We start from the raw sequence: 67,449 nt of genomic DNA, 5'->3' as shown, positions 1-67,449 counted from the left end.
GTTTAAACTTTCCCAATTCTTTTCAAATCATTTCCCAATAGCCAGAAGGCTTACAACCATACTCTCCATATGCATGAAATATTTAAAGGAATTCTGTTTGGCAAACTCGTGCTAGAATTCCTTTTTTTTTTTTTTGTGTAACCTTTTTCTACAAACTAAACAAAAAAAATGCTTTGGAAAAGGACACAAAAAAGGATGCCTAGCCATCAAAGCATTCAGCTTTATTTTGCTGTTTAGCCAACTCTTAAAAGGACATTCCATTTTTCTATGAGAAAAAATCCTTTTTTAATTGGTTTGACTAGACACAAATGAGGCATGCTGTTGTTATGTATGATCATTCTTGTGTTTGTGTAGAGTAAAGGAGATGGTTGGGGAGTTATTCGAGGTGAGGGCATGAAGTGCATTTGGAGAGTAATTGACCTTGAAAAGATGTGGATTAAAAGTGGCCGTACATGTGGCCTTAAGCAAGGGTTCTTAGGACAAATTCTCGAGACCGAGACATAGACTACCCGTAAAGTCTCGGACTCAACATCGAAAACCTTTAGTTCATGAGTATACTCAGCCAATGAGCATGCTCAATTTTGTGATCTTACTCATAAGCATGTACCTTGTCTGTCGGGGCAATGGACATCCAAGATCAAATAGTTTCCCCCAGAACTGACCGTTAATTGGGGTTCTATACGTACAGTAACCAAGTCATCTTGAGTACCTAACTAGACAAGATAGAGAAAAAGAAAAAAACATCAACAATAGTGAAAGTGCAAGAATTATTTTTTTAATTGTTATCATGTCAATTTAATTATCTAAATAAAAAGTCGCTATCCAAAGTATTCAACTCAACCTCCTAAACACTAATTCACTCAAGTTTACATAATATCGCAACCAATAACTCTCAAAATCACCTCAAAGTTCCATACACAATAACCCCAAACGGCCAAATATTATTATGCCAATCATGCAAACAAGTGAAGTCCAAGCGTCATCAGGCCAAAGTGTAAACCAGACTCCAAAAACCACTACAAGAAAACACTCAGAAATATCTCCTGAACAAGACGAGATTACTATGAAAAAACTCTGCCAAGAGCCGCCACCCATGAACGAAGAACTCAAAGAATTTCTCAATGAAGTCAGGTTTGAAATCTCAAACATAAATAAAAAAATTAATTCTGAAATGACAATGATGAATCAGAAGCTTGAAGAACTGACTCAAAAAATCGAGAATAACATAGGGTTATTGACCTTGGATCTGAAAATGGTTAAGGATGAAATTACGGAAATAAGATCTGAAGTTGTATCACTCGAAGAAAATAACATCGAAATCAAAGAAAGAATCTCTGATCATGATATTCAGCTTAATATCTTAAATCAGCGTCAACTAGACAATCAACTCGTAATGATCAACTTAGCTCCAACCAGAGCTCGAAGTCGAGTCGAGTCGACTCGAGTCGACAAGAAAAACGAACTCGACTTCGAGTCGACTCAAGTCGAGTTCATTTTTTTAGACGACTTCGAGTCGACTCGAGTCGAGTGTTTTTTCAAGTCGACTCGAAGTCGACTCCGAGTCGACTTCAATTCTCCAAGAAAAATAATTTTTTCTTAATCAAACTAATTTCTGTTTGCGCTTGTGAAGTATATATTTACATATAAAAAGATTGCAAAATCTACTTTTTTTCAAATTTTTAATTCTTTTCTGATTCTTTATGCAAGATACTTTCAAAAAATTAATGAAATAGGAATTTCTCCAGCTTTTTACAGAAAGAAATTTAGAAAAAGTTTATAAATCTCTTAATTTATTTTTTATTTGTTATTTTTATTATAATGTTTTAAAATTAAACAAGATAATCAATTAATGACTATTAGTTATTTATTTTTTGAAAGTTTTTTGCATGAAAAAAATCAAAAAAGAATAAATGAACTCTGAAAAATTTGATTTGGTAATTTTTTTGCATGTAAATATATACTTCACAAGCGCAAAAAGAAATGAGTTTCGTTAAGAAAAAATTATTTTTCTTGGAGACTTGAAGTCGACTCGGAGTCGACTTCGAGTCGACTTGAAAAAAAACACTCGACTCGAGTCGACTCGAAGTCGATTAAAAAAAATGAACTCGACTTGAGTCGACTTGAAGTTTAGTGTTTTTGAGTCGAGTCGAGTCGACTCAAGTCGACTTCAACCATATCGACTTCGAGCTCTGGCTCCAACCATTAATGAACAAACCTTTTTGGATGAAGTTGATAAATGGTCCGGAAACTTTTTTAAAAACTCACTCCTGAGCCACAGCATAACATCAAATACAAAACTCAATTCCAAAGCTGCGTTCCTGGTATTCAATTCATCACACGATAAACAAAAATTCATGAGCATAATAAAAACCAAACAGCAAGATGGTAACAAAAACTTTCTCCCTATACTTTGAAACCTTCAAATCATCCGTTGTACAATAATCACGCTTAAAGATCTATTTCACACAATTAATTACAAAATATTAAAATATTAAGACACAAAAGTAAACAAAGTTTTAGAACTTGTACTAAAAAAAGATGCACGAATTTTAAATTTTTTTTTTGAAAAATCAAGAGACGTTACAAGACGTTTCGACGTTTTCTTGTCTCACAATAGCATAATCATATAAACTTTACATAATTCGCTTACTCATACGCATCTTAATGTACCAATGATATGTAGCCATTTATATATAAACGTTCTACTCTATTAAATCGACCAATTATTATCAAATAATGCAGAATAATCTCTTATGTTTAAAAATTAAAATCTCGTTAAGTTCTCGATTTGCATTATACATTTCTCTCATATTCACAATCTTTGAACTTGAATTGAGACATCGAATTTCCACACAATTATATGTTGTGCATATTCTATCGTAACTTTTATACTCAACTCGGTTTCCAGCACGCTTTTAGATTTCACATGGTCTCCGACGTATACGTGGAATTTAACGGTTATCAATAAAAATGTTCATACGAAAAGATTCTTCATAGAAACGAGGCAGCTGCCATGAAGCTATACACGTTTTCTTACTGAGAATCCAGTTCACATAGTGAGCGTACTATGAACATGTAATGTGAAAACATTACGAGTGCTCCATATTCACAACTTTAATCTCAGTCGGTGACCTCTTTCGCCCGCGGTGGATGTTTTACGACATTAGATTCCACAAGATCGTAAGATGGAATCATGGAACTTAATGGAAAAAAATTTGTATGTTGAAGGTGCATTACTTCTCATGTGATTGATCAATTAAACTGTCTTTAAGTTATGACTGAACCCAAGCCTTGAGAATGACATATCACCACATCGACCACAAAAAAACGTGAAAACGTTTATAGTTTTGCATCCACTTAACCATTCGTACCAAACCGTACATTAACACTACGCCACATAATTACAATTGGTCGTAAGAACTTAATCAAACTATAATGGCCTTACATTATCACATTATCATAAAGTCAAAAGAAACATATACTCATATGTCAAAATTGTTTACGAAATGCTCCACTCTCATCCTCGATGAATTAACAAGTTAAATTAGGAATTAAATTCTCAAAATACTCAGCTCTAATGGATAGCGTTTAAATAATTTAAATAATTGAATAATTAAATTAAGAATGAATCAAGAAAATACTTATTTTGAATTAGAAACTAAGATAAAATATCACAATGAATTTCCTAGAAGTATTCACTCCCATAACAATATAAATTGTCTTTATTTAAACTCTCAGTCGTTAAGAAACTCCCTTAATGACCTTCAATGTTTCATAAACAGTGTCAAATTCAAAATTCACGTCGTTCTCGTGGTCGAAACATGGATCAAGCCAATAGAGAAACAATTCTTCAATCTGTTAAATTACCAAGCATTACACTCCACGAGAACTAACTCATTAGGTGGAGGAGCATCAATTTTCATTCTCGAAGAGTTCGACATGGGAAACATCTTATACGAAGAATCGTTCAATAATAATAATTTCATTATAATCTCCTTGATAAAAGCTAATATAAATATCGGTCTTTGTTATAGACAACCTAACAATCCTCTTGATCAAGATGGAAGATTGTTCTTAAACAAACTTGATATACTGCTAAGCACACATAGTAAAATATATTTTTTTGGCGATTTTAATATCAACATTTTCGACCAATCCGCATCGCTTGTAAATAATTATATCGACACAGTCAACTCAAATGGTCTAAAGTTCCTAAATTCGACATCACGTGAATATCCAACCCGGATTAATTACAGATTCAATACCAACACTTGCATAGACCACATTTTTACGGATTTTCATTTCTATAAAGATAACGTATCTCATCAAATGTTTTTTTTCGATAATATAGGCGATCACAAAAATATCCTTCTTAACATTTCATTTCATGCTGAGAGAAAAGATGACAAAAACATTCTTATTAAACGTGTCAATAATGTTAGGATCATCAAGAACAAACAATTAGAAAATTTAAACTGCGAATCGTTTGATGATTTAACATCAACAATCGCAAATGTTATATTAAACAACACAATAGCTATCCAAACCAATTTACATAGAATCAAACCTTTCGTAGACATGAAAACTCGACAGTTCATTGAAATACGTAACAAGTTTGTAGTGCTAAAAGCCAAACATCCGCACTCAATTGAGATCAAAGAAAGATATCGGTATTATAGAAACTTAGTGAATCGATCAATCAGAAAGGCAAAAAAACTATATTATGAAAAAAAATTCATTCAGAACGTAAACGATCCCAGAAAAACCTGGCAGAACATCAATGAAATTTTATACAACAAATCTCCCTCACATCGATCAGCTTGTTCTCTTCTTTCAGTAAATGGAATTCCAGTGTCCCACCCCCAAGCAATTGCTGACCATTTCAATGATTTTTTCGTAAACATAACACAAAATAACGTTTTTAACAACAACTCATTATCAGTACTTAGTAGCCCTTACACACCGCATAAAATCCTACACAACTTTATTTGCCCAGTAGTAACTGAAGATGAGATCTCGATGATTATCACTAGCCTGAAATCTTCGAACGCGGTTGATGTGTACGGAATGTCAAATAATTTCATTAAACTACATATGAAATCTTTATTAAAGAACATTACAAAACTAATAAATCAACAAATGTTTGCAGGAAATTTTCCTGACACACTCAAAATTGGCATAGTTAGCCCGATATTCAAAAGTGGTGACAGGAAAAACAGCAATAATTACCGTCCCATCAGTGTGAATCCCATATTGGGAAAAATATTCGAATATACCATTCAGCGTCGATTCCAAGACCATCTCGATCTAAACAATATAATTCACCCTAGACAATTCGGATTTGTAAAAAAGTCAAACACAGAAATAGCGGTAGCTCAGATCCTCCACGATGTTTACACTGAAATTGACAATCAAAAAGCTGTCTCATTAACATGCATCGATTTGTCAAAAGCTTTTGATTCCATTGACCATAATATCCTCATTTTTAAATTGAAACAATTACATCTCGATAAATTTTTTCTAAACTTACTAATCTCTTATATCGAAAACAGAAAACAAGCAATAAAGATAGACGATGTTCTAAGCTCATTTAAATTCACAATGTCGGGTACTCCACAAGGTGGAATTTTGTCAAGTCCATTTTTTAACGTCTACATAAATGATATTTTTAATCTTGAACTAAAAGGAAAGCTAACACTTTATTGCGACGACATCACTCTCATAAACACTGCATGTAATCATCTCGAATTGAAAACAATGGTTGAACATGATCTACGCATAATTGAAAATTGGCTTGATCTGAATAGACTTGTCCCAAACATCGAAAAAACAAAATACTTGGTGTTCCATAGCAAGAAGAAATTCGAAAATTTTACTGGGGGTGCTTTAAACATTAACTTTAACGGCAAAATCATTGAACGCGTGGGTAGTCTACGATTATTAGGACTCATTATTGATGATTCGCTTACATTTAAAGAACATATTAATAAGATAAAAAATCAAGTTATCGCCTTCGCATTCGCAGTCAGAAGAATAAGACATTTCCTCTCTAATACTACAGCGCTAGCATTATACTATGCCCACGTACAATCGCGCATAATATATATGAACACTATTTGGTCAGCCGCCGCAAATTATATCATTGTCCCACTAGAAGTGGCGCAGAGAAAGTCTCTAAGAATATTATTAAATAAAAGCTGGTTCTGCAGCAAATCTGACCTTTACAGCATCAAAATCCTTCCCGTCACCACTTTATGTCAAATTAGTTTATGTATCCAAGCATTCAAATTATCACGGAATATGTTAGTAAATAATGTCGTACTTCTAACGGCTGACCAAAGACATGCACATCGCACCAGATCAAGAGAAAATTATGTAATTCCGTCATCTCGTACACAATTAGGCAGTCAAACCTTTTTTATAAGAGGCCTATCGTTATACAATTCACTTAATCAGACAATAAAAAACACATTCTCCTTAAATTTATTCAAATCCCGAGTTAAAGAATACTTCTTTGAAACTTACTGTGATGATAATAAGTAGTAATAATAAAATAAAAAAAAGAATAATAATCAAAACAACACTATGATGTACATAAATGTAAGAATTCTGTAAAACAACCTAACGGTTATATACAAATAAATGAAATATATATATAAAAAAAAAGATAGCTGTAGTTCAACCCCAAATAAACCAAAATTGAATCAAAAGTCTGATATTCTACCTCATTCATATTCAGCCAATTCAGTCAAAATTGAAACAATGTTCCATCTTCTTTGTCATTTCCATCCCTTAAAATGGATAAAAAGGCTTTCATTCTCCCAGAAAAGAAAGATTCTTTGGTAAAGATTTTGCAACCCCGAAGGTATTTGAGAAGGTTAATGATGTTGAAATTTGAGATGATAGCAATTGTGGCTACAACTTATATATATAGCTATAGCTTCTAATAATCTTCAACATATAATTAAACTTTTTTTTTGTGGAAAATTTCCTTTATCAAAAGAAAAATAGAAAGTTCAGTTGTCTGGAAAATGAAGGGAAAATTTTTTGGAAAATGAAATTTTTTGAGACAAATTTAGAGAAAATTTCATCATGTTTATTTAGGATCTCCCAAAAAACTTTCACTTACAAACTTTCTTCGTGCTGTTGAATGAAAAATTTTCAAGATAAGTTTAAAGAGGCCTTTTTTGAATAGCTTCAAGGCTTTGAGCTTTATGTTTGATTTGTATATACTTACTGCATCAAACAATTTTCGTAATTTCTGTTAAATTGATCGTAAATATCTTTGTGACTGTTTTGTCGTAAGTTTGGGCAAATGATTGAGGAAAAGATTATGGAGGTGATGACATATTGGATATTGGAGATAACACAGTGTCTCAATTTCTAAGTGTTTTAGTGTCACATTGTCACACTGACACAAGGTCTCAGTGACACAATGTCTCTCGATGTCTTTTGGTATCTCTCAGCGTCTCTGTGTCTCAGTGTCGCTGTGTCTCAGTGACTCAGTGTCTCAGTATCTCAGTATCTCAGTATCTCAGTGTCTCAGTGTCTCAGTGTCTCAGTGTCTCAGCGACGAAATGTCTCAGTGTCTCAGTGACTAAATGTATCATAGTCTCAATGTCTCAGTGTCACAGTGTCTCAGTGTCTTTGTTGTGTCTCAGTGTCTCAATGTCTCGGTGTCTCAGTGTCTCAGTGTCTCAGTGCCTCAGTGTCTCAATGTCACAGTGTCAATGACTCTGTGTCTCGATCTCAGTCTGAGTCTCTCCATAATGACACACGAATGCGACTTCCATTTAGTGTTATTAAAAGAACTTCAGAGGATCCCTTAAAGCTCCGCTCCATAAATGCCTCTCTCATAATTATTTCATTCCAACTTAAATCAACATAGACCCATGCCTAGTGCGAAAAATAAAGAGAAAAGTCGTAAAATTAAATACTTCATAAGCTGCTATGAGCACATTTTCACAATTTTCATTTCTCTCTGTCCTAGAACAATATAAAAATGGTTGTATAGTCATAGCTATAGAATATTTATGTATTTAATTAAATGCTCCTGTAATCCCCCCACCCTTCACATTTATACTCTTCTTCATTTACTCTCTTCTTCCGGAAATGATGAGGATAACATGAAACCCTTTTTTCTGTGCTATTTTATAGTGAAATCACATGAAAATAGGAAAATGACCCGTACACATAAACATACTTTAAGTTTTGATACCGAAAAATTGTGTAAATTTATGGTTGAAGTGTCGAATAATTTGGAAAATCTGAAAGAAAGGGGAGAATGGAGATTTAAATTTTGGAAATTAGCATCCTAGTAATAATCCAGGGTGGAGGGTTAATTATGAGGAAGGGGTGAAGGGGTGTAGGATGGGTGGTTGGTGTTTGAATTTTTATGTGGATCGTAGGGGTGCGTTTGGATTTTTCACGAAATATTCTATCGAACTGAATTTTGTCTAAAATAGGGCGAGAGAGGGGAATTGGGGAAGCCAAAGTATGACTCCGAAGCTAACCAAACGTCAAGTGTATACCGTCTGGTGGTATTCTCTGATATCGCTAAATACACCGCTGGCGACCGAGCTATGTGCCGGAGTAAGTACATTAAAGGATATAGTAAATGAATATACCTACCCTAACCACCTTGTTTGAAGAGTGGCAGCCCCACAATAGGGTTTCTGGAAGCGGTTTTCAAAAAATTTCTATTAACTTGAAAAGCTGGACTAAAATCTTGCAAACTGGTAAGAACAGCTTTAATTTTAAAAGTTATGTTCAATTTTCGAAATTTAAATTTTTTCAAAAAATTTCATACATTTGTATGAAAATTGAAAACCGCAAAAACCGCAAAACCGCGGTTTTGGAAAAACGCGGTTTTTCAGAAACCCTACCCCACAATCACACTAGGGATGGTAGGGCTTTCAACCGACCATTTCGGAAATCAACATGTACAAAGAAAACAACATAAGGGGGAGAGAGATAAGGTCAAGGGCGTTGATAGGAGGCCATTGGTGAACGGGGTTTCCTTCCGAGAATTGGGAAAAAGTTTATTTTGTAACGTTTATTTTATATTTAAATCTTTTGATTGTTTTTTTGAAAAATTCCAAAATTGATTATGTCCCTGGTGGGGTGTAGGGATGTAGGGATGTAGGGATGTAGGGATGTAGGGATGTAGGGATGTAGGTATGTAGGGATGTAGGGATGTAGGGATGTAGGGGTGTAGGGGTGTAGGTGTGTAGGGGTGTAGGGGTGTAGGTGGGTAGCGGTGTAGGGGTGTAGGGATGTAGGGATGTAGGGGTGTAGGGGTGTAGGGGTGTAGGGGTGTAGGGATGTAGGAGTGTAGGGGTGTAGAGGTGTAAGGTTTTAAGGGTGTAGGGGTGTAGGCTTATAGGAGCAAGGCGCCAATTAACACTTAAAGTGCTAAAATTTCAAACTTCTCAAAAGCATTCCAAACACATAAAATAGTTGATTTAATTTAATTAAATTGATTCTATTCAATTAAATCCAAAAAGGGTTTAAAAATCATTTAAGAATTCTCAACTTTTTCAATTTAAATTTCAACATTTTCAATTCAAATTAACATTTATTTTTTAAACAAAACAAATGTGAAAATCCTATAAAAATTCTATAAAATTCCATCACAAGGGACGTCTAAAGCTGTAAAAATATCTCAATTTGTAATAAAAATTCCTTTTTGTTCCATAAGAAATTCAATTTTATTTCCTCATTCTTTATTTCTATCTTTTTTTATTACAGGAAAAATTCATAATTTTAATTTTCTTATCACTTTTTGCCATCTAGACATAAAAAAAATTGAGCAACGAGACATGAAACAGCGAAGACTATCGACTTCATGCTGTTTTATGGGCAATTTATAATTTTGACATTGATAACAAGATATATTAAGATATATTTTTTTATTGCCGTGTCCCAGACACAAACACAGTCACGAGATTTTTATTGTTTTTCTTGAAAATAGTCAGCAGTAACGCACTTCCTATCCACAACATGTCAATTTTTAAACTAAATTTCCAATTCAATTTTCATTCATTGAAATTGCTACAAACTGGATGCTGAAACATCATGCGGCTCTTCCAGTCGATTCTGCGTCATGAAAAATTCTATAAAAAATTTTATTTTCATTGTCACGATGAGTTGCTATAAAAGTAGCAGCAAAAACCTTAAAGTGACTATACATTTGTTTTGATACACACAGTGGTTATCGTTGGATTAAAAATGAGAACGTTATAAAGAAGAATGATGATGATATTTTTTTGATAAATAAAGAATAAAGGAATTATTTTGTTGTTATTGAAATTTATGGAACTTTTCTTTGTTATTTTTTTATGCTTTTGTTCTTCTTTTGGACATAAGTTTCAGTTACTGATTTTTTTTTCGGGGGGTGGGTTAGTTTTGAGGGAATTTTTTGGGGACATTCTAGCTATATTTCATGTTTTGATCTAGAACAACCATTAAGCTGTATGAGAAGTTCATTCAACTCTCATGCAGGGATATTGGAATAGTAAGTTGTCAAAGAATTGATATTTCATATTTTAACATACCCAAAATTCAATGCGTGAAACTTCACTGAATGTAACTGAAAGCATTGCAAGGTACACCAGGTCAATTCATGTCAATTCATTCACAAGTCAATTCAATGTGCAAGGGTGTCCCTAACTAGTAATGCTTTCATGATGTAGAAAAACCACCTCTCTATCTAAAAGCGGTCTTTCAGCCTGTTAGAGTATGTTAAAATTAATTAATATTCGCAATGTCTCTAGCTCGTAAAACTGGGCACTGGATCCTTTAAGCATTATAAATATTTGTACATAAGAAGACCAAATTTGTCCAAATTTAAAATTGATTTTGACAATATTTTCGTCAGTTTTCAGCTAAATTTCAGTAGAATTGAATGGTCTTGGATGCTTTTCTTATTAATTATTGATGGGTCCCATGAACCAAGCTCTTTGATTCCTGAAATCCTAAATTCCTTCTTTTAAAAGCGTGTTTAACGAAAGTCATTCGAACAGCATATTTAACATGCTCGAAACCCGATGTGCAAAAATACGTTAGATTTAATCATTAATTGATCATTAATTTGCCATCAACTAATTATAGCATATTTTTGTCCACTCAGGCATGGGCACCTTAATGGATGGAAAATATGGTTTATCACATTCAACTCGGGTCGGATGAGTCAAGCCCTGACTCAATGAACTAGTTTTTAACCAGTTTTTAATAATTGTATTGCAAATGAGATTGTTTCTAACTCAAGAACTTTAAAATTCTAATGTTTCTGACATTTTCAAAAATACTCATTCATAAATCCCAAAATATTTATTAAATTTATCCAAGACATTCTCACAACTTTGATCTAAAAATACCCCAAAAACCACCCCATACACATCCTTATCAATGTCATTGATATCAAAATTATTTCAATTAGCTCTTCAAACTTTGTTTTCCTAACCGCTTGAGGCATTATTTGAATTTGATATACTTAGAAACATGAAGATTAATATAAATTTTGTCATGCACATAAAACTTTTTTTTCCTTAATGTTTATTTACTTATGTGCTTATATTCTTTCATGTACTAAAGACATAGTCACTTTAATATCATCAACATCATCGTCGTTAACAGACTAAATGTGATAACAATAAACTTATTGCAGTCAATTTTACTTTACTCATCTTTTTTTGAAGTTTTAGTCATGACGAGATGGTGATATCATTGCTGATTTTGATACTTTGTCGTATAAAATGCTTATCGATTGCTTTAAGATGAAGATAGGAAGATGTATAAGAACATGTGTTGATGTTATTATTCTGTGAAGGGTAAGCAGCTTTAGGTCGATGAAAATTGCATTTTTTAAGCTTAATTCTTGGAGGATATGACTAAGTTAGCCTTGCTTACAACCTTTTCATCAATTAGATCTTCTAGAAACTTTATTAATAAGCATTAACTGACTTGGCAACTTTAGAGACTTCATTTGGAATTCTTTGATACTTATCGGAAGGAAAGCTAATGTCTAGCTAATTCTCCAAGAATTCAGATGCCAAATAACACAATATAGTTGACAAGCAGCCACAAATTGAGCTCTCAAATGTATAGTAAGCTGATAGTAAAGCTCAATGTGCTTATTTAGTATATTTAAAGTGAGCAAGCTCTTGGGAGTATGTTCTTTGCCTATTAGAGGTTGCTAAAGTTCACAGAACTCCAATTTGAAGCTGCCGCCACTGGACAGCTTTTGGACATTAGACAACTCCACTGGAAGCGGACTCCATTGTCCTTTTAAAGTCCGTACTTCCAAAGTCCTGCTAACTCTGGGGGTCGCTAGACCACATTGACGGTAAGAATCAAGGATACTCCAACATCAACATGACGACTATCTCTGACTCATTCCTACTTCCAAGAACTCAATCCCAATCCCAATTGTTCCATATTTCTTACTACTTATCCAACCTCATACAACCCCCGCTAAAAAATATTAAATCATATCATATCATTCTATCATCACACACACCTACCGAAACCTCATAACAACTTCTTAATGCTGCATATTGTTTTGATAACATAAAGCTTGAGAATCATCTCAGACAGATACAACATCTTGAACTTTCTTATCATAAACACATCAAACAATATGTTTTTCTCTTAATCTGTCTTTATGTGTATGTGCAATGCTTTGAGATGAGATGAGATGATAAGGTGTGTGATGTCGCTTTTAAGACAAACAATGCAGAATTGTTGTAATTTGTGTGGAATTTTGGAGAGGAAAATTGAATTAATTTTATAATTATTTATTGAAAATTGGGATTGGAAGTGGATGTGGAATGTAGAGTTTTAATTAAATTTGACAATTTTTAGGGTAATTTGGAACATTGCCTTTGAACGGAGGTTAATGCCCGAATAGCACAAATCGGTTAATCGGTTCAAAATCCAGCATTATGCCGATGTGACTCTGGAATGGCCTTTGTGATAAATTCGATTTAATTCGTTTTAAATTCAGCACCATGCCGCCTTAAAGCCGATTTGTGCTACACAGGACACTCCATCTAAATCCCAAAAATCCCTTCCAAATCCCTGTTTCCTCCTGTAAAGTCCTCAAACATTAAACAATCCTGTTCACACTCATCGTCATGGCACATGGCCACAAGCACATTCACTCCAAAAGTCTATAATTTGTAAAAGCACCAACTCTTAGGATTAGAGTATGCAATGTGTCTACATACAGCATGTTCCTTCTTTTTAGTGCAAAAAAAAGCAACAATAAATATGTTTATAGTCATGAATTTATGTGGTAATTTACACTGCTGCTTTTTGGTTCCAAGTACTCAACATATGTGATACTGTTACAATAAATGATATGAAAATGTATCTTACACGCATTTGTGTTAAGGAATTCTCTCATTTACTATATACACAAATAGAATATGTAGGAAATAATAATACAGCATAAGCTTGATATCTGTTTTCATTCAAAGAAGTAAGTTTGGGAGGTTTTGGGGTGGTTTGGGGATGTGGCGAATTTTTGTTCAATTTTTAAGGCTTTTTAGGGACTTAACCTCAAATTTTGAATTTTATCTACCAAGTCAGCCTTAGTGTTGGTCTAAAAGTGATCCAGACGCACCACCAGAATCGAAATGGATATACATCCATAAAAAATAACTCACGAGGAAGTAAGACTGTGTTCATTTTGTTGCTTCATGAATTTTATGTTATGTTTATCAATAAATGTTTTTCTTCCTTCTTTACCCAAAAAAAATGTTCCTTCTTCATGCTTCTCATATTTGTTATCATAAAGCATGTCGAATTACGAAGCTTTAAGTGCTTTCTGGTTTTGTTTCAGTTCCTTAAAGAAAATTTTTCTTTCTTTATAGAATTTTTTCATCATGTTCAAGTTTATGAACTTTAGGGATTAAGATGCACATTTCTCAGACACATACACAGAAGTGAGACTTTTCATAGTCAAATATTTATGCTGCTCTGTGTGTATCTTCCGTAATCGAATGCTTACAATGTTTTTTGTTTATAATAAACAATCACTCCTTTGTGTGCATTTTGATAAATCTATGAAGATATCTTGTATCTTAGAATTTTTGTGATAGCATGTATGTGTGATAGCTGCATTAAAGATGATTGAAAGCATATTTTTGGATCTTAAGGAATAGATGGAGTTTAAAATAGTTAGTTGGATGTAAATATGTCACTAGGTTTGTAGCTTTTTGAAATTGAGTGACATAAATGACGAAGGCACTGCGAATGTTCTTTTAAGGCTCTGCTAAGGCTCTCTTATTGACACCAAAAGTAAGTCACTGACTTGCAGCATCTACAAATCGAAGTCGTCTCCATATGCCATTCACAAATAGAAGCCGCCTCAGTATGGTATCCACAAATGGAAACTGCCTCAGTGTAGCATCTACAAATGAAACCAGCCTCAGTGTAGCATTCACAAATTCACAAATGGAAGCAGCTTTAGTGTAGCATCGGCTATGAAATGGAATCATGAATGGTAGAGCGTTGACCTTACGCGCTAAAGGTCCTGGGTTCAATTCCAGGTCATGTCCACTTTTCTTACGAAATCTTGCGTACACGAATTGCAACTGGGTACATTGCAGGGTACATCAGGTCTTATGACGTATTTATGACGCCGTATAGCTTCCAAATTGAGTCAATTGAGATTCGACAATCCTTATTTGACAATTAAGCTTCAAAATGTATTCAAAAAAATATCAAAATTCCCTCCTAAACGACCAACACCCCAAAAATCCCAAAACTACCCCAAGTAAAATCATCAAATATCATCTATTTCTCTCCTTATCAATTCCTCTCATAATCCGAATCAATTTCGCAAATTAAAATCGATTCTATCAAAAAAAAAAAGTATAATAATTTCAATTTATCATCATCCAGTACGTGATCAATTTTAGAAGATTAAATATTACCTCACGAATGAGCTTTACCATCGTTCATAAATGAAATATTCAGATGATATTCTTTTTTTTTTGGCAAATGACAAGCTCAATTGAAAAAGAATAGGAGTGAAATGACGAAAAGTTAGTCACAGACATAGAAATGTTGAAAAAGAAGACGAAAATGTCTCGTTGACATGAATTAATTTCATAATATGTATGATATTCATGATTCATGAATGTGTCACTTGTGTTAGGATATCAATAGAGAATGAGATATTAAGGGGGTGGATTGGAAGTGACGTAATGGGTGCTTGGACCCCTCGTGACGGTTTCCAACTAAATCATGAACCAGAAGAACTCGAAGTCGACATAATTTAAGTCTATTTGAATCAATTCCACTCAACTTCTAGCTTTATGGGCCAAAATTTTGTCTAATCCCCTCTCTCGGACCCCCTCTTCAACCACAGCATTACTAAACATTCCTATGTGGATCACGGACCGTTAACTAAGTACCACTCCCCTCCGCTGTTACTTACTTACTTACTTACTTCGCTGGTCGTACATATCAGTTGTGATCCACGACCTCCCACAGGAGACGCCTAAAGCTGGTTCTATCGCCTCCGCTGTTAGGCATAAACAAATTTCCCACACTCAACACTTTAAAAAGCGTTACTTAATAAGTGGACGATCCTCCATATTGATTTCAAATAAAAATCCAACTCAACTTTCGATACGTAGTGTCAGTTACTCTCCCAAAGAAGTATTTTGAAACATTTAACCTCAAAATTCATAACTTGTCCACACAATCAAGAATCGTCATCATTATAGCCATCCATAAAACTTTCATAATCCCAACTCCTTAATCCCCTTCTGTATCCTTCAATAGAGCCGTCATACCAATTGATAAATGACATATAGTCGCACTATCCTTTTCACACACAAAAAAAAGTTTGTTCTGTAAGACGAAACTTTTCATACAAAAGTAATTGACTAAAAGAATATTATATGAAAAAAACGAGAAGAAAGTCCTTTCTTCTTTTCATCATGATGGCAGATAACAACTACAGATGAACGAATACTGCAAAGAAGAAACTAAGGACAAAAAGTTTTTTTTGTTAGTTTTTTTCTCATTTACAGAAAAGTTTGCTTCTTAAAAAATTTAATATCGAATATTGTTAGTTGCGTGGGTGTGCCGATGGTTTTGAAATTGATGGTTATTAGGAAAAAGGATGACTGGGGATTATTGGGAAACTGTTAGAAATTGAGGAGAATGTTTAAATTGAGGTAAATATGTCGGTCATTGAGGCTGGATCTTAGAATGTTGATATTCAGCCATATAAGTATACTTATTTACTTACTTGAAACATCTACAACTCGCTAGTGCCATATAGCTCATAATGCTGGGCCCTTCTAGTCATTAGTATAACTTGAAACATGCTCTTATGTGGAGCTTAGGTCCCTAATTACAATATGTCTTTTCATCTGACTAAATGATATTGTCAAATGCAGGGTTAAATGACGATTGAACGTCATTATTTGTTCTAAGAACTAGATGTTGACTAGATCAGAACTAGACATGAAACTACTTACTTCACTGGTCATAATTTTCTGGATCAATTGTGATCGAAGACCTTTCATAGATGTCAGTTGAAGCTGGCTCTACACTTGAGTTCCACTTGCCAATTCTCAAATTCAAGTGCACCTTCTCTCTCAATCAACGAAAATACAGCTGATCAAATGAAGACTAATCAATTGTGATTCTTGAATGAAATTCCTTAATGACATGATGCTCAAGGGCATCGTTGATCAAGGATGTAGAATCAAAAATTTGACAAATCGATGAAAATGAACTGAATCCTGTGGTTGATCCAAAATTGAGACACTGACGAAAGCTATCATTAGTTCAAAACTACAAGAAAATAATAAATCGCGTTGTTCGATCAAAAATTCGGTTCCAGAACGCCATACCTTTGACCTAGTGCAGAAATCGATATAAATCCGGCCTCAAGATAACATGCTTTTGACATAGGGCAAAAATCAATATGAATTGGTCATCATGCCAGAGTCACGCCGTTCTGATGTCAGATTTTGAATTGATTAATCGATCTTTGATTCCCCAGAATTCCGGATTGATCGTAGAACTATCAACTCACTCCCAGCTTCCCCATCAAAAAACAAAGAAGAACAGAAAAAATTCAAAGAAAATGATGAAGATAAAGTTGAATGATAATTATATCGACGCTTATTTTTTTTCTCCATCACATGAAATATGTATCAAATTTGTCGTACACTAATTGAGTTAATTAAACATAGACTAGTGAAGTAAGAATAAAAAGGATCAAGGTAAGAAGGCAAAGAAATAAAGAAAAAAAAAAAAGATGAAAAACTTTGTTGTTTATGAACTTACTTTCTGAATAGATAAGAAGCTTGTAATGATAACGATAAATAAATAAATTAAGGATGAAAAAAAAAAAGTTGTGAGATCTTTTATCAGAATGGACAGGAAAGGAGTGGGGAAATGGCACTAATTATTATCGTTCCTTAACTGTTAATAGAGTAATTGAATAGTGACTTAAGGAGGTAAATGTAGATGGACGATAATGAGTCTTAATTTATATCTTTGAAGTTTTTTGTTTTTTTTTCTGGATAATTGTATTGGATGTTGTGGAGATTCGTGGGTGCGTTAAGGACTTGTTGTTGTTGTTGTTGTTTTGTTCATTTGAATTTTTTGTTCGTCATTTCCAACTTTATGCCTTAAAACGTTAGTTAATCAATATTTCAAGTATCAAAGGCACAATACAGCATGACATCATTCTCCAAAATTAACTTACTTACTTCCATGGCTAGGGCGCACGAGGGCCAATGGCCGCGCGTAGGGACTGTCAAAAGATAGCTCTATCGTCAAAACCTTCTGCAGGTTCGGGATATTAATATTTCTAGCGTCCTTTTTAACACATCCAATCCAGGATCTTTTGCCTGTCGTGATATTTTGCCATCCAAAAAGTCTGAAGGAGTTACCTTAAGGACTGGACCGTCACACAAATCAAAGCCTTTGAAAAATTGCCTTTATTGAGATTAGGACTCTAAGACATTAGAACCCCGCAGGCTCTATTTCTAACTGTACCTTAATTTAAAAAAAAAAATCTAAATTTTTTACATCTCAAAGTTCTGATTTTGTTTTTTTTTGCTAAACCTCTAACTATAAACCAGCTTTAAACATTTTTTTTTTAATCCATAATAAGAAATTCCACATTGACAAATCTTATTGAAAATCAATCATTTAAACTTCTATCGAAATAGTAGAACAACAGCAGAAATAAGCACAAAAAAAGAAATTTCTAAAGAAAATCTCAAAAGCTATTCAAGCTTGAAGGAAATAAAAGAGTCTATTGAAAGATACGAAAATCAATTGTTATGATAATGAAAATGAATAAATTAGAGATTTTGTGGATGGGATCAGAGGAGTAGGTGGAATGGTCTAAAGACAGGGATGTATATATCCCCTAACAGACAAGCAGGATCCCAGAGTTCGAAGTCGACTTGGATTTCGTATGGAAAATTGGCTTAAGTTAATTCGACCCTATACAAAATCCGTATTAACTTCAAGCTTTAGGGGATACTCATCTAAATGAGCATACTTAATTAATATAATTGCACATTCTCTATGTTAAGAGCACTCTCATTAGCATTCTCTTTGTTTGTTAAAAATCTTAAAAGATTGGAGAATTAAATGAAAGTTGGTGACGTTCAAGAGTGTTTATAGTGTTCTATTGAGTCTCAGGATGCTCAAAAGTGTCTGGTTGTGTTGAATTAGGTCATTGGTTGGTTTCCTAATGAGTTTAAAAATCATTTTGTGATTCCTTTTAAGTAGTTCTATATTGGAAGTTTAATGGTACTCAGTCTGAAATTACGATTGCCTAATAGAGTTTGTGAAGAGTATTCAATGGAATTTTTGAAATTCTTAGAAGGAAGCTGTCGAAAGAGACAGTATTTTACTTGAAATTGGTAATTGCCAGACCCAAGTCAGTGATAGAGACAGCTTTAGTCGTCATATGATGAAAACCATGGATCACAATTAATTTGTACAGCCGGTGAAGTAAGTAGGTATTCAATGGGACTCTAATGAGCTGTAATGAGATCTGTGGCTGTCTAAAAAGGTTTGAGGGAATTTTGTAAGATCTGAACGGTCAAATGCAGCCAAAAACCAATCTTGACATTTAAATCAAATACTTCTGCTTACGCTACTGCCAAATCAGCTTATATCCAACTATACTAAGCAAAAAAAATCATTTCTGACTACAATCAAAATATAATAAAGAAAAAGCTAAGCGGAAAAAGTTTAAGAGATTTTCGACAGCACATACACAAAAGATTTTATTCATCTCCACTCATCATCCACTTGAAAATTGTTCTCCCATTATTCATCCGTGTCGTAAAAGTTTAATGTAATAGCTGAGCTGTGCTGAAAAATCAAAAATGTTTTTCCTTTTCCAAAGCATAAATTAATTTTAATTTTGGACCATTCATCATCATGTTCAAACTAAAAAAAGTTGACAGCCAAGCGCTAATTGAAAATCATCCAACGTGACGTTGAACAAGAGACGTAAGAAAAGAGGAAAATGTCTCAAAAAAAAAAATTATATTAAATGAAATTAAAATTGAGGGAAAAAAGTTTAACATTTTCTTTTCATTATATTATTTTTCCTTGTTCGTGGAAAAACAAAATTAATTAATTAAGTTTTGTGTTCGGTAAAAACCGCTTTTCGATTTTTCGAGTCGTGTGTTGTGGAAATTTTAAAGTTTTTTTTTTAATTGGGAAAATTGATTTTCTTTGTGTTTGAAGTGGAATTTTGAAATATCGGCTTTTTATTGAATTACTTGGTAGGAGTTCTAGAATAGAAAATCAATTAATTGGTTCTATCAAGGACGCAAATTGATGTAGATTTTCACACTGTTTGGATAAAATCAGGAAAAGTTAACTTGAGTCGATCCGAACTCATACAAAATTTAAGGGGAACGTTGTTTTCTGGAATCAGCCAATATAAAATATTTTGGTGAATAAAAAATTGCTTAGAAATTTTTCGATTTTACATACTTAGCCTTAATAAGCTGTCGGCTTTGGCTTCGACATTAGCTATTTTCTGGAATCAACCGGGTAATCCTGGTAGTCCTAGTGTATCTTAATTGAGTAAAAACCGTTGCTCATCAAATAGTTCGAAAAAAAATCCCAAAAATACCCAAATATTTAGATTTTTATCTTGATATCTCTACTTTCCCTAAACGCTCTAGGCAAGTGGAGTAAGATCATCAAATAGTTCAGTCTCAAACTCAAAGTTTTACTTCATTTTGTAGACCGAGACTAAGTCTGGAAAAATCCCAGTTTCGTTCTCGATATCTCGGCATCGGGAAACTCACAAGCTTAGTAACCAGCGATAGGGCCAATTTCAGTCGACATCTTGAGGATGCTATCAGGTCACAATAATGTCTGTATGACTTGCCAGAGAAGCAAGGAAGTAATTATCTTTCTATATCTACTTTTTACCCGATGAATAGCTTTACTAAATATTAAAAATCAGATACTCAGATTATCAGAATAATGGTTGTTCGGAACTTTAACTACAGCTAAGATTCTTGAGAAAAAATACAACTTCCAAAACCATAACCTGGGACTTCGAACCCACTTCCTATGATTTCCGGTCACATGTTCTTATCATTGAGTTATCGGAAGATGTCAAGAAGCGTGGCACAAAGTAAACTTTAATCTCCATCTCTATCAATTGCTTTTTTAACAGCTCTCATCGTTGTACTAGACCACAACATAAATTCAACGGTAATCAGGTCACATGATCTCAATTACCAAATCTTAATTGACATGAATCTCAGTTAATTTCCTGAAACTAATTTCCAACTATAAGATTTTTTTCTTACCATTCACAAAATTGCAACCACAAGCATTTATATTCTATCAAAAATATAGATTATGTCAGGAAATAACACAATTTTCACACCAACCCACACCAAATCTACCTTATCATGACAAAATTAACCAAAAAATTATATCACGCATAATATAATCTGAAAACATATACATAGGGGATAGATTCATAGCTAATCTTCAGAATAAAAATATCCATACTTCTCTTCAAAAATGACTCAATTAATTTTCCACATATTCAGCAACATTCTAGCAAGGAAGAGAAATTTTTTGCCACATCTAAAAAGCATCAGCAAAAATTTTCAAACGAATAAGAATTTTCTATGTGAGGATTTCAAGCATAAAAGGAAAAGAGAACAAATCAGGAGGCGACGTGGGAATAATTATCTCGATTTTCAATCTTCATCTCTTGATCTCAATCACTGTTGTTTATGTCGAGCATGAAAAAGAAAGGGGCAAAATAGATTTTGGGGATTGTTTGTAAATGACGTCTATTTGGAAATGGGAACTAGTTTTTTTGGAGTTGACATTTCCGGAGGGCACTTCCTTGCTTATTTCGCTTGCCGTACAGACTTATTGCGATACATAATAAAGTTTGGCAATTTCCGATTCCAAATGCAATACTATTTTGATGAACAGCTCCTTTTCGTGAGTTCTTTTGTTCCTAAATGATCTTTTGCCATCTACAAAGTCCTAGAAGACGCACGGCATACGAATGGGCGGTAATCCTTCCCTAGGTTAGCGTGACTCTGTATTTAGCTCATATTTGATGAAATCTGGTCCAAGATTAGAATTAAGTCGAACTGGGTCTGGATTTTTGGGCATATTTACATCATGTCCTTTTCGGGTTTAGTTTACCTTATTTGTAAATGGCAAGATATCAAATGGATGTCCAAAGAACTCATGGAATGAAACTATAAACAGGCAGAGTTTTGAAATTGAAATTGGGTATAGACAAGCTGTAGCCAACGATAGAACTAGCTTCAGTCGAGATTCTTTGAAAGAAAACGGATCAAATTTATGTGTTAGCAAGTAAGCACTAAGTTACATTATTACAACTCCTAAAACCCAAATCATCGACCCTTGAAACCATTAAACACCCTCCTTAAGGTTATAGATCACAAATCCTAGAATACTGAAGAGTATTTTCTGAAATTTGGGGTTTTGTCCCCTTTTGTCTTCTTGCGGGGGTACCTTTTCCTGAATACAACCCAAACCATCCTCATCCAATTCCGCCTTTATTCTTTATTTTCCCCAAAATAGACATCACCCCTAAACAGGTCGATAAACGAGAGAATGAGTATCAATTTATCAAGACATTAATACTAAATATGTATGCGGGTTGAATCACAGTGAGAATGAATCTCATGTGTGTGTAAATTGCAAGATGAATCGAAGTATCTATCCGAATGATGATGATTTTGCATAAAAATAGCAAGAAAAATCCTGCAAATGTGTCACAAAAAAAGAGAGCCTTTTTTGGATACTTTACAGAAATCAAATTTGATTAATGAAAAACTTTCTGCTCATCCTTGCCAAAACAAATTTTCATCACTTTATCAAATTACTCAACATATCCTCCAATCTTCCTTTCATTAATTTACTTAAATTACACTCACTTCACTCTTGAATGGCATCAAATTATGCCACTAGCACTAGCACTAGTGTCATTAAATTGAATGACTTTTTTTTTTTGCTTCCTCTCGACTCGTTTAAGATAAATGATGTCATGCTTAAGTAGCTGTATGTATGACTTTCCACTCTAACTGTTTTCTAGTTTAATACTATGACTTGAATGAAATTGATTAAAGTACATAAGGGACTTGATTGCAAGTTCAACTTGATTCTGGTGTTGTTTTAAATTGATGATGTCATGCTTAAATGGATTAAAAATGAGATAAAATTTTTAAGGATTGCTGTTGAATTTTTGAAAAATGAATTGTGATTTCTGGGAAGGCATTCTGGGTCAAATGATTATGGGTAGCACAAGTCGGGCAATGAGATCCAAATCGATCCAAAATCTGGGTTCTGATCAGTATGAATGGTCATTTTGGAATAATGTCGGATTCAAGAGCTAGAATTAAAACCAAGTCCTGCAATAAGGCACAATCACGACGGTCTGGTAACTCTGGGATGATGTCGGATTCAAGTGCCGGATTGAATCGACTCCTGAATCAAGATAACGTTAAGTCAGTCTGGTGACTGTATTAAACTTACTGCTGCAACAAGACAACGTTCCGTCAGTCTGGTGACTCTGGGATGATGTCGGAATTCAAGTATTGGTCTTAAACCAACTCCTTTACCAAGAGAAAGTCACGTCGGTGATTTTGGAATGATTTCGTTCATCAAGACAAGGCTAGATTGACACTGACTACTGGATCAAGACATGGCTTTAAAGTATGCTTTCGAAGTCGGTCCCGTGATTTCCCGGGATAGGGACGGGATCGAGAAAGCATAATTTAAACACGTCGATCAGGTGACTATGGGATTATGTCGGATTTAAGTGCTGAATTTAAAACGACTCTTGTTCCAAGTTGGCCTCAAATTGCCAGAAGTTATCGAAAGAAAGAGCTGTCCACAGACGTTGTTTTAACGCGGCAATGGGCGCCCGTGCACCCCAGCCAAGGAAGAAAGAAAGTAAGCTTGTTCCAAGAAATTGTCACGTCTGCATGGGACTGAATTTTTGATAGATTAAACGACTTGTCCTGTTGGGGGTTGCATGACTGCTTACCCTCTAACAATGTTATAATTTAATAACAATCTTAATCACCAATATCCCCAAAACAAGACATTACTCTATTAAAGCTGTAAATACTTAATCATGTAATTTCCTCAAAATTACCTCATAGATCCTTCAACTTTAATTGCCGTACACAAAACCACCAGAAACTTTTTTTTTTTCGCACGCATCTATATTTATATATTTTTGGAAATTAATTAACCCAATTTTCGTAATTATTTGCTATATATCATCCCACATTTCGTACCATCGTAATTTATCACTGTAATTATATATCTATTAATCAAATCTTATCAGTTATTCATGATAAATGTCAATGAACGCTTAAAGGAATTTATCTCTCGACCTCATCGTTCACAAACCTCTCATTAATATAATTAAGATGTGCTTTAATCAATCATTTTGAAGGATTTAATGATGTTATGGGAGTTTTTGAAGGATTTTTGATGTGGATGACAGTAAGTTAGGTGAGCTCAAAGGAGAACTTGGATTGTATATTAATCAGTTCCTTAGTAGTCATGTTGCGTACTCTCAATGGCAGAGTAAGCTGAGAGCAACGCTGAAGAGCATGGTGATCAAGTACATTTAAGGAAACCAAACTAGACAGAGCATGCCTTTTGTCAGTTAGAAGCCGATTCGACTGAATCGAGCTCTGGTAATTCAGAGTTCGGAAGCCATTTTCATCAAATTGCTTACTTGGTCCCCGATGATTTCGGAAATTGTCGGTTGTAAGACTTACTTTCTCTAGCTTGATTTAGAGGCTGGAACCGTTCAGACAAGGTACTTTAGATAGGCTTATACTCCATACTTATCCTGACTTCGGCTCCATATTTATCCCGGCCACTAGCTCAGGTACACCAGCGGTGTATTTAGCGATATCAGGGAATACATCGAGAAGGTACTTACTTATAGGCTGGACATTTAGTATGCTTCGGAGTCAGACTTCGGCTTTCCCGATTCCCCGATTCTCCAATTCCCGGAACCCATTAAAATCTGCTTAACACTTGCTACACACCAAAACAAACGTGTCATCCTCAAAATTCAATTTATCCAATTTAAAAGTATGTTCTTTTCATCACATTCAATTTCATCACACATAATTTATGACTGGAACCGTCACTAAAAAAACCATCACATATAAAAATTCCTACAAATTCATCTAGAATTTCAATAAAAAATCATCAAAAAGTAATTAAAAAATCCTTAATTGAAAAACTTTTTTCACCCAAAATGTCGGCATCAACCAGAATAAAATGATATTTATTGACTCTAATGCTACATGAAATGTAAATGTTGTAAAATTAGTTCTCCATTACTCTGGTTATGGTGTAAATTTTTATTTTCTTTTGGGTGTCATTTTGTGTACTGGAATATGTGTAAATGCATGTATATATGATGGAACATGGATTTTTGGTTTTACAAAATAAATATTTGCAGGCAAAGTGTTAATTTAGTTTCAATCAGGAAATTGCATTTTGTGTTGTTTTTGACTCCTTTGTGAATTTTTGGTGAATTTTTGTTGATTGAAAATTTAATCAAAATTTGTGGTTTTGTTACATTTTTGAATATCACTAGTTGGATACACAAATCGAAACCCGGCATCAGGGCCGCGTGTCACAGGCATTAAAACCGAATCTGACAACAAGTCAGTATCACGTCAGTCTTAGAAAGATACCGCATTTAGGTACCACAATGGTCTTTCTGTACTATGTAAGCATGATCTTTGTTTGTCAGGGCTGTTAGGTCCCTAGTGACTCTTAGGCTCAATTTAAAAGCAATACTAGGGGCAAAATAAAGATAGGTTGTTTGACCCTCAACAACCTAAATATATTTCAAGCCACGCTCTTGAATCTAGGTAAGCTTACTACTAATGTGAATCATATATTTCTTTGAGCAACGGCTATTTTTAACCAATTTTTTGCATTGAATCGCAATTTTTGAATAAATTCCAGAGGTCGCAGTCGGTATTAGTAGACTAGGGTTGACTAAAGTTGGTTTAGCCGACTAAAGGCGACTAACAATCATCAGACTACAAGCTTTAATAAAATGCAACCAAAACCGACAAACTTAAGTCAAAACTAGAGTTTTCAATCAAGGGATTGATTGGTTTAGGTTAGGTCTCGTCCAAAACTGCAGCCCTGAAGCCTTAGACAATTTATAAGATAATGCCAAAAACTGAAGACTTGCATATCTAAAATGGAGACAATCCAAGCCTACGGCTCTTGACCGAACCCTTTTTAAATGGTTTTTTCAGGGTATTTTGGTTGCTCTTCTAATCTCAGGATCGGTAACCCTAATCAAAAGCCATATTGAAAGCCATAAAATTTTAACTTCCATTAAAATGATTCTTATTTACTTTTTAACAAAAAGCTTCAATCTCCTTACATTTTTTCCTTATAAACTTAAAATAGAAATGTTGTTTAACAATATTTCCAGGCATACATATATACATGTGTACATGAAATGTAATCATAAATGGAAAAATATTTTTCATGAAAATTGTACATCTACATGCAAAAATTCAAACATGTTCTCCTTGTGTCTTGAGGAAATTTATGAAATTTTCATGCCATTTCTTAATAAATTGTAACATTATTAAAGCTTCATTCCCAATTAAAGTCAATTTTCATGACAAAAGTCATTCAAAATCCTCAAACTAATTTACCATCCAAACACACACAAGCAGGCACACAAGTCAACATTGTTAAATTTTCATGTATTTACTTTTGATTCTTATTAAGAGTCAATTTACCGTAAAACATCATCACTCATTGACTTAATTTTTGGGTTGAATCACATGAGAGTACTAACAAGCAAGTCGACATCAATTCAATGAGCAGCACAGAAGGAACCGAAAAATAATAAAATAAGATGAAAGACAAATATTCTCAAAAAAAAAAAAGCTATACTCAATGGCTCTTCATTCTCATTTTTCATCCACTTGAAATGAAATTGGAATCAATAATCTATCCCTTGAGGTGCTTGGGTTTTATGCTTGATGTCGTCACCATCGTCTTGAATTATAATTTTTTTTTTTTTTTTGTAGTAATATTATTCTTAATATCGTCTCTTGAGTATAGTTTGACAAGCATTTGAATATAAAAGGGAAAAGTTTTATGTTATTGGATGGTTAAGGGATGAGTATTAAGGATGTTCATCAATAAGTAATTGGGAATTATTGGAGTTATTATGAAGTTTGGAGAATATTCTTCCGAATTTAAAATTAGATGGGTTTTAATTTAGTCCTGGGTACCAAGCTAGTAACAAGTACACTTGCTTCATAATGAATCGTAGCTAGTGGCTAATTTCTCTGTATGCACTTACTTCTTCATCTAACTCTACCCAAGGGATAGACCTTCTTCTACCCTTTCTCATACAAACTGAGTATACTCTAGGGCAGTGTTGAACGAACTGTGTGAAGCATAATAGTGTTCACTGCCAAATTTTAGTAAATGCTTCGAGTCGTATGTCGAGTTTCAGTTTCGATTGAGACTTACTAAAAAGTACGCCGCAAAAAGCTAAAAGGACGCCCGTCACTGCTCTAGGGTATGCGCCAGATGTAGGTGCAGGAGTAGGTGTGTACAGGGGATCCGACCACTGCAGCCGGAATGATTTCTTATGTCAAAACTGTCAAAATATGTCTAACTAAGTCTTTGCTACTTACTATTGTACTCGTAGGAGCGTAACAAGTTATTTTTAAGGCTTTGGACCTCCTTTTCTCTCCATGGTTACATCTCTTCCTACTGGTCATCTGATTATCAGCATAATAACTGTCGTTGTTTCTTTTGATGGTGCTTATACATATCAATGTGGTAAAATCAAGCTTGTGGACGACTAAGGAACTCTTTGAAGGAAGCTGTCGATAGCGATAGAATTGCATTTGGTATTGGTAAATGAAAGATGGAAGTCAGTGATACAGTCAGCTTTAGACGCCATCTGAGCATAATTGATCAACAATGTTAATAAGTAAGTAAGTGGTAAAATCAAATAAAAAATCTTACAGGGTGACTAACTCAACATTACCACAGAGTGACCAAAAACACTCCCTAATTTCGAATTTGCTTCATTCTTTAACGATTTTTTAAAATTCAAATAATTAGACCATCCCCTCATAAACAATAACAATCTATGCTATGGAATTTTGACAAATATTGTGTTCGTGTTAAAGTAACAAAAATTTAAATAATCACTAAATAATCACAATTAATCCCAAGTAAATGAGTAAATTTTACTAAGAAACTCAAAAAGACACTCATCAACTTAAAATTACCATGAAAGTGTAGCATAAAGACCTAAAAATAATTATAATGGATCAAAAATTAGGACAAAAAAGACTCCAAAATAGATTCGACAGCTTTGAATTTAGTGACAGTGACGTTTCACAAACGAGTCTTAGGAATACAATTGTAGAACTTCAGCATTACTTCCCGGAAAAGCCACTGGAACTGTCACAAATTAACGATATCATTGATGAATCAATTGATAATAATGAGGACAATGCTTCATTTGTGTCAATTCCCGCCTATGACATAAAGTTCATTAAAAAGATCCGAAAGGACATGCAATGCACAGAATCATTAAAATTAATTCGTTCCTTACTGGATGAGTCGAGAAATTCCGATGAAATTGTAAATTGGGACTTGATTGTTAAGGAAGAGAAGTTCAACGTCAACTGCTATATCACATTCATATACATACTAATGAGACTCTTTGATATTGATCAAAAAGACAAAATTAATCGAGAATTGTCATTTAATGCTGGACGTACGTACATGTGTCTTCTCGGACTGCCAGGCGCCAAAAGGTAAATAAGAAACTTTATATTGAGTTAGGTCATTGAACCTTTATTGCTTGCAATTATTTTTCTAGGTGTTTTGTGTGGGATCGTGACTTGATTATTACTTACTTTAAGCTGCTGAATTATCATAAAAGATATCGAGAATGTGATCACTATCTGGAGCTGCAAATCATTCAAATGCTCAATGAATGCAAGAAAGTCTTTAATATTGTGTGTCTTAGTGATCAAGTGGATGTGCTGGAAAAATATGTTGAGACACTGGCATCAATCCTCGAGTACTATTTATCAAATTCTAATCGATCAGCCCTTGAGGCTATCATGTGCTGTTATGATAATCTGGAGAGTTTATGTTTACGTCCGTTACCTGATGAGGATATTGAAAACACAATGTACCTTATATTCTGCCGTACTGTTGAATTGCATTTTATTACGTCTAAGAAGCGACAAGGACCGTCATCAAGGCACGGTGAAGCTATTTCTGACTTCTTCTTGCATTTATTATCGACATACTCACTTAAGACTAAGAATGTACTGACAAAATTCATCAAATCACTTCTGTCAAATCCAGACCACAAGTATGACAGAGAAAAATCCCAAAAACTATACGATGTGGCTGTAAAGTATGAATTAGCAATTTATTGGAAATCAAATGAATCCATAATTGAGTACCTGCAAAAATTAGCAATGTCTTCGGACCATCGACATAGGCTGAACTGTGTGGAATTTTGTGGACGGATGTTGCTGATCAACACAACTCCTGATCCACAGGAGTCACCAAATGCTGATGTTCCACGAGAACTTCGAGTGCTGAAAATTCTGTTTGAAAAAATTTACGATAAGCAGGATCCAGTAAAGCTTAAGGCATTGGCATCAATTAAAACGGCAATTCTTAACGGCAACGGGTACACTAAGAAGATTCTGGATGTGATTTTTAAGAATCATTCAACAAGTGATAATCCTGAAATTTGGAATGTCTTAGGAGAGAGTGTGGGGAAGTTCCAGAAAAGTCTGCTTGCACTGCTGCAAAATAGCACTGCTACTTATATTAAGAAGACTTGTTTGGAGATATTGAGTGAGTATAAAATTTGAGTTATTTTTCAGGGGGGGGTTATTGGGGCTATGCACTGGGTAGTTATGTATCTATATTTGTTAGAGTAGATAACACAAAGTGTAGAATTGGTGCTCAGTGGTGGACCTTTGACTCTGTTTGAGGCGGACATCACACCTGTTATGTCAGCGCGGCCATTTCTACGATGGTGTCCTATGGGCTGTGAAAATTTCAATGTTATAGGCAAATCCTTCAACAGGCTGTTTAGGTTTCTCAAACTTTTTCGGGCTCATGGATTTACAAATTTAGTGAAAATGTTGCTTTTAGCCATACTTGACAACACTGCACTACACAGTAGTGCATCACGGAGCAAATGTTGTGTTTCATAGTCACTGGCTCTGCCATAATATTAATATGAAGCCTCAAACATCAACTATATTTAACTAATCTTATTTCCCATTTCAGCTCAGCACTGTGGCAACCTGATCGACAACGAGATCTTCATCGACATAATTACATCCCTCACAGACGATCAATCATATCTTGTGAAAAATCAGCTTTTAGAGTTAGTCAACACAGTCATCAAAGACCATCCGAAAAATAACAATGCAGTTGAGATGTGGTTGGATGTAATCATCAGTCTCATACGTGACAATGACAATAAAATTGTTGATTCCTCTATTAAATCACTTACGTCAATCTTTCAGAAGATTGAATCATTTGAGAATACAGTAAATGATGCACAAATACTTCCATGGACTGTCGTCAAACTTATTTTATCTAAAGGCAAGAGAGGCTTACTACAAAATGCAATTGAGACTACATCCACAAACTTTTTGACACAAGAGAAATTAAGGAAAATTGAGACTCACATTTTTACATCCAATAAGACTGAAGCTTGGTGCATTTTATCACTAATTGCGAAGAAGATGAAGTCAAATAATCCAGATATTATCATTAAGACCTTCCTTGACTGCATCACTGCCAAAAATTATGACACAAATGACTTTCATTTAATATTGGAAGTGATACAAAATTGGATTGAGACATTCAGTGTCAATTCTCGTGCACAAATGTTGAGTAAAATGACAGAAGTATTAGAAAATGGTGAATGTCCAATATCAGTCATCAGTCATCTGTACGAGACATGCATACTGACAATATCAAGCTTGTTAAGTGACCAGGAAATCAAAAAATTCTCAACAAAATTGAATGAAATTTCAAAAAAATTTATTTTACTAAATTTCATGAATTTTCACGTCGAGGAAAATTCCGAGAAAATGCTGAGCTACCTGCTGATTTATTGCGAGTCAAATACAGATATATCAATTCGACCCGACAAGCGAATCTTGGATTTACTCTTTAATTTCCTTAGAAAAATTCTCAACAATCAAATCATCATCTCTGTACAGAATGACATCCCAAGAAAAGTCAACATCGTTATAATTGTACTAACTAGATTCGCTATACGTGATAATGAATTGGCAGCAGAACTAACACCTGACTTGGCAACATTACTACGTAAAAATTTAAATATTAGTGTTATAAAGACAACGATGCAATGTCTAAATGATTTATGTAAGAAGCATACATCAACCGTTGCGCCTGTATTTAAAGAAATAATTTATAAGTTGCATTCAAAAAGTGAGGATGTAAGACTGTGTGCCTTAGCTAATATTTATGATCTTGTTATGCAAGATTTTATAAAAATGAAAGGACGTGTACTGCTTAATATGCTTGCATGTCTTGTTGATAAAAATGAAATGATACAGCTTAAGAGTCAGGCTGCAATATTAAATTACACAAATGACAAGAATCAAAATCTCCTCTATACATGCTTCATTGAGTCTGTATTTCTGTTTAATAATTTTATTCAACCGGAAAATTTTGGTGTTTTTCCATTGGACGAAATTGATCTGCATCTGTTGTTGCTGAATGGCGATGAAAAACGTGAGCAGCGTCATGAGCTGTACAGGTTTTTTGTACAGAACATCCACGACATTAATGAGGTTCATTTGCTTTTATTATTTAAACAAATTATTTTGTTGAAGGAAAAACTCGAGAAGAAAAAGTTTAAGAAAAATGCAAATGGAACTAATACCTTTAAGGACCTGCTGTACATTTTTAAATTAATTTGTGAGAAACGCGGCGAAAGTAAAGTGAAAATGAATAAAACTGAGGGTGGTGAGGAGGATTATGCTGAAGATAATCAAATGGCAGAGACGTCAACAAATGAGGCACAAAAAGGAAATAGCCGAAAAAATAAGAATGCATTGACATTGAATGATGCGATTCCGGTTGTTGAGAAAATGATTCAAATTTATCCGTCGTTCTCGAAATTGGTCATTGAATATGACTCGAGTTTGAAGTCACATATTGGTGAACTTACGGCAAGTATAGCAACTAACTTTGCATCATTTATTGAGTATTCAAAGGAGAACTTCTGGAAGCAACTAAAAGACAATAATGTTGAGAAAAAGACAGCAAATAAGAGGAAAAGAGCATCAAAGAAATCTAAAAATAAAAGATCTGATGATGAGGATAGTGAGGATATGGAATTGGAATAGAATTTGTATAAAGTTTCGTTATTCCTAACAGGCAAAGAGACCACTTTTAGGTACCGTAGTGGTCTTTCTGTATTATGAAAGCATACTCTTTGCCTGTTAGGGTATGTTTTTTTTTCAAAATTTTAAAATTGGGACTGTTCATTTATTACATTTAAGAGAGGTTCCATTATTAATTTTTAAGGAACATCCGTTAATCTGTAACGTAATAAGTAGATGGTCCCGATTTTCAATCAAATTTGGCATGACAAGAATTTTAAATTGTTTCTTAACAGGCAAATGCTTTCATGGTACCCAAAAGCAGTCGCTTTGCCTGTTAAGGTTTGTAGATTAAGTGAATAGAAATTTTGTAATTTTAAGGAATAAACAAAGTTTTGCAGTATAAAAAACTATATTTTTGCAAAGAAACTTTTAAATTTCGTGTTTTACGCGGAAGTTAATTTCTATGTTTATAATTAATTTAGTTCAATTGAATGCTTTTTCTAATATTTTTCTACTATTTATTTGAAAAGTTAAAGTTAGTTTCAATAATTTACTATTTTGCTATTTAAATGACACAAGAAATTCTTTGTTGATTTCATACCCGAGTGGAACAGGCTGAAATTATTCGCCCAAGCAGCACAATGGGACGAATTGCATTTTCTGTCATTAACATAGATCGCTATCAGTCGTCAGAATGGCTATGAATCTATTATAGTATTGTGCTGGTTTAGTTAAGTTTAGTTTATTCAAGCCAATCTTACAAACAGCACTAGCAAACACTTTGTGCTGTTCGGCTAGACCAAATATCATGTTTCTAGCTGACGTTTCGTCAAATTTCAAGTTCTTAACTATACGAACGGTCGTCTGTTTGTAGTTTGTTCCACTTAGGATAGTGTTACTATTGATTATTTTTGTCCCTCATGATAAATTCTACAAATTAAAGGATTTAGTATTTTATTTTGATTTTCTTTTCTTATTTATTTATGTTACAATAAATTTAATCTCAACAGATACATAAAGTCAACAATTTTACATATAAAGGTGCTTACATTGTTCAAATTATTATTTTAAAATAAAGTTTTGATTATTAAAATCTTAAAATTTTTGTGATTTATTATTTGAAAATAGTTTAAATTTTTTCTAGCCTTTAAAACTGAATAATGGATTCAAAATTGGAAAAAATTAAAATCCAACAAGAACTTTTCTGCTCTATAAAAATCTAATAAGAATCTGTTTCAGCCCATAAAACCAAAATCATCTTTAAATCTGTGACGCATAAAGACTTCGTTAAATACCCTAAAACTTCAAGTTTCTTCTTCCTGATGAAACCTTGAAAGCTCTTATCAATAGGTTCTTAATTTTCAATAATTTAGACTCATTTAAAGTCATTAAGTGCAAAGATCATTACGAATTTCCCCACAAAATCCTTTATTCGGAAAGACAGGTTCCAAGTATTTGACCAGTAAAATGTTAAATCCTTAAGATGAAAAGTCGTACTTTGAATCAGATTAAAATCATTTATTTCAATGAATCGATCTCATTTTTTCTTAAAATTTCAACATTTATTCACATAAACCTAGTATATCAACCACAAGACCTTCCCAATGAGCAATCAACGCTCAATAATTTATTTGTATCATTGTATCCATGTTTGTTTACAAATTAACGCAAACACAATAAAACTACATATTTTGAAAATCGTGGGAAAATCAATCGAAACCACCATAAGCCAAACATATATTAAAAAAAATAAAAATGGAAGTGATACATTTTAATTGTGCATTCATAGATAGACATATGTATTAAGGCAACTTGTATAAACACCATTAAGCGTCAATATAAATAAGCCATTAAATTAATTATTTTAAAAATAACATATGAATTGAAATTTTTCGATTATGTTCATTGAGTTTGTTAATATTTCCCTTTTTTGGTTTACATTTAATCGGGTCTATTGTGTACAAAAATATAAAAAGGGGGAAACACTTTTCATTATTATTTGTAAATTAACTAAAATGTTTCTTCATTTTGATACAAATAATTCATGCAAAATATAATTGAGTAATTTTCGTTAAAAACAATAAAATTATTCTTGTGCAAATGATTTTTTATGACTCTCTCATGCCACCACTAGCTGTTTGCTTATTTCATTAGAATTGAAGTGAAAAACCACGACAGCGTGAGTCTCAACTCAAAAATAATCAATAAATTTATTTCAATAATCATGAACAAATATTGCAGAACGAATTGAAATCATGCATTTATCCTTCAAAGGTAATAAAAATTTTTGTAAGTTTTGTGAGTTGTTGCAATATTTTTGTGGGTTTTTAAGGCGCATATTTAGATGATTGTAACAATTGGAACTATGATGCAGTTAAGTGAAGCGAAGATTGTCATTGAATCTTCATGAGCTTTAAACTATTTTTGAGTATTGAAAGAAGACTGAATTAACAAATTTTCGATCTCCTGAACATGATTCGGTTTCTCAGGATGCTGTCCCTAAGGCAGTGGCGGGCAAAATTTTGTTTTTCGCAAGTCTCTACCGAATCAGCAGATATCAAGCGATTCAAGCCATTTTGAAATTTTTTGACAACAAACATGTCTTTCACGACTGTTATACTTAGGTAAACTCTTACATTCACTTTCCTCAGTATGATTTTGTGTGTTAGGTACTATCTACCAAATATTATAAAAATTATTTTTTTCAACTCCGGTTTATGTAGACAAAAATAAAAATAGCGTTTTTTCGACATTTTCGAGTATAGCTCTAAAATAAGGGTGCATGGTACGGTATATTATTGCAGTTTTGAATAGTTCGTATGTTATGCTCTCAGTATGTACTAAATGTTGATGTAGTAATAGGTGTATACCAAGAAACAGGCCTCAGGGTGCATATTAAGGAGATCCAACCACCCATCTTGGAAGAAAATTCATCAATTTGTTAGAATTTTTGGAACAAAAGCATAAAACACATCTAAACATTTTTGTCTCTATCCCTGCTCCTATCTAATATGACATTGACGATCAATTCGCACTAATGAACCTCGAATAGGTGACTGACTTGGGGCTTCCCCTAAAGCGTTCACCCTAGTTAAGAACCTGAAATTCAAAATGTTTGACTTTTATTTTGAATAAAATACTCAAAATCCATGTTAATATCAAAAAACTTGATTCAGTGTTAGGCTAGGGACCGTTTTCTTATTACGTAACGCTCTTAAGAGGTGAGATGGGGAAGGGGGTGAGGGATTGAGATTTTATTATTGTTCAAAATGGTTCAAAAATTAAAATTTTTTTCGGATGTAGGTCAGAAAATTGAATTTCTAGTTATGTATAAAGTGACTGGTTTCTTAGTCTTCGTATCTAATTTCAATGCTTTTTCATCTTATAATACTCCTAGCCTTGACTACTAAACTGCACAATTCACCAAAATCTACCAAAATGACCATAAAATCCCTTTCTTTCCAATCCAAAATACCTCAAATATCTTACAAACTTACAAAATTAAAAGCGTATCTAAATTCACAAAAATTTCGCCATTGCTCAAAACAACCAAACGAAAACCTGCAAAGTCATTCGACAAAAGCAAAAAAAAAATGAAAAATAATAAAGTCATGTTGCGACCATAAAAAGCACCAAACAAACAAATAAATAAAAATTTTAATGATCATTTTAAGAAAATTACACAAATAAAATGAAAAAACATCGCCATAATAATAATAAATTGCGGAATAAGTACACGACGAAGGCACATGAAGGAAAGGAAAAAATATAAAAAAATTAGCACAATGGAAGTTTTTGTGTGGGGAGATTTTTTATGGTCTTTTGAACAATCGTGAAACGTCAAATGCATGACTTTTTTTATGAATAAAATGTAATAATATTTGCAAGCATATGTAGAAACATGATGGAGAATGTTTAAAGTGCAATTGAATGTCGAGAATGATTTTGAGGAAGTGATAAGAATCGTTTTAATTTGTATGAGTAATGGCTGGTGTACAATTAGGGAAATATAAGGTTTGATGTAGGAAAACTGCAAAATGTTTTGATTTGATTGTAATATTCTTGAAATTATGGACTTTTAAGTCTGTAGCAAGTCTGTAATTTTGATTCTCTCTTGGATAATTTGATGTAATTTATGTCAATTTTATGCTTTTTTTTAATAAAAAAGTCCATCTTTAGTCCATCAGCTCATCTAAGATGTTAATATCATTACATGAGATGTGGTAGATATGCATTAAGACGCCAAGCAAGGCATTGACACGCGTTTAATTTATGCTTTCTCTGGATATCCTAGGAAATCCCGATAATTTCAATCCCGAACCCGATCTCGAATATTTAGGTTGGTACAACAGATCGTAGATCGCAGTGTCCTTTCGTCATCGACGGAACCTAATCTTTATTCTATTCTAAGTTCCAAAGAACGAACCAACTTCGCCACTAAGTGACTTTGATGATGATGATTAGTTCCTAGTGATTCACTGTGAATCATAGGACGTTAGTGAAGCGGTTGAACAGGTTTCTGTCCTTGGCTAAAATTACTTTAACTGCTAGTAAACCAAGCAACTTACTTTAATTAATCAACAAAAATACAATTTCACAATTCCTAAATTGATCTAATTCTAATAATACCCAGCCATATATACATATCCATCATAATCATCATTATTGCTATTATTTGAAATAAAACATGATACCATCAGTCGAGCTCATATTATAACAGATATATTCTATTTCCATATCTCTTTTTATACATGTTACTAATTTGTATATTCATTAAACAATTGGTATCAAAATGTGAGTATGTGGAACAGAAATAGCAACAAAAAATAGAAATGAGAAGTAATTTGAATAAGAAGAAGGCAGAGGGGAGAAATGAATTTTTTAATATTTTTGGGGGCTGTAGAAAAGTTTGAATAAATATTAACATTTCCGATTAAAAGGTGTTCCTTACTATAGCATTTAAATGATATTCTCATTTCATATAAATTAAATACACAGTTCTTGCCTATCATTATTAACTATCGTACCTTTTTCTATAGTCATATTATTACTATTATAATAATTTGTATAATCCACATATACAGGCACAGATGAATAGAATCAACCATCCACAATGTGCCTAAGTGAAACACGTTTCCGATGTAAAACTTAATTAATATGTTAGAAATGCTGAAAATATACCGCGACGAATTGCAGCCATTGTTATTTCCATGAAAATTTCTTTCTTTAAGGTTCTCGTATTTTTTTGTGTTGTTTAAAGGATTGCAGGTCTTATAAGCCACAATTTATTAATCAAGATCTCGAGTGAAAGAGATCTTACGAAGGAAATAAATCTATCCAGTCATTGTGAGGTCTCTTTTTACCACACAATTTCGTGAATATTCGTCTAACCCCTTTTTGTTCTTCATAATACATATGTTCATGTTCACTCGCTATTATTGGTCGTCTACCTTTTATGCTACACATAATTTCATACTCTTCTTTGTCTTCACAATTCCTAAAAACCATGGTGGTCCATCATTCATTACCTCATTCATTAATTTTTATGTCCCGCACTCATTCTTATTCTTTGGTATGTAATAATGCCGCAGTCGTCCATTTGTACATGTTAATTAAGTTAATTTAATGACAATTATTATGATAAATTGTGAATTAATGAGTCGACTTCATTTAAATCATATTCCATGAATCTCTTGTTTCTAAAAATGGACGGCATTTTAATTATTTTATGGTAATTCAGATAATTTTTATTCTGACAATCCCTGGTTTATGTTAATATGATGTTTCTGGTTGTTGGGAGTTGTTCATTTATTGTGTCAATTATTTGAAGAATGCAGTCTAGGTAAGTGAGGAGGTCTCAGGCAAGTCTCAGGCAATTCTCAGGGAGTTGGCAATCATGCGACAAAGTTTGTCATTTTGGCACTTTTTCGACTCTTTTTATACACTTTTTGTAACATTTTTGTCATTAGTCACTAGAGGTGTCCGCCTCCGGGAGGCTATAACCTGTTCTTAAAAGGAATTGTCATGATGTACGGGAGCAGACGACTGTGATGTTCGAGACCATGGTCATCCAAAAGAAAAATGCGTAATTGCTTAATTTTCAAATAGTACAAGTTGGTTAATCGATACCAAATCCGGCAACAAACCGACGTGACTCAGGAATGAAATGATCTCTAAAACAAATACTGTCTCAGAGTCACAGGCCTGGTAAATGATTCAAACCAAATTCAGAATCAAGTCTGTGCGAAGGTCGGTTTTTGAACGATTAACCCTCAAGTGGACAAAAATTGTTCAAAATTTCTTAAAATATGCCAACTTAATGCCCAGTTGATGACTAGTTCTAATGCAGTTTTGTCTACTCGACACCGATTAATACTATTCTATATTTACATCATTATTGAACGACCCCATCCAAATTAGTCGTGGACGAAAAATGCAGATGATTTATGACATCAGCTTGTGTCGCCCTAAAGGTCTTATCAATATCACATATCACGCCTCAATTCATTAATTTTTTTTTGATAAAAAATGAACATTTTTGGTCACACTTAATTAAGATTATTGGTCAGTCAGTTGTGTGATGGAGTTGTTGATGAATAATGGGTTAGGGAATGCTTAATTCCGAAGTTTTAGGGGGATTTAATGTCATAAATTGTGATTAAGCTTGAAATATAGCAAAAATTTACCACACAGCACTCAAAAATTGTCAAAATATTCCCACCGAGACAAACAGTCTAGCACATTCACAATCCATTCCCAGAATCCTTAAAAATATCCTCAAAATCAACATCCTCTCAAATTACAAAACGACTGCAAACATTTCTAAGAAATTGGAACCTCTAGACATCAATTAGATAGTAAGAAATATGATCGATTCTTATTCAATTTTCAAAATACAAATTTGTCATCCAATTTGAATATTGAAATACATCCATTGAAGTCATCAAGTGTCACATTGAGCATGTTCATCACACATTAGTATATGTGGATGTGTCGTACAATTCTCAGTGGAGTGATTGGACGAGATAGTGACTAATAATTTCCAGTGCTAAATGATTTATGGATTTTTTGTGTAGATAGACGTAAAAATTTCTATTACCACCCGCTCTGCTTCCTTAAAAATCATCAAAAATTTTTTTTACGATTATTGGTATTTTTATGGCTTTTATATTGTGTAAAGAAGCTAAATTGCCCCCTTTCAACAGTTTCAACCATTTTCATTATACTTCCTTTACAAAATGTGAATCCAATAATGTTAAATCATGTGACAAATATGTTCTTTACTTCCTTCTTCTTTCATCCACAATGTACGATCTATAAACATGACAAATAGACTCAATGGCTTACAATACTAGTGAGTTTACACGGTAAATAAGACTTGAAAAGAAGGGATGATTTTGATATAAAATTTTTTGAGGGTGTTACAAACAAAAGAAAGTCATAAGAATGAGACTTTTCATCCATTGTGTTTGTGTGTGACATGAGAAAGTCAAACTTTGATATATTATCCTTTGTATTTTTATTTATTGCTAAGTTCATCCTTGGTGTCCCTTAAGGGTATATTGTTAGGAAGTTTTTGGGAGCTTTTTAGTGGGTTTTATGTTCTGGATTGTAGGTTAGGGCTCCATAATTGACTTCTTGGACTCTATAATGTATCCAGAGGTCTAACTAGGAGTTCTTCTAGCTTTTTGATGAGCTGCGTATTCTGAACTGTAGTTTAAGATCCTTAACTGAGTGCTTGGACTGTATGCCTGTATCTAGGGATGCAGCCAAGGGGTCTTCATTCAGGAGGGTCGCCAAAATTTAGGTGGGATTTTAGGATTTTTTTCACGAAGCACCCTAGCAAATAGAAGAATTTTGAAGCATTGTCAGACATTTTTAAGGATGAGACTCAAGCTTCCCAAAGTTTGATCAAAATTTTTCAAGACCCCATAAGTCCCATCTTCCGTCTACCCCTGCATGTCTACGCGTTTGTGCAAGGGTCTACGTCTAGCGGATAGGCTACGTCTGTGAGACAAACTACGTCTGTGAGACATGCTACGTCTAGGTGACAGGCTACGTCTGGGGGATAGGCTACGTCTAGCGGACAGGCTTCATCTAGAGGGACAAGTTCGTCATGAGGGACAGGCTTCGTCTAGGGGGACAGGCTTCGTCTAGGGGGACAGGCTTCGTCTAAGGGGACAGGCTTCGTATAGGAAGACAGGCTTCGTCTGGAGGACAGGCTTCGTCTAGGGGGACAGGCTTCGTCTAGGGGGACAGGCTTCGTCTAGGGGGACAGGCTTCGTCTAGGGGGACAGGCTTCGTCTAGGGGGACAGGCTTCGTCTAGGAGGACAAGCTTCGTCTGGAGAAAAAGTTACGCCTGTCTGTATCTTTGTGCAATTCCTTAAACTCTCTTGGATAATTTCGTCCAAAACATCCACAAGAACGCAATATATCTTTTCCCCAATTTTTCAGTCCTTTTTTCTTCACAACAACAAAAAAGGAAAAATCACTGTTAATACAAGCAATTTTTCACATTATCACCCTCTCAATTTTCATTGTTATTACCGACTCGTGTGTTGTTTGTCTTTTTTTTATTGTATTGTGATGATGTAACAACAATGAGCTGCGTAGAGAATTTAATTTATTGGATGGATAAACGTTTTTAATGTTTATTTTGTGAAGTTGTAGATTTAGTGACAAATTGAAAAAATTTCTCCGTTGGGAAATATTAAGAAGATGGGGGTGGAAGAGGGGTGAGTTTGATTTGGTTTTAATCGATGTTGTGTTAAATTGATGTTAAGGCTTAGGGGTCGTTTACTTACTTTGTTCGATTTTAAGGGGATATACGGAGTCTTCTGTTGATGTGGCCAATATTAGAGTCAGTTGGAAAGCCTTTTGTAATAATTTAGGCTCCAAGTTGGAGCATGGTTCCAGTAAGTAAGTATCGGAGTCTTCAATTTTGAAAAAGCTCAAATAAAGAAATATTCGACTGAAAATTCGCAAATGAGGAGGACAGGGGTGCAGGGCTCTAAAAATCGTTGTTTTGGCATACTGTAATGGGTAAACGGCTCTCCAGTATCAGATTATATGATTTTTATGAGTTTAATAATTATACAGAATTTACTCTAATTTCCACTAAAATTGTTTAGATTTTAGTGCTCAAAATCAACTCAATTCGACACCAACAGAGAATCTACTGAATTTAAATTGAGTGAATCAGCTATGAGAGCTCATCTTTAGGATACGGTTCTACGACACTATTAAGCATGATTTGTTTATCAAGTTATTATGTACCAGGATGGCATGACCCTGGCAAGATTCCATAATGAAATTGATTTCGGCACTATGTCAGAATCTACTAGCAATCATAGAACACTCAAGAGCAGAGTAAGCTGAGAGCTGAGCATGCTCATGTATTATATATCAGAAGAACAAGCTCTTTAGAGCATTCTTTTTGCCTGTTAGGGGTCAAAATAGATATTTGCGACGGATATTTGATAGATTAACCTATTAGTGCTATTCAGGGTGAAACAATGTCTATAAATGCAAAAATAATGAAAAATTTAGATACAATCAAGTATTAAATTCAAGAAAATTGCACCAAATCATCTACATCCTCTACTAATCTCCGCATCAACTTGAATCACTTAGCAATAACATCATTATTCATACCAACCACTTGCTATATTCAAAATTATTATCCAAAATCTGCATCAAGTTCCTTCTTAACGTAATTATCTCATCAATTTCTTAATAACTCATCAATTAACTCTTTTTTTTATATGAAACAAAAGAAGCTCCCCGAAAAAAAAAATGAGATTTTAGTCAGATAGCATCACCATCAAATTATCTCTGCAGCTATAAATTCATTCAAAATTTAAATCAGTATCTGTGCTCATTTAACCTTGCTTGTTTCCCCCAATTAAATTCATATTTTTTCACATTATCTAAAATACTCTCAGACATATCAAATCTGGTGAATGTTCAATATGTTACATAATGATGATATGAAAAATTTGAGATATTTATTTCCAATTAAACTTTATTTTTCTACATCGACATGCAGTCATCGATAATACATTATTATACTTTCAATTATTTATAAATTGTTATGGAATTTAATATTTTTTTCAATATAAAAAAATATTGATTTATTATGTGTTTTTATTATAAAATCATCAGCAATATGTGGATGCATGTAAGATGAAATAAAAGATCAGAGGGTGGGCCGATTTCAACAAACAACAATTAACCCCGAATATAATAATGAAAAAACAATGATGACACATGTTCTCAATTTATTATGAATAATAAAAAAAGTTGGAAGGAAGAGAGAGAAAAATGAGTTTTTGAAAGAGAATGTAAAGTCGCCCGCAGTTGATCTAATAATGTTGGAACATATTATTAATACACATTTTGTGGATTATGATATTAACCATATTCTCATTTGGGAAGCTTGATTTAAGTGAGGATATGTAAGGGTTTTGATGGCAGATTGTCAGGTTTTTAAGGGATTAACGGAATCATTTGTAGAATTATTAAAAGCAGAGTTGGCAGGAATTAAAGTCCTTATTCCTATTATACAGTATAATCCAAAAAATATCCAAAAAATGATTGAAAAAACGTTAAAACTTTTTTTAAAAAAGTTAAAATTTAAAATTTTTTGGAGTGTACCTCCACATTGGATTCCTGCCAATTCTGATTTAAAGACTGACCTTTGAGCGAAAAGGACAGTACTGTCCTGTACTTGTGTGAAAGTGCAATAAATACAGTACTGTAGAGTACTTTGCCTAATGTATCAATACTTGTGTGAAAAGTATAGTAAATCCAGTACCTTACATTTGAGTTTCCGACCCTTGTTAAAACCTTCAAATCGTCTTTATAGTACTGCTTGGTTCTTCACGGTGACAGCAATTCATTGCTATATCAATTTTGCCATTTGCTGTCAACACAATGACGTAGAAGAACCCAAAACAGCCAAATTGGACAAGTGGATGCCACTTTGTTCTCAGAATACTGTCAAAGGGCACAACCAAGAAAGACTAAGGGTACAAATTTCAAAAAATAGGTCGAACCTCCACCTTAAAAAATCTAGTAAGAATTTCTGATTACGGCTCAGATACCGTCGTATCGTTGCCTACCATAGCAACGTCATTAATGCATGTCGATCGATAAAGTTTCAAAATATGTGAAATTGATATGTTTAAGGTAGGGTTTAATCAAGAACCATTGTCCTGCATTTCCTGGATTTTAGATGTGCAAATCTTGCAGTAAAAAGTTCGTCCAAAGTTACAAACCTGCATTTATTGCCAACAGACCTGCAATTTTAGAAGAATCCTAATTTAAGGACACTTATAAAATCCAGTAAGACTCAAATATATGTGCTGGATCTCTATCTCAACACAAAAATGCGCTTCTAATCCATCAAAACAAGCACGACCTTCCTAACTCACCACTTTTCCTCTTCAATCTTTTTTTCTCACATAACAATTGCTGTAGATGATGATGATGCTCCATTAATATTATTCTATAATACACACATTCAAATAATGACACGTTAACTCAACATAATTTCTTATTTCACGCATTTTATCAAAGCAACACAAAACAACAATCCGAAGGGTAAGTATTCTTATTTTATATCATTTAAATATAAACTCGAAACTTTTGGTGGTCCAATAAATACATGAAAAAATAAAAATATTTTTCATCCTGCGCCGTTGTTTTGCGCATAGGGCATTAATTAAATGATAACAGTTGGACGTCTCTCATTCTCGCCATTATGCAGTCGAGTTGAGAATGTAAATACCCTCAAATTATAAATCCGCAGGAAGGGAGGAGTGATGGAAATTACTATAATGGTGATATTATGTTGATTGCTGTTGATTTGAAATATAAAATAAGAATGTGACTGGATTTTTTAAAAAAAATTGTGTTTAGTGTCTTTGAGAATTTCTTTTAAATTGTTGTGAATATTTGAATAAATTTTTGATTATTTCCTCAAGACAAATTTTGGTTCTTCCTGTTGAAATATCAAATTTCCGGCGTTTAAAGTTTTAATAGAATTTGTTGGAAACATTATTGCAATATATGCACGAGCGACGCAAATTAGAATGAACTTAATCAAAATTCCGTTAAAGCTATGCCATTGATACATTATTTGAAGACGCGCAGCGTATCATTTTGCCTGAACTTTTCGTCATTTATTAACGAAACGCAAATTAACACTATATGGAACCACTTCTGGATGCATATGACTATTAACTTCAGCTTATGCTGGCCATCAGTATTTGCGATCGGACTTAGAAATGTCAACCTGAAGCTAGTTTTAAAAGACATTACTGTTCTCTTCCGCAAGAGTTTTTTGATCATCCACGTTAGGTTATTCTTTACAAAATCAGTGGATTTAAAGACCTGCGGCAAAAGCTTAAGTATTGATTACATCTATATGCGAAGAATCCCAAACAGTAACGGGACGAATATTTTGGGTATATCGTTTATGCGAAACAACAAAATCATGATTTTGATAAATAAAGAATTTAGCAAATTTAGAGGTTTAAATTAAAATCCAAAATCTGGGACACTTCATCGATTTGTATTGGTAGACAGCTGAGAGCCGTCGAGAATAACTTAGGCAGCGTCTCAGCAAAACGCATTAAATCATCCTAATACTGAAGAATCCTGATTATTTCTGAATAACAGCCAGCAAAGTACTTGTGAGCTTATTAATCCAAAATCCGGAGCCATATTTTCAAGATACCTTAACAAATCATTTGCCGAATTTGCGATGTTTACATGAGTTATGAGCAAACTGGTCCGGTGTCTGATTTTTGATCGATTTATCGATTGGTAACCTAATGCCGAACAATCATGCATTATGCATCAATACTAATGATATACAATCAGTATGGTTACAAAACGTTCACCATACATCCTCAAACGACAAACATATCCAAAAATTATTCAATTTAGTCAAACATCCAATACAAACAGACCAACATCCAAGACACATCTTCCTCTCTAATTTCCATTCCATCCGGTCAAATAACATAAATATTAAAATTACCCATAATAATCATTTTGCTGTTATATTTAAATATTTTAGTGTCGATGTAAATTATAGCCAGTCAATCATTCAGGGTGGCACAAATTGGTAAGGTGAGAAATTAAAATTAAAGACAATAACAGACATAAATGATGATTTCTTCATTAAAATTTGAAATGTAGATAATTTTTGTATCTCAATTTTCTCATTCATGTCGATTTTAATTCATATGAATGATTTTCAAGGATGTTCATTTCAATAATTGCTTCATCATCATCGAAATGTAATATTGAGCTGTTAATAATTGAGTTATTATGTCATGATGATCATCTACTGTGTGTTGTGAGAAAATGAAGATGACTATTTTTGAGACTACGTGTGTGTCTGCAGCGATTAAAATTAAGTAAAACAAAAAACGAAATCATTTCTCTTTCGGCAGTGCTTGAATGGATTTTTTGTTGGATATTCGTGTAGTTTGGTGATCATTTTGTCTGGATTCAATGTTTCTTGACAAGAATGAGTCGGTTAGTCGATCGAAAATCCTATTCCGGCTTAGCGTGACTTTGGCTTAATGCCAGACTTAAACCGAATTCAAGACAAAGTCATCAAGGTAGAACTAAGACAGAATTTTTGATCGATTAACCAAATTGTGTTATTTGTGTATAATTATTAGAATGTGTATCAAAATCTTTTAAAGTTGGTGACTCATTTGGATGGATAGAATAGCTCTGGTCATGTAAAACTGTCAATCTCCCCTTTCTGGATGTATTCTTGGCTGTGATGCTTAATATTGTTATTCTACACCTTTACAAACCTAAACTTATCCATTTTTACGGCAAGAAATATAGTCCGTCTTAATGTGTTGCTTGGGACATTATTTCTATGAACAGCTTCTTTCTTAATTGAATTCCTTGGATCTGTTTGTACTTCTTTTAAGTGGTTCTTATCGTAACCATCCTCAATTTGCCAAACTAGCGCTAATCTTTAAGCTGATTTCGAGTCAACTTCATTAAAATTGACTTCAAGCTCAATTCTACTTATTCAAGCTAGTATGACTCTGGCTTCAGGTCAGATTCAATGAGACCCGACCTCTTGCCAACCTTAAGCCAAAGTCAAGTAAGCTCAAAGCTGGATTTTCGACCATTTCTACGCTGTGTGTCTTCTGAGTTAGAAACCACAGCTCATCAGTCTCTTAATCACTTCATCTCCTAAAATGCGTTCTATTCACATCCACAAATCCCAATACCTCCACAACTCATCCTTTCTCTTCTTTATTCCTATCCCGAATAAAACTTTCATTGAGTAATCCGTTGGCGCCGTTTATATATATTTTCCTTCGAAAAAATTCTTTAATTCATCCATCCTCACATGATTAATAATTTCTTATGCATGATAATTTAAAAATTGTCCTATAGGAATTCTGGTAAATTAGCAAAGCTGCTCATGAAAAAAAAAAATACACATTCTCTTTCATGCCAGCCCAGTCATTTGTTGAAACGGATGATAAATGCGACATAATTAATTTTGTCATAAAAATTGGAAGAGAAAATTATTATTTTTAATATTTTTTATGCAATTTTTGTGCTGAATGTTCTGCTGCAGATGATGACAAAAAATTAAAATTTAAAGACATTCATGTCACATGTAGCTACTGCAGTATATACACAACTATAGTATCTAATTGGGTGGCCGTTTGCAATGAGAATGAGGATACATGAGAACATAAGATTAATAATACTATAGGCGCCATGGCAATAAGAATGATTTTTCAATATAATCGGTTTGGAAGTGAGAGGAAATTACTGAGTAACAGCCAAAAGGCCTCATTTTAACATTTTGTGAAGGGTTATCATTATGCATTTCAAAGAGTCTTCTCTGCCCTGTACATAATTGTCGATATTATTATTTGTTATGTATGCATTGCGCAATGAAAAGCACATCATTCCTTGCTATGGCTCATTAGGTTGCTTGTACTTCTTCTTAATTCAACATTTTTTTGTATGCCGAACAGACAACAGCAAAAATATATTTCAGAAACACAAACAAGTCCAATGAGCAATAATTTGCGGCTTTTCTCAAACTCAAACTGGATTCCACTTAGTGCGGTTATAATTTTAATTTTTTATTTCGCGCGCATAGAACGCACATTTATGTGTATATATGTATATACATATGCAGAGAGTCTTTTGTTTCTCTTTGGTTAATATACCTGCTTTGATTTATAATTGTGATTGTTTAGGGTATCCAGTATGGGATTTTTTCAGATGATCGTGTGTTTTGCCTAGTTTAAATTGAGATTTTCTGAAGATTCAGAATCGATGAATTCTCGAGACCGACACCAGTACCGAGACTCAGACTAAGACCGAGACCGGGGCACACTACGACAGAGACCGAGACCAGAACAGAGATTGAAGCCGAGACTGAGACAGAGACCGGAACGGAACAGAGACCGTGACCGAGACACAAGCCTGAATCGAGGCCAAGATCCGGACAAGGACAGAGACCGATATCGAGACAGATATCGAGACCGGGACCTGAACAGAGATCGGATCCAGGATAGAGATCAAGACCTAGACCGAGACCAAGTTTGAAACAGAGATTGAGACCAGGACAGAGAATGGATCAGGACCTGGATCAGGACCTGAATCGATACTGAGACCGAGACTATGATCAAAAAAGTCACTAAGCTCAAGATAAAGACCGAGATCGAGACCTGGACAGAGACTTGAACAAGACCGGGACAGAAACCGAGACCGAGACCAAGCTAGAGACTGAGATCGCGACAGAGATCGGAAAAAGACCGGAACAGAAACCAGGATAGTGACTGAGATAGAGACACAAACCGAAATCGGGACAGATACAAGACCGAGACAGAGAGACAAGGCCAAAATGAAGAAATAGACTGAGACTGGCACCGAGACAGAGCTCGAGATGCAGACTAAGAAACACTGAGACTGAGACTAAGACTGAGACTAAGACTGAGGCAGAGACTGTAAACGGAACTGAGATCGAGATGCAGCAATGCAATTCATAGCTACATCTTCAAGACTCGACCAACCACAACAGAAACCGATCATCCACGACCCCTACAAGCGCAAAAAATAAAAATCCAAAAAAGCAGTGATTATAAATGACTGAAACAACAACAATAACAGCTAGTGAATGGAGCAATTATGAGAGATCAAAAGAAATTTTGCCGACACATAAAGAAGAGGTAAGAATGGTTTTATAATTTATGGAAATTTCATGCGTGTAGGTAAAATGGACAAATTAACTTTTTATTGACAATTAAATTGGTGATTGTTGTTGCGCTCTTGCGTCTTACTAATGCATTTTTACAATATGCAATAATGCTGGAAATGGTAAAGAATGTGCAATTATCATAAGTAATGTAAACAAATCGATATTTCAGTCGTCAGTTCATTTATTATGTTTGTTTTCAGCTGTCAAGTGTCATTTTTTTAAGAGTTGACTTAATTTTCTTTAATTTTTCAACTTCTTGGTGGCAAAATAATGGAAATTAATATTTTTTAAGTTAAGTGCTGCATTTAAAATAGTAAAAAGGTGTGCATTTTTAATGATTTTTTTGAATGTGATGCTTAATAATTGTTATTGGCTTGAGGGTGTAAACGAGATGACATCCTGTTAAAATAATTTATAAGGAATGGCTTGTTTTTTGGGATTGTCACAAAATTGGCAAATTACTGCTCATTATAAATAAGTTTGTTTAATTTTTTAATGAATTTTTAATGGTTTGAAATTGAAATAATATTTACTTTAAGTTTTAAAATGTTAAAATTAAAAGTATTTGAACAAGTGTAAAGTTAAACTTATGTAATAATTTTAAAAGCGTGTACAAATATGAATGAATTTAAAATTTAAATTTTTAATTTTCAAAAAATTTATAATTTGTTAAGTGAATTTAAAAAATTTTTTTCAATAAATTAAAAATTAAAAACGATCCTAAAAATGTCGGAAAATATTTTAAAAAATTTTAAAGACATTTTTAAGTTTTATAAAATATTTTGAAAAGTTCAAAAAATTAGAAAAAAATCTGAAAAAAGTATTGCAAAATATTTCAATTTCAAAATTTAAAATTTAAAATATTCAAAAAAAATGTAAAATGTTAAAATGTATTCATAAAATTTAACAAATATTTTGAAAAAATTTCATAATAAAATTAACTTTCAATTTTAATTCTATTATTACAAATAATTATATTTTTTTAAATTATTACTAACTGTCTAGTAGACTAGTGTCTACCCCTGACAGGTCATTACTCATCGGTTTCGAAAGTATCTTAAATATTGCGGTTTTGTACAATTTTAAATCAAAAATTGTAAAAAATTGAATTAAATTGTAAAATTTGGTCATATAAAATATTAAAAATTTCAATCTTAGGACTAATTTATGATTTAAAATTACAATATTTTTTATTTGAAAGATAATGTCTTAATAAAAAGTTGAATTAAAAAATTGTCTTGTAATTTTTGAATTTAAAATATTTAGTTTAATTTTTTTAAAAAAATTTTAGAATTTTAAACCTTTAATTTTAATTTTTGTGAATTTGAAAATTTTAAATTCAAATTTTAATTATTAAATTTAGAAGTAATTTTTTTTTTAATTTTTTGAAACATAATTTTAAACAAAATATAAATTTAAAACTCTAAAAATATCAAAAAATTTTTAATATTTTTATTTATTTTAAATCTCTAAATTGACATTTTAATTCCACTTCACACCATTTCAGTCAACTTGCATGACAACTTTACACAAAAATCTCAATCTTTCAAATAATCTTCACCTTTGAACAATTGATCTGTCATTACTCATCGGTTTCGCAATAAATATAAAAGCTACTAAGCTTATTTCATCGAAGACTATAAGCAGCGGTAGTCATAAATGGAAAAAAAAAATTTACCAATTAATCAAATCAATAGCGCATATACCGATGCATATCTCTAACAACAAATCAAGCAGTGAAGCTCATCTTCATTATTAAGGCATTCAAATGAATCACCGCACAGATGCTACATCGACGTTATATGGATAATTAATCATATGTTGTTTTATGATCATTTAATAACTTTTACACATGTTTTATTTTATTGCATTTAAATATTAACATTCAGCGCAATTGTTAATCGTCTCAATCAAAGTCGCCGCTTCTCTTTTTTTTTTATTGCCGCACAAACCTTTAGTTCTTCTTTACTCCTTTTTTTGCTTACATTCTAATTCTTCCAAGTATTAAGAAAATAATTCTATTACTTTCCATTTATTTCACAGTTTTTCAAGCGATTAAGATTCTATAGAATGATGATTGCTGTCTATGACTTTTAACTGTTTTATCTGTTTAGTGCTATAAGCTGATTGAATATGTTGGGGAGGTGTAAGGTTATCAATATCTTCTAAATGTTGTGAGGTTGACTTTTTGGGACTGGAGGTCATGTTAAATTGAAAAAAATATGTTTTTTTGGATGTTGTGTAGTTTTTTGAAATTAATGGGCTGGCTGCATAAGTAGTCTAGAAAGATTAGTACAGGAAATTTAAAAAAAAAAAAGTGATTTAAGTTGCATTAAAGTTTTTTTTCGTGTACTTGCTTTCTTATTTCGTTGTCCGAAATTATCAATTGCGAACCGTGGTCTTTCTAATGAGGCGTCCAAAGCTGATGCTATCGTTGTCTTCTATCTGCTCTTTTCCAAAACCAAGTGCAAAATGTATTATTGCTGTCAAAAATATAGTGGCAATAATTATTTGGTCCCTTAAGTGAACGACTCTCAATCACGCTATCGCTAATCAATTATTAAACTTTCAATTCATTAGCAGGAACTACTTCAGGTTTTTTAATAACATGTTAATAAAACCCATTGGAGGCTATTCACTTGGTTTTGGTGCATTACGTAGAAATTTAGCCATTTTTATCAATCTAGACTTCCTGTTATATATTCAATGAAGCTAGGCTTAGAACAGAGCTGGCAAATCTCCAATGCACCTCCAGGAAGTGGCGCCTATATAGACTTTTGTAATCTGTACTCTTAAAGTCCTGCAACTCTGGTTAAGAAGTGTAACAAGGGTAAAAATGGAATTTTAGGATAAAACCTCTGTCATATTAGACCAAATTCTTCAATTTTCTTGAGGTTTTCAATACAAGAACTTCTAAAACCATTTAAATTTTACTTGACATGCATTCTCCTAGCTAATATGCACTCGAGAAAGGAGTAACATTCGATTAGTTTTTAGACTTAGTTCTTAAACATACTAGGAAATATTCGAAAATTTCGTATCGTCCACAAATTTGTTACGAAGCCAATTTTCGGCTGATGATTTTGCTACATAGTGTTACAGTGTGGAAATGGAGTCCTAAATGTGCTACATAATTTCCAAATGTTCCCTTATTAAGGTCAAAATATTAGAGACTGCTCAAAAAAGTTACAAAATATGCTAACAACCCCCTTAATATTTATAATTTCCATAAATTATATTAATAAAATCCTCATCAAGCAATTTCATTAATTCCCGATACTTTAATTCACAAATTTGATCAACGGAACATCAAAAAACACAATGAGCACCGAATCGCCGATGAAGCAGCAAAAAAAACACAAAATCAGAAGGCTAATTCACTTTATTTAAAAGAAGTATTAAGTTTTATTGCCTAATTGATTGATCAACATTTATATACACATCGAAAGCCGTAGATGGAAAGAATGGAAAGAGAAGTAAAAAAAAAATTAAGAAGATTTATTAAGTGGGATTTTTATATTGAATGAGTTGAATGCTCTATTACCGGTTAAATTGCGGCAATTCTCTTCTATATAATTGTGAAAGGTGTGAAATATTTTATGTGTGCATTTCTGGCTGTTTCTCATTCAGACGACCTCTGATCTGGTCTTGGTGCATTGTTAATTGCTCATTTAAATATTTAAACAAGCTTCTCGTCTTATGGCGATCATCTCTCAAAGGTCCAATTCCTGTTTACTCATTTTTTTTTTCATTCATTTCCTTTGCCGCTTTTGTTTCTTTTACCTTTTTTGGATGAGATCAGCTTTGCCTTCATTTTAAAGATGCCGCACGCACGAAATCTCTGCTTTAATGATTAGGGCCACCTACTCATGTTGTTACATGTTCAACACATTGTTTTTTTATTAATGAAAGAATATATATACATTTCCTCAAGTAGTATAGACAAGAAGATAATGATTATTATGTTTGGATTGTTCATTAGCGCCAAAAGTTTTGGAAATTACCTGCGAGATGGATTTTTTTGGTCTTTGTATTCTTGATAAATATTTGACATTCATTTGGACTTGAGGAAAATATTTTTTTGATTGTTGGCGATAAGTTATGTGTTGACTTAGATATGTCTTCATCAATGGATGCATTTTTTCATTCATAAATTTTGGAATTTCACGGAATTTTTTAGTGCATTTTTGGGAACAAATTGCTTTGTACATCTTCATAGTCGTCATGCTACTCAACTGTAAGTAAGTTGAGTGTCTAAGATCCCGAACAGACAAATTGCAGGCTAATCATTATACTCACAAAATTGAGCATGTTGAATAATATTGATTAAATGAGCAGGCTCAGTTAGGTGAATATGCTCATTGTCTGTTGGAAGATTGTGCAGGTGATCGTTGACATTATTGACAATTTTGATCAGGTATGATTAATTTTTGATCAGGTATAATCAATTTAAGATCAATTCCTTATCCTGGAAACATGACCAACTTCACTGAATAGCTGACAAACTAAACAACTGAATAACTGAATGGCTGACTCGTTCTTTGAATGACTCGTTAACGAGCTGGATAGAGATTAGGCTTTGTCAAGATGGGCAGGCCTGCAGCAGGCCTGCACTTTCTACTGCTCTAAATTCGCATTAAAATGCACAGACCTGCAGTTTTTTGCATCTATATCTGCGCATATAATTCTGGCAAACCACATTTGAAAGACAGCCAAAAATGAACCCTTATCCTGTCTCATATACTAAATGTTACTTATTTTCACCTGTTTCAAGATATTAGCATCTTACTTATTTATTACATCCTTGGTTGGGGCGCACGAGGGTCCATTGTCGCGATTAAGAACGTCTGTAGACAGCTCTATCTTTCGATAACTTCTGCCAATTTGGGATATTTGATATTAGAAACCAGAAACTAAATACTAGACACTAGACCAGTGATGGGCTATCAGGTTGCCCGCCAAAAAATGTTGGAAACTGCATGAGTCTTATGCCATGTGTAGATCCGTTCAAGGCTTATGATCAAGCTGTGCTGTGAAAAATGATAAGTTGCCCACCTCTGCATTAGACAATGAATGCTTCCACACAAGATTCTTAATATTAAATACCAGTATATATTACTAGACACGTACAATATTCCTTAAAAATGCGCTAAAATTCCTTAATTACCAGCACAAGAATTCTGAAAAATGCTACAAATTATTAAAATAAATTAAAATCCCCCAAACGGAACCGTTTTTTTGCAACAAACTTAAATTAAAATAATTAATTGGCAAAAGATTTAAGCAATTAAATCTTAATAGATTATTCATATTAATTAGCGCCAAATGTAGAATAAGTGAGCAATTTCCTCAAAATGAAAAAAAGTCACATAATTTCTACATTTTAATTAAAAAGCCTGAAATGCACATCTTATTTTGTATTTTAATTTGTCCTTGGTGTCTAATGAATCTCAGCAAAATTAAGTAGAGATTAACAACGAGTGATGTGATGCTCATGTGTGTTTGTAGATGCTTTAAAATGCTCATTAAACTAATAACAAATGTTGAACGATTGCATCAAGACGAGAGACAATTTTGAGTTTGCTGAAATTTATGAAGTGGGTGCTGTTTGGTGAGCATTTAAGGTAGCTGACTGTAACAAAAATATATGAATTATATGGTTTTTTTTTGGAAAACACAACATCATTATGACCAAAAATCCGTCTTCTGGCTGATTTAACTTCCGAATAAAGCTGGTATTAATCGAATTTACCTGGAATCTGAATCATGCTGAACTGGAACTGGATTTTCTCTCATTTTCACACTGTGTGTCTTCCAAGTTTTGATGATCTTAAAGATCATTGATGGGAAATTGATAAATTTTAGCTTTATAGCCAGTAAGCTTCAATTTTCTTCAGTTCAGTGGACATGATCGTGATAGTGATGACATAGGCTGAGAAACCAGCTCAATTATGATTTTTTGATTAATTATGATCAATTATGATCAATGAACCTTATTTGGTCATAATCGACAAGTTCTCATCCGTTCTTATATGATATAATCTTAATACTAATCAGGATCAATTTTAATGTCGACTGTGAGCAACCTAATGTTTTTTGCTACAACTTGGTAGTAAGCCTCGACAGAGACCATACAATGCATATTGCCATTTCCAAAAATTCTTAGCAGCGCACTTGTGAGTCTCGGTACATAGGTTGCCCACCGCTGATCTAGACAGATCTGAAACTCAAGAATGACATCACATAAAAGACACTTGAGTGCAACAAGCTGCGATTACCCGACCTTATGTCTAGTAAAAAAATTGAAATTTGTGGAATTTTCCAAGATTATTCAAGTTGGTTAATAGACGAACAGATCTGAAAGGATGACTGACTGCAACCTGTTCCAATCTAGACATCAAATTCATTACTAAATGCGCTTTAAATCTCATAAGAATTTTCAACTTTCATTGCAGGAAAAAAAAAACATTCTAACTGCATTAATTAGACATGATTTGCTTTATAGCATAAATGCCTCATACTCACTCTTAATAGCATTCATTTATGTATCATTGTGGTGATACTGAAATATTTAAACGGGATTTCCATCTAATTACGTTAATCGTTTGTGTGTCAAAACACATGTTGTGCAAAAAAATTTAATGAAAATATTATCAACTTAAAAACGACGGAAAAAGATGAAATATTCATTTGTGCTGCTGCTTTGGCTTCTGCATGTTAAAGCAAAGTAGCAAAAGCATTAGCAAAGTAATTATAAAAATAAAATATTTAATTGAATGTGACAAGAATCACATAATTTTTTTTTTGTGTGTTATGTGATGTGCGCGCGATTGATGTTTTGATGCTAGACGCAAATGGAGGACGAAGGCAGTCAGATGGAAAATGTGATGCTTAAAAAATGAGTCAATTAGTGATTTATTAATAGAGTGTGATTAATTAACATTTGTAACGGATGCATTTATTAAAAAAAATTTATTCTGCTGGATATTGTCCATTTTACAGCATAAAAAGCTATTCAAACCTCACTCTGAAGCTCCGTCAATTCCTCAAAACCACGATCACCAGTGTATGACTTGACATAGTCAAATCCTTGGACTTTGAAGCCTAGACCATTATTGGCAGTTATACTAATCTTATTAAGGCACTTAAACAGGATGTCATGATGATCGGGATATGGAAAAGACACAATTTTCTGTCCATTTCCAGCAACTTGAAACTCGTCGTTAGTCATTGCGATGGCAAGCTTGAAGATCTCATCGAATTTGAAAGGATGCTTGCCATTAATTCCTCCATGCCAGTTTCCATCCAAACTTTGAGAATTAAGAGCGATTATGTGATTTTTCAGGAATATGCGAATCTCAAAATGAGCACAAAAAGTATCAGTTCCGTCGAATAATTTGATGAAAATGTCTCCATTGTGATTTCCACTAGGCAGTCCAGTAATGACGACGACATTTCCTCTACTAAAATGTCCAGGGGAAATGGACTCGAATGAATTTGTATTTATTGCTGGCCACATCGGTTCCTTTACTTTTCTTTGTAGAACTTTATAAATTGAATCAATATCTTTTGAGACATTTACAGCATAAATTGTTTCTATTGGCATTACATGATCGTAAGTACAGAATGGCTTGCCATCAATAGAAATGAAGAAGCAGCCTTGCTCAACAAAAATATCAAATCTGAAGATCCCGCCTGGATTTACAGGATTTAAGACATTTCCATGAAACCAATTTTCAGTTCTTTCTTCCTTCACAGGTCCAATGCCAATCTTGGCAGTTCGAACAATAATCGGTTCCTTTTCGACGTCCTTGAACCTGACTGATATTTGAAGATGCACAACACTTGCAAATTCACTGTCTCTATCTTTTGGGATTAGTTCAATGTCGAATCGACTTGGATTTTCACTTGATTTTCCGATTATTGTAATTTGCTGACCGACCTCGACGGGGAAAAGCTTGCCGTAGAATTTTGAATCTAACATTTTTGGGAGTTATTGAATTTTTGGATACTCAATTAAATTAAAATTGGATTTTCAAAACATTTCAAAATAATTTGAGATTTTCACACCTTAAAAATCGAAGAGCAACTAAAGAGTCAATTGAAAAACTTAAATTCTAATCATGCAACGAAGTCCAATTAAAAATAGAGCATTCTACATAAAATTCAGGTTTTCTTAACCTATCTGTAAATGTAAAGATGTGGTATATATCACACACGATAATCAGCTAGTGTCACACATCACACTACTTAAATGCTACTGATATAATATGTAGTTCTACTTGTTGCACATTTAATAGAAAATTAGCAAAAGATTAAAATAGATCCTCTATAATTAGCTCGAAACACAGATAGGTAATTTTAGAATTAGACTTCTAACTTTTTATCTCTGAGCTTTAAATTTGAACTGACATTGAACTGATTGTGTAATACTAATGTAGTGAAATGTCCGCTGATTCTTCTGTAAGTAGTAAATTGTAATGCTGAAAGATTTGTCTACCTATTAACCTTTTGAAGAGGTTAAACGTCCTAAGCTGCTGATGAGTCAAACTCCTGATCAATTTATCTAGTTCTTGAGTAGAATAGGATGCGATTATTCAATCTTGACATTTCATGAGAAATTCGACAAGGGTCAAGCAACTTGAGCAAGATAATGCAAAGAAAATTTTTTTTGGGTTTTAAATGTCGAAAAAAGTTGTCAGGTCGAAATCAGCCATTACGATACCATCAGGTAGCCATTTTGCGATTGTAAAATAGTCGCAAACTATTTCACTTGGAACTTATGAACCTTATATACAAGAAGCAAAGCACTCAAAAACCAAAAATATATTAATCAATCGAAAATCCGACACCAGGCCAGCATGACTAAAGCTTGAAACCAGATTTAAAAGGATTCAGAACCAATTGAGAATCACATTGGCCTGGATCAGATTTTTGATCGAATAACTGATTTATGCTATTCAGAACAGTAATCAAATCCCTAAGGATAGTTCAGTTATTACGTTCATAACCTGAAATTGGGTAAACCTGAATTAAACAATGGAAATTCCGACATTTTTGATTTTTGATCAAAGTTGGTTATTCTATGAACGTAATAAGTGCACGGCGGCTAATCAATTCAAAAAAATACATAAAAAAATCAAAAAAATACTTTGAATAAAAATAAAATTTTTATTTTGTTAGACTTCTGAATGATACAATTCACTCACTCTAAGAAATTTTGGCAGCATATTAGTAAATTCTTTAATTAATTTGTTCATTGATTCCAAAATAATATCACTACATCAATAAATATGAAAATTATCTCTTTAAATGGCAAAAATATATTAAATAATTTTTATTTAGACACGGCAAAAGTTCTCAAAACCTTCACAATCAGCTGGCAATCGCATATAAGCGACACTTTGAACTTGAACGTTCAATCCACTATTAGAATTCAAGACGATTCCAGTCAAACTTCCAAAAAGTCTCTCATGTTCCTCAACATAAGCCAAAGATGCGACTTTTTCTCCATTTATGGCAACTTGGAATTCATCATTTGTCAATGCAATAGCAAGTTTGAAGGTTTCGCCAATATTGAATGGATAACTTCCAGTAACTTCACCGCGCCAATTGCTTTTATCATCTTGAGAATCCAAAAATATTGCTTGATTTTCTAATACTGCTTGAAATTGGAAATGAGTACGGAATCTGTTGGAACCATCAAATAAATTGACAGTAAAGTCTCCATTAGCAAAACCACGTGGAACTCCAGTAATGACAATGACATTGCCAGGATCAAATTGTCCAGGAGCAATGGACTCAAATTCATTGACATTAACAGCTGGCCATGGACGTGGCTGTGCATTTCTTTGATTAACTTGATAAATAGCTTCAACATCACCAGTAATGTTAATGAATTGGATGCCATCAACTGGCACACGATGACTATAAGAACAGAATGGCTTATTGTCAATGGAAATGAAGTAAGCAGCTTCATCGACATAAATGTCAATTTTAAAGTCACCACCAGGTGTGATTGGATTCAATGAGTTATTTGGAAACAAATTTTCAGTTCCTTCCTCTTCACCCCACTGGCCACCAGCTTTAGTGTTCCTAACGACAACAGGCTCATCACCACCAAATCTCACAGAAATATTAAAATGAATATTATCATTTTCTTGACCATTAGCTGCTGTCAAGTCGATATTGAAGCTTTCTGGATTGTTGCAAGCTTTTCCAACGATGGATATGGATTGTCCAATTTCAACTGGAAAGAGTCGACCGTGATAGCTCATTGATGACATTTTTCAGGATGAGATGATGACTGTAAGGAAATAAGAATTGAAATGTTAATGGAAAGTGTCAGGAGGGTAGGGTAGAATGTTGTTGATGCTGTTTATAGGTGCATTTCCTATCGGACGTTTTGCTTTGTACAACTCTGCACGCTGCATGACCCAGACAATGTACCTAGCCACAATTTGTGTGTCGAGAATCACAAAAACCGAGTTTCAATGCACCGTACCTAGTCACAATATGTGTTAAGTCCGATAAGCATCAAAGAGCGAGCTCTCAAGAAAAACTAGTGTAAAAGCATGCTCACGAGTAATTAACTAAAATTAAATAAGTTGCCGGACATGCATCGAATATGTAGAATATATCCGACACTTTACCCAACTCTGCTGAACAACTTAAATCGATCAACAAATCGATAAGACAAGACAAAAGCGTGTAAAAATTCAAAATAATCGAAAGAATTTTAGGAAATGCATCAAATTTGATAAGGAATTAAGCTGATAAAGACTGCTTTTGATTAAGCTACAAGTGTTCTATGTCAAATTTGGTAAATTATTATTTCAGTTTATTTAAAGTCTGATTTTAAAGCAAATCACATCAAATCCTCAATATAACAAACTTTACAGCCCTTCCAAAAACCCTACATAACCTCAAAATCACCCTCACAATCAAATGAACCCCAAAAATCACCCAATAAGCACTTCTTAAATTTTCGAAAAATTTTCAAATCCACTACAAGTTTGATCCAATTTCATAAAGTCAATGCTCTGAACTTCAACATTCAACCCATTATCTGAAATCAGCTCAATTCCAGTCATGCTACCGAGAAGTCTTTGCAGATGATCCATAAATGGCAATGATATAATTGGTAAGCCATTTGCAGCGACTCGAAACTCAGTGTTGGTGACAGCGATAGCCAGTTTGAAGACCTGATTGCTAATAAATGGATATGGTTGTGGAAAGACTGTTGTTCCTGTACGCCAAGCTCCATTTTCAAGTTGAGAGTTCACGGTAACTGCTCGATTACTTAAATATGCACGGAAATGAAAATGAGTACGGAATCGGTTCGAGCCATCATAAAAATTGACTGAAAAGTCACCAGCTGGATTTCCTCTAGGTACACCAGTGATGACAATGACGTTGCCTGAGTTGAACTGTTTTGGAATGAAAGCTTCAAAGGTGTTTGGATTCACAGCTGGCCATGGTCTGACTTGAGCACTTGTGTGATTAACTTGATATACAGCTTCAACATCTCTTGCGATATTTATGACTTGTATGGTATGTAGTGGCAGTCGATGAGCAAATGTACAGAAAGGCTTTCCATCAATTGTGACAAAAAATGCAGCTTGATCCACAAAAATGTCAATTTTAAAGTCACCGCCACGTTTAAATGGATTTAAGCTGTTAAATGGAATCAAATTTTCACGTCGTTCCTCTTTTTCCCATCCAGCACCTTTCTTATGTGTATTTCTGACAACAACAGGCTCTGTTCCTTGAAATCTTGCTGAAATATGAAGATGAATATCACCAGAATCAGTTCCTTGTCCATTTCCAGCTGTCAATTCAACATCAAATCTTTGTGGATTATTGATGACTTTTCCAGCAATTGATATGACTTGACCGGCTTCAATTGAGGAGAGTCTTCCGGTATATTTTAGTGTCGACATAATGAGAATTGAATTGTTTGATTTTTAAAATTGAACTGAATGGAATCGACTGACATTATATTGAGTATAAATATTTTCGACCTTATCTTATCGAAATTCACAGTGCAATACTTCTTAATTATCGTAGTGGATGAAGATAATGTGACTCAACGTCTATATTTTGTTTCTTATCGCAATTTCTGTGGAAATGACATAATTTGCAGTCCAAACCATCAATTTCTTTGGAGTCAAATGTCCATGAAAAACTAGACATTGATTGACTAAACGACTCAAAACCCGGCAGAAGGCTGGTATGACTCTGGTCAATTCACCATCAAATTAGATTCAAGTCCAAGTCCAAGTCAAGTCCAAGTAAAGTCCAAGTCAAGTCTAAGTCAAGTCTAAGTCAAGTCCAAGTCAATTCCAAGTCAATTCCAAGTCAAGTCCAAGTCAAGTTCAAGTCATTTCCAAGTCAAGTCCAAGTCAAGTCCAAGTTCAAGTACAAGTCAATCTTAAGTCCAAATCAAGTCCAAGTCATTTCCAAGTCAAGTCCAAATCAAGTCCAAGTCAAGTCACAAGTCAATCTTAAGTCCAAGTCAAGTCCAAGTCAAGTCCAAGTCAAGTCCAAGTCAAGTCCAAGTCAAGTCCAAGTCAAGTCCAAGTTCCAAATCAAGTCCAAATCAAGTCCAAGTCATTTCCAAGTCAAATTGAAGTCAAGTCCAAGTCATTTCCAAGTCAAATTGAAGTCAAGTCCAAGTCATTTCCAAGTCAAGTCCTAGTCAAGTCCAAGTCAAATTGAAGTCAAGTCCAAGTCAAATTGAAGTCAAGTCCAAGTCTTTTCCAAGTCAAGTTCAAGTCAAGTCCAAGTTCCAAGTCTACGTTCAAGTCTAAGTTCAAGTCCAAGTTCAAGTCCAAGTCAAGTCCTATTCAAGTCCAAGTCAAGTTCAAGTCAAAATGGAAAATGAATGAAGTTCCAGATCACTAACCCCTTCTGCCCTCCTTTCCCTCTCCTCTCCATAACTACTTGACATAACTTATCAACAACCCCATTTCCAAATTCCTAATCAAATTCGTAATTGAATCAAAATGAAATCATTCGCTCTCTTTATGGAATCGGAAACGGACAAGCGCAAATACGATTGGAATCATATAGCGCAACTTAATTGATTCTGTTTTCAATTTGGAATAAAACTGTAAAAAACAAAAAATTTCGAGCATCTTTATCGACAGATGCTTACTCATAGACACAAAAATCAGCTATAAAATTGTGAATTGAATGAAAAAGATTTTTAAGCATAAAAGTTTGAAGAGGTTGAGGCTAATTGAGGTGTGGTGCGCATTTTTATGTAAATTATAGAGTTATTGTTTACAGCGAGTGTGATGATGCAATTTGATGATTTAATTAAAACAAGAATGTAGTTATAAATGTGCACAGAATATGCAGTAAATAAATGAATGCTGTATTTAATCAGCTTTTTTTATTAAACTGACCCGACTCAATGACAAAATGAGTCATGCTTGTACTTGAATGTAAAACAATTAGATCATGTTTGTAAATAGAGTGATTGTGGGCGTTCGGTTATTATGTTTCTCCTAAATACATGGTACTTCCCCCAAGGTAACCCCTTCCCTTTTCCTCACCAAAGTAACCCCTAACATACAAAGAACATGCTCACATCATTGAGCATAGTCAGAGAATGTCTTTGTCTTTTAGGGAACTTATATGTAAAATTCAAGATTCAGAACTGATGGACCTCAACTTTAACAATTTCGATTATTTTGAATCATTTTGTTCACTTTTAGGCTATTGATCAAATTATGAAATGTTCATTGACTTTAAAGAGTTCGACGAAGAAACGAAGACCTTCGTTTTCTGCATTTTAGATGCACAAATTAGCAGTTTTCGACTTTATCTCAGCTCGTTCAAGGATACTTGCTGGTGAATATTCTAAGCAATTTTGGAAGGAGACTACTTCTCTGTCAAAATTATGACCAAATCACAAACTGTCCCTAGTATACAATAAGAGACTGCTTTTAGGAACCGTAGTGGTATTTCTGAGCCATGAAAGTATACCATAGCTTTGTCTGTTAAGCTGTTACCAATATTAAACTTCACTAAGCAAAACCAGTCAAATTCAAAACAGTCTGGGATTGAGTCAGACTCCAAAGTCACAATTGAGCTTTTAAATTCCGCCAAATCAAAAAAGAAGTTGCCGAAAGATTGTATACAGACGTAAATTCACCTCTGTGCCCCGCCCCAATAAGGTGTCAAATATAAAATTAACAAATTCACCTGAATAAACCCAACTCCTTCAATTTTGAGAACAAAATACACAATAATATTGTACAATTATTCAAATTTTTATTAATAAAACTCACAATGCCTCTTGTTGCTATAATATTCACTGGAGAAATAAAATATTCAATTCAATCACAAACGACTAGAACGAATACTGATTGATTTAGTTAAAATGAAATTATTAATACCGAAGAGAAACTCAGTTAGAAACTGTCGATACAAAGCAGAGCTTCCGAAAATTTATTGAGTTTAGAATCTTATTGAGTATTTTTAAGCAGTGCTCTCTCGATGTCAGAGTCGAAGCAGGGTTGTAGCTGTAAATGTTATGAGTATGGATGAGAAATTCCACATTAGAAGGCCCTCATTAACCCCAACCCCTCTTGTGAAATTTGAAAATATTGAAAAATCCGAATTTTTGAGCAAAAATCGTCTTAAAAATTGAGAATCTAAAGCTACAGCCTAACAAAAATCAAGTTCAGAACTTGCAAAATTTCTTCCAATCCAGCCCTGCTTATTTAAATACTTATGGACGCGTATGTGAGCATGTATCAACTTTCATACAAACACAATGAATTTCAATTATCACATTAACGATCTTTTCAAGAATTTTTTTGCATTATGGAAATTTTGCAGCTTTGAATTTATATAGTTTCAAGTTGCAGTAAATTCTGAACAAAGCACGAGAATTGAACATCGAAGAAACAAGAAAAAATTGTCTAAAAATAGCTCAATTTTATTACAATATTCAGAGCTCTTTCTGATAATTCGACATAAATAAACAGAAAATGAATTCCAATGTTGTGAGTTACTTCCATGCTCACAAAGGGCAATGCACTAATTTACATACAATTTTAAGTCTAATTTGTCATACTATGAGCTCAGCCAGACAAACTGAATCCCACAAATTCACAAAATCATTGCAGCTACAACAACAACAACACAAATTTGATGCCGCACTCACTGAATTAATTAATTTAAATTCAATTAATTTTCTTTTCTTCAAAACTCTTTTTATTGTGCCGCTCACCAATCAATGTATCGATAGATCGATAGATATATTGGATAGACCGTGTAATGATATGGGAGATTATAACTTACTGGATGATAATTTTCTCTCTTATTTTTTGTATTTCGTCTGATCTTTATGAGTTCTTTCTAACTACAGAATTTATTTTTAGCATATTTCGAAAAATGTCTGTGCATCTGAATGTGTTCAGTTTGCGTTGAGTGAGAGAATATGTGAATGTTAATGAATTCGCCGGATATTTTATCTTATCTTATCTTTACTCAGTTCATTTGTCTTGCAAATTGAATAATAAAGAAGAGCAAGTGATTAGGCGGGCAAATTATGTGTTTCGTACTTTTTTGCAATATAGGGATTCATAATTGATTATGTCGAAGGATTGTCTAGCCATAACTAACCCTAGATAACCCAAACTAATTAAACCTAGCACTAATTAACCTTTGTTAATCATAACTAGCCCTAACTAACCCTAAGTACCTCTAACTAACCTTAACAAGCTCTAACTAACCCTAACTAACTCTACCTTATCGTAATTAACCCTGATGTACCTTAACTAACCGTAACTAACACTAACTAGCCCTTACTATTCATACTCAACCCTAACTAACATTAAGTAAACTTAACTAATCATAACTCAGCCTACATATCTAGCCCTATGCTATTCATTCTCTACCCTTCCAAGCCCTAACTAACTCTAACTAGACCTAGCTAACCTTAACTAACCCTAACTAAGCCTATCTAATCCTAACTAACCCTATCTGACCTTAAGTAACCCTAAATAACCCCAACTAACCTTAACTAATCCTAACAAGACCAAACTAATCTTTCCTAACCCTAGATAACCCTGGCTACCCAAAACTAACCTCTAACTAGCCCTAACTAACCCTAGGTAACCAAAGCTAATCCCATCTAGCCCTAGCTAACCCTAGGTAATCCTAACTAACCCTAACTAACCCCAACTAACCCATACTAACCCTAAATAATCATAATTAACCCTAATAACCTGAGCTAATCCCTAATTTACTATAACTGACCCTAACTAACCCTAGCAAATCATAACGAGCTCAAACTAACCCTAACCAACCCTAACTAGACCTAGGTAACCATAGCTAACCCCATCTGGTCCTAGGTTACCCTGACTAATTATGGCTAGCTCAAACTAACCCCTTACTAACCTAAGCGAGCCCTAGCTAAACCTAACTAGCCTTGCTAACCTTACTACCCTAACTAACCTAGTATACCAGGTTAACTAGCCTCTTCCCTACCATTCCTTCATATTCTCTCAGACTAATTAAGTATGCGCTCTTAAATTCCCAGACAATTTCCAACTTTCATACTAAATTTCTTATACAGTCGACTTACTTGTATTGCTTGTTGTTATTAGCTCGCTTTTCACATCTCGATGAGGAAATGTGATCATTTATTGAGATGTGTGTGCTGAGCATATTCTCTTCTCAATTTTTTCAAATTTCCAATGATCGTTCGACTTAATCTTAAAGAGCATCAATGTATATAGTGTAAAAGAAGATCAATTCAGTCGATCCATTGATGTCCATTCATAATGCAAAGTACTTTATTAGAACGTCTCTTTATCTTTGTGTTGTTTTTATTGGATTTAATGGTTGAACAATGAGGAGGAATGAAAAGAGTATAAAAAAAAAGAATTTAATAAGAAATGAGAAATTCAACCAGAAGAATGATCAAAGAAATTTTACCGACCCTAAGTCGAATATGGGTATGTTAAAAGAGTGATTGTGTGTATTTGTGTGGCAAACTCATTCAATATAAATGAACACTTTTAGCATTCTCATTAATGATCCATAAAATTCACATTTTTTTTCTTATTCTGTGTTGTGTTATTCAGAACGAGATGAAAAGAAGGTTTTTCATGCCGCGAGCATGATTTTTCAGACAAAAAAAAATAAGGAGGAATGAACAAAGAATCTCGTCATTCGGCTGTTGCTGCTGCTGACTGAGATGCTAATAAAGAAGGTCTTTCCTTAGAAATCTATGTAGAACTAGATAATAGATGAACAAAAGGATTAATTAAAATATCATCATGATGATATAATGACTGATGAAAGATGTGGCAAAGAATGAGAAAATGAAGAGATTAATGATGAACATTAGATGTGCACAAAAATTAATTGATGTCATGCAAGTTTTGGGGATGGTGTGATAATTTTAGTTGGTATCAAGATACATGAGACGCATTTTGGTGTGTTGGTTTCCAAAGGCATGGCTAGAAGTGAGATATTTTAGGAGTCTTTAGGAATGATTTGCAATAAAGCTAGAATGAGTTTTGCTATAGCCACAACTGTTTTGAGCAAAGCCAAAATTTAACTTCTCGTTCTAATTTATCCCGCTATACTTTATTTTCTGGGCTCATTCCTAAGTCAACATTGCTAAGAGCTCCAAATTTCGTCTTGATCTTGAACAGTCAACAGTCGAAGTATCTTAGCTTCTGAAAAGCACACATTTTGAAAATGGATTTGACTGGACGCCATTTAAATGACTGCAAATTCAAGCCAAGTACCCTACCAATTACTCTAGAGAGCTTCTTAACAATGTAAAGTCTTGACCGATGTGTGAATCCTTGTCTAATCGACAACTCTCTATATAATTGAGAGAAATCGGTCTCTGATAGGAATCGAACTCTCGTGCTCACAACAGAGTCATAAAGATATCAGGTTTGTTGCCTAACCACTCGGCCACAAAGCCCTTACTCTAGTATTTGCAGATTTGCCTATAAAAGACTCATTAACCCAAAATTCACTCTGCTGATCAGAATCCTATAATCCATTTTGCTCAGTAAACCCTAGAGACAAATATACCGCTTTTAGGTAGCTTAATGGTCTTTCTGTAATATGAAGGTTTGCTTATTGTATGTTAGAGAAACTCTAGGCTTTAAGTCCTTACTTCCTTATTTGACTAACAGGATTTATAAATTATAATCCAAACTAACCAAAGGGGCATCCTTAGACTCTTAAGTTCCATTATAAATACAATAATGATCTATATTAAATTACAAATGGATTAACTGGCTATCCCTCTATATTAACTTATACAGTATCTTCAGTCATAAACTATTGACATCAAATCAAAAATTAACCATAATCAATGAGCAAAGCCCAAAACTCATCAAAACAAGCAATAATCCTACCCAAAATGAAGCACATAAATCCTCTTCACATTCTCACGCAAAAAAAAAAACGATCAGCATAAATCCAGTCATCAATCCCATTCTTCAAGAATTCTACAGCATAGAAAATATCCCATAGCTTCTGATTAAAAATGACTATGCACAAATTGTGCATCATTCCATGAAAGAGAAGATTAAGTTATAAAATATATTTAAAAGAAAAAAAAATATCACAACCATAACAAATTGGACCTGCTTTATTGCTCTTTTGACTCATATCCTGAAAATGAGAAACTCGTGATGTGAAGCAATGGCAAAACAAATTTCATTCAAACCGCCATCACTTAATAACGATGAGCGTTATTTTGTTATGGTTCGCAGGATTTAACAATACATCCACTCAACCATGTGTGGTCTGTTCTTGCTTGTCAGTTTAACTTTTTTTTTTGGCAAGCAAATATATTTGCACTTTTTGAACCACACAAAGTGAGCCATGGATTCTTAAAATTCGACATTTTGAGAATATCCATAGATCAAGCGACGTGTGGAGCGTGCTTTGAGGTTTTTTGTGCATTTATCTTTAAAAAAACTTGAAAGGATTTTCAAATTAAAAAATTTGTGATAGGAAATTAAACATAAAATGAAAATTAATGCAAGGTGCAAACTCAATCATGTCTGAGACTGACTTTCTATTTCTTTATTCTAGTGAATTAATTTAAACTAATTTCTTATTCATTTTTTCGATTCGCCTCATCATTTTAATGAAGCATCTCGCTCTGTTTTTTAAATAAAAAAAGATTCAAATTCAAAGAG

The 67,449-nt window shown here is 33.6% G+C and overlaps 4 protein-coding genes across 7 annotated transcripts; 1 reads left to right on the top strand and 3 right to left on the bottom strand.

Moving 5' to 3' along the window:
* Window positions 1-27,733: 27,733 nt before the first annotated feature.
* Cap-D3 (Chromosome associated protein D3) lies at window positions 27,734-32,096 on the top strand. Its single transcript, XM_070647127.1, has 3 exons — window positions 27,734-28,391; window positions 28,457-29,457; window positions 29,893-32,096. The coding sequence occupies exons 1-3, from the start codon at window positions 27,895-27,897 to the stop codon at window positions 31,998-32,000; spliced, it is 3,606 nt and encodes a 1,201-aa protein (XP_070503228.1). The 5' UTR covers window positions 27,734-27,894; the 3' UTR covers window positions 32,001-32,096.
* A 23,169-nt stretch (window positions 32,097-55,265) lies between these two features.
* LOC139095684 (32 kDa beta-galactoside-binding lectin-like) lies at window positions 55,266-56,234 on the bottom strand. The gene has a single exon (XM_070647126.1). The coding sequence runs from the start codon at window positions 56,232-56,234 to the stop codon at window positions 55,266-55,268; it is 969 nt and encodes a 322-aa protein (XP_070503227.1).
* A 1,167-nt stretch (window positions 56,235-57,401) lies between these two features.
* Window positions 57,402-63,686, bottom strand: LOC139095672 (32 kDa beta-galactoside-binding lectin-like). Of its 4 annotated transcripts, none has more exons than XM_070647109.1 (2): window positions 63,569-63,686; window positions 57,402-58,556 (listed from the first exon to the last, which is right to left on the bottom strand). In XM_070647109.1, the coding sequence occupies exon 2, from the start codon at window positions 58,534-58,536 to the stop codon at window positions 57,592-57,594; it is 945 nt and encodes a 314-aa protein (XP_070503210.1). In that variant the 5' UTR covers window positions 58,537-58,556; window positions 63,569-63,686; the 3' UTR covers window positions 57,402-57,591. The 4 variants fall into 4 exon arrangements, with proteins under 4 accessions (XP_070503210.1, XP_070503213.1, XP_070503214.1 ...); XM_070647112.1 differs by having other exon boundaries at window positions 63,498-63,601; XM_070647113.1 differs by lacking the exon at window positions 63,569-63,686 and adding an exon at window positions 63,432-63,449.
* Window positions 59,121-60,321, bottom strand: LOC139095674 (32 kDa beta-galactoside-binding lectin lec-3-like). Its single transcript, XM_070647115.1, has one exon. The coding sequence runs from the start codon at window positions 60,190-60,192 to the stop codon at window positions 59,230-59,232; it is 963 nt and encodes a 320-aa protein (XP_070503216.1). The 5' UTR covers window positions 60,193-60,321; the 3' UTR covers window positions 59,121-59,229.
* Window positions 63,687-67,449: the final 3,763 nt, after the last annotated feature.

The sequence above is a fragment of the Chironomus tepperi genome, unplaced genomic scaffold (assembly GCF_022539635.2).
Source record: "Chironomus tepperi strain 1889 unplaced genomic scaffold, CSIRO-AGI_Ctep_v1 contig_373, whole genome shotgun sequence".
Lineage (NCBI taxonomy): Eukaryota > Metazoa > Arthropoda > Insecta > Diptera > Chironomidae > Chironomus > Chironomus tepperi.
The sequence above is the reverse complement of the archived record's forward strand: the minus strand, read 5'-3'. Positions and strand labels throughout refer to the sequence as shown.

Coding starts and splice junctions, on each gene's coding strand:
- LOC139095674 (XM_070647115.1), bottom strand. CDS start 60,192: ATGTCGACACTAAAATATACCGGAAGACTCTCCTCAATTGAAGCCGGT.
- LOC139095684 (XM_070647126.1), bottom strand. CDS start 56,234: ATGTTAGATTCAAAATTCTACGGCAAGCTTTTCCCCGTCGAGGTCGGT.
- Cap-D3 (XM_070647127.1), top strand. CDS start 27,895: ATGGATCAAAAATTAGGACAAAAAAGACTCCAAAATAGATTCGACAGC. Junction 28,392..28,456: donor GGACTGCCAGGCGCCAAAAG/GTAAATAAGAAA, acceptor TTATTTTTCTAG/GTGTTTTGTGTGGGATCGTG. Junction 29,458..29,892: donor GACTTGTTTGGAGATATTGA/GTGAGTATAAAA, acceptor TCTTATTTCCCA/TTTCAGCTCAGCACTGTGGC.
- LOC139095672 (XM_070647109.1), bottom strand. CDS start 58,536: ATGTCATCAATGAGCTATCACGGTCGACTCTTTCCAGTTGAAATTGGA.